The 72,089-nt window shown below is 35.6% G+C and overlaps 3 protein-coding genes across 6 annotated transcripts; 1 reads left to right on the top strand and 2 right to left on the bottom strand.

The window, feature by feature from the left end:
- Nucleotides 1–3,438: 3,438 nt before the first annotated feature.
- On the bottom strand, nucleotides 3,439–10,425 carry LOC126717534 (protein PHR1-LIKE 1-like). 4 transcript variants are annotated; one of them, XM_050419304.1, is made up of 7 exons: nucleotides 10,116–10,425; nucleotides 7,143–7,703; nucleotides 6,453–6,689; nucleotides 6,316–6,358; nucleotides 5,994–6,051; nucleotides 4,904–4,973; nucleotides 3,439–4,239 (listed from the first exon to the last, which is right to left on the bottom strand). In XM_050419304.1, the coding sequence occupies exons 2-7, from the start codon at nucleotides 7,674–7,676 to the stop codon at nucleotides 3,895–3,897; spliced, it is 1,287 nt and encodes a 428-aa protein (XP_050275261.1). In that variant the 5' UTR covers nucleotides 7,677–7,703; nucleotides 10,116–10,425; the 3' UTR covers nucleotides 3,439–3,894. The 4 variants fall into 4 exon arrangements, with proteins under 4 accessions (XP_050275261.1, XP_050275258.1, XP_050275260.1 ...); XM_050419301.1 differs by having other exon boundaries at nucleotides 7,143–7,795; nucleotides 10,116–10,424; XM_050419303.1 differs by having other exon boundaries at nucleotides 6,453–6,680; nucleotides 7,143–7,795; nucleotides 10,116–10,422.
- Nucleotides 10,426–27,224: 16,799 nt separating this feature from the next.
- LOC126720067 (peroxygenase-like) lies at nucleotides 27,225–32,188 on the top strand. The gene is made up of 6 exons (XM_050422526.1): nucleotides 27,225–27,344; nucleotides 28,431–28,580; nucleotides 30,128–30,213; nucleotides 30,294–30,391; nucleotides 31,678–31,803; nucleotides 31,881–32,188. The coding sequence occupies exons 1-6, from the start codon at nucleotides 27,236–27,238 to the stop codon at nucleotides 32,038–32,040; spliced, it is 729 nt and encodes a 242-aa protein (XP_050278483.1). The 5' UTR covers nucleotides 27,225–27,235; the 3' UTR covers nucleotides 32,041–32,188.
- A 9,120-nt stretch (nucleotides 32,189–41,308) lies between these two features.
- Nucleotides 41,309–51,537, bottom strand: LOC126717532 (histone-lysine N-methyltransferase SUVR4). Its single transcript, XM_050419300.1, has 9 exons — nucleotides 51,398–51,537; nucleotides 50,712–51,214; nucleotides 48,860–49,890; nucleotides 47,997–48,262; nucleotides 46,430–46,496; nucleotides 46,224–46,274; nucleotides 43,736–43,830; nucleotides 41,618–41,902; nucleotides 41,309–41,456 (listed from the first exon to the last, which is right to left on the bottom strand). The coding sequence occupies exons 2-8, from the start codon at nucleotides 51,148–51,150 to the stop codon at nucleotides 41,896–41,898; spliced, it is 1,956 nt and encodes a 651-aa protein (XP_050275257.1). The 5' UTR covers nucleotides 51,151–51,214; nucleotides 51,398–51,537; the 3' UTR covers nucleotides 41,309–41,456; nucleotides 41,618–41,895.
- Between the last annotated feature and the right edge of the window lie 20,552 nt (nucleotides 51,538–72,089).

Here is a 72,089-nt window from a genome sequence, read left to right as displayed (position 1 = left end):
GTCGAAAAGTATGGGTTTTGAGCCCACCTTGGGAATTGAAGAGAATTATGTGTCATGAGCCCAATTTTGAGGAATTTTGAGCAACAAGCCCAACTCCGTGTGTTTTTTTTTTGGCCTTGTTTAGGATTTCAAATTATTGCACCCAAAATTCAATTTTCTTAGTTTATAAAATAGTGCTAAGTATGGGGATTTTCTAATGATATCGTGTCATCTTGTTTAAAGGCATGTTTGTTTGGGGTGATTTTAAGGAAAATGGAAAAATGAGAGAGTAAACAGTATTATTGAGTGTTTGGTTAGATAAGAAAATAAAGAGGAAAATTGGTGGAATCCAATTGTTTTTATCCGGAGCACAACAAAATGTAATCTCTCCAAAATTGTGAGAAAACTGGTACGCGAGTGATTTGGACAAAAATGTCCTACACTTTGCAACTTCTCATTGGTTTTTTTTTTTTTTTTTTTTTTTGTCCTTTTTCTTCTATGGTTTTTTCACTGTGCAACGTTCACTTGAATAGTTGAATCATTTATCATATTTATAAATTTAATTTTTTTTCATCTGTTTTCTTTGGTTGTTGTCCTTTTTCTTCTTTGATTTTCTTATTATTCTCCCAACCATGAACAATCTCATTCGTTTTTTTTTTTTTTTTTTGGTTCATCTGTTTCCCTCATTTTTTTTAATGGATTTTTTTTTCCCACATCTATTTTGGGTTCTTATACTCTTTTTTTTTTGAAGTGCCCATCCATACACAACTTTTTTTAATAAAAATATAATTTATTACTTTTTTTTTAATATAATAAGGGTATAAGAGTAAAGATCTTATTTTCCCTTATTTTTGTTTGGGAAATGCTAACAAATGCCCTTGGGCAATGGTTAATAATCCATTTAAAGAAAGTTCTATAAAAAAAAAAAAAAAAACAATTAATGTTTTGACAGCTTTTTCCATTTCTCAAAAAAGTAGTGTCAAATTTTTTCTAAAATGAGTTGTTAATCATTGCCCTAAGGGCACCCGTTAGCATGACCATTTTTGTTTAGTTAGGAAAGTGGAAAAGTGGAGAGATGGAAAATGTGGTTTGTCTAAATTTACTCTTATGTACTTATTTCATTATATAAAAGAAATACTTTTCTTTGTAATGAAATATTACTTATTTATTTATCAACTAAAATTAATAAAATAACATTTTAAAAAATTATAACGTTATACCTATTATATATATTTTTTCTTTATTATTATATTTATTACATTTTTTTATAAAACAATAGAGAAAAAAAGAGCACAGAGATGAGGTGGGTACTGAACTAGCAAAAAGCAGAAAGAAAACAAACAAGGAAGAAAAAAGTTACAAAGTAAATTAAAAATTAAAAATTAAAAAAGAAAAAAAGAAAAAAGAGAGAGACAGAGAGACAGAGAGAGAGCATGAAACTAGAAAAGAACAAGCACAAAAAGAGGAAAAGAATGAGAAAGAAATAAGAGAAAGAATGGAAAGAAAGAGATGAGTTGTCCAACGTAAAGATGAGACAAATATATAACTTTACAGTTACAACTTTGTCACTGGTGTTTTCTCTCCATATTAGAGATAAATTATTTTAGTGGGCCCAGGAACAAAACACCTAGCCCAACCAAAATTCCTTCCAACTTTTTACCTCCAACCAAACAACCTCAAAATCATTTGTCACTCCTATTTTCTCTTATTTATTTTCTATTCTCTCTATTTCACCCCTACCAAACGGATCTTAAGGGCTCGTTTGGTTGGGAAAATTGAAAAGCGAGAAGATATATAATGGTGGAAGGATAGAAAAGATTTAATTTTCCCTTATATGTGTTTGGTTGGAAGGATGAAAAATTCATTTGTTTGGTTAAGAAGAAAAGTAGGAGAGTAGAAAATTAAGTTTTATAAATTTATTCTTATGCCCTTATTCCATAATATGTAAAAAATAATTTATTTGTATTTATTAAATAAAAAGAAAATATTACTTATATTAATTAAAATCAATTTATAAAAATTCACACAACACACATTATATTAATTTAATTTTCTTTCTTATGATATATTTTTAATATAACAATAGTTTTTTATAAAAAAAAAATAAAAAAAAAAAAGAAAAAAGAAAAAAAGAAGCAAAATAGTATAATATTATTTTATTCCATCAAGGTATACATGTTTGAGCTACACGTCCCAATATTCCACTGGGTACAAGCAAAATAGTGTGTTGAAAAAATAAAGAAGAAGATGAGGGAATTGTAGTGGATGTGTGGCCGGGCGTGTATTTGAACGTTATAGTGAAATTTAGTGTGGAAAAAAATATAATTGGACCCAACCAAAGCAAGTCACCCATGTTCTCTCGCCAAATTGGAGAGATCACATTTTAGTGGCCTGGTGGAAAATATCATGAACTCCTCATCTCTCCAATCAAATACTCATAAAAATCTTTTTTCTCTCTTTTTTTTTTTTACTCTCTTTTTCATCTTTTTTTAAAATCCACCCAACCAAGTAGAGCCAAAAAAAAAAAATATATATATATATATGTATGTGTGAGCTGAATATCACTTAAGAATCTCCTCTCTCTCTCTCTCTCTCTCTCTCTCAATTTACCCTTAGCAAATAAAGAAAGCAATTGAGGGCCAAACTATCTTGGTATTCATAAATTTCAGTTAAAATTATCATAAATCCCATTTTTATACAATTTGGTAATAGCGAATAGTGGTGTGATTCACAATGTCAAAATCTAAGATAGCGACATAGCGTGCTATTTTGTGTGCATAATAAAAAGATGGAACATAAAAGAATCAATAAAGACAACCCATTTTTCCATCAAAATAAATAAATAGATAAAGACAATCCATTTGCTTCCAAAAAATACACCGAATGCGAATTTCTCATCAATCCAAACACAGTAGCATCATTGACAACAAAAATGAATTACTTGTTATATAAGCTGAAAAGATATTTGGAGCGAGACAAATAGAACACACAAAAAGGCATACATTCAAGGAAAGAGAGTAAAAAATTTCCAATATTCTGAGGTTGCAATCAGTGTACTACGTGCCCCTTAAGTACGAGCAACACGCGACCAAAAAGTTATACAATGTCACTTATGTGAAATTGTGTCACTAGATTTATTGTTTTTTTTTTTTTGGACATACAAGCTCATTCATGAGTATTCTCAGAATTAATGTGGAGATCAAAATTGTAGCACCAATTTACCTACCCATATGCTGTTTCATCTGTGTAAAGCTTTCTGACTTGTTACACTAGGCTGCCATCATCATCCAGATCAACATGTTGCTCGTACCACTTTACTTCCTACTCAGAATTCCAGGTGCCTACTTCAACCTCCAAGGGTTGCCGTTTCAAATGAAAGCACAACCAAACACATCTTGTAGTGGGAATTAGTATCTCTACATGTAACTTAAAGCTAGAATAAAGCATGTGCTCTAGAGATATACAAATGAAGATCACATAATTTACACTTTGTTGAAGTTAAGAAAATATACATAATGACTATCATGATTCAGGTAAAACGTTGCTTGATAGTGCCATATTCCTACAAGTTCCTACTAATAAGCATTCCACCAGGACATGCAGCAGATTTTTTTTTTAATGATAGATACATTTACAGGAAATCCAAATTTTTTAAGTTCCATTTTCCAATGCGTTCAGCCCTTTGCTGGGGACAGAACAAGATAACTAGAAAACTAGATCATCCAAATTGGAACTTTGCATCTTCGCTAAATGAAGCAAACATGAAATGCTACACAAAGGAAGAATAATGCCTAAAGCTCCAAAACATCTACTGGTTTCATATGGCACATTCCATCCTATTGCGCATATATTTTCTATCCAGGCCTACAGCTAAAGAGAAAGCAAATGTCTAAAGGATTTTAATCAGATGTAGATTTAGTTGATGATGTTGCCTGTTTGATCTGTCCTTGCTCGTTTTGTCGGTGAAGCATTAGACTCACCATCAACTGGTTCATGTGCCCTTTGTTCCCGACTTATGTCCCAAAAACCTTCTTCAGGTGTGGGGTTGGCGTTACTAGCTCCAATTCCTGCTTTGGGTTGATCCAATTTTAAGGTTTCTGCTTTGACATCTGCAATGGCATTTGATAGCGGAACAGAAGGATCATCCAGGGCAGATGTGGATGTCTTACTTTTTCCATCTTCAATCTTTTTGTGTGTCTCAAACATCTCTTGAAGATACTGCCCCTGTCGTTCAATTTGCAACTGCAACTTTTTTTGAATCTGTGGGAACATAATAACTAACATGTCAGAACATGTTAAAAACTATAGCTCTCTCCCTCCTTTTTCCTGTCCATTTTAATGTACATTTCTCACAAAACATTAAGGCTACCGACTTCTAATTGCAATAGATAGCATCACAGCTAGAAAGAGGTGATGGAAGAGGAGAGAAGAGCAGTTATAAATTCAAATCAAACAAGCACAATAATTGTATTCTAAGTTGAGTATATTGGTAAGAAAACAATTAAAGTAACAACATGATTGGAAATTGCATTGCTTCAATATATACAATAAGCAAATGGTGCTACACCATGACTCTCATGTTCCTTGCAAGTTGCAACTCAACATTTACTTTAACGGTTGACCAGACTAAAGGTTCTCAACTACTGAAATAAAAAATAAAAAATAAAAAATAAAAAAATCCTAATCATGAAGACCTTGTGAAATACTTTTTTAAAAATTATGTTTTAAATTCCTAGAATAAAAAGATATTTATATGGGTTATCAAATTTTTATATTATGAATATCCTAAGTGAATCTTTAACAACCAACTTTAAACATATAAGGTAGACAATATATCAACACTTCATATAGGCCTATAGCATTTTGTTCAGACAGCAGCTCAACCAAAGTAGGAGAAAGTAGAGTTCTGCAACAAGCTGCCTACCTCTAACTGTTCATGAAGTCGCTTCTGAAGTTCCATCTGCAACCTCAATGCTTCTGTGATTCCCATAGTCCTGTGATAAAAAATCAGAAGTAAATCAAATAGAACATTTGAAGGAGAAATTTGGAGAGCTACAACTTAATTATGGATTCCAATTCTACAGAGCCTAACAGGACAGTGGCATTCCTGATAACTCAAAAAAGAAATGTCTCTAGCGAACCAAAGGAAAATGGAACAAATTATTGTTTAGCAAGTTCCAATCAAAACCTATTTGATACAATACTCACGATTCAATACTTTCTTTACTTTGGATACCAATCGAAAAAATTCCCTTCATAAGATTACAGATGTCCTGTCCTATATCCTAAGTGGGAACAGGTCTCCTATCAGGGAATTTATATGTCAGACACCTGTTGATGCAATACTCACAAGTCACATCCACCCATGTGCGCATTACTTCAACAAATAGGCTAATTCGCCATTTTGTGGAGAAGCCAGCTATAATCAAGGTTCTCATGATTTTCTTACTTACTGGCTTCTTTGCAAAACAATTAGATAACTTACCTGTACTGAAGTCGGAAACTGCAGGAGTATAACTTATTATTTTATCAATAGTACTCACACTAAGACAAGATAATGAAAAAAAACACAACTACTAAATCTGTAAGGAAGTTTAGCATAAAAGTTACCATATGGTGACAAGCAAAGCAAATGGACTATAACAACCATGACAAAATATATTCATAAAGATAATGAAATGAGAAAGAAAAATAATTTGCACTGTTACTCCCCTCCATAGTCAATAATAAATTAATAATTCTACAAAATCTAGAAATCTAATTATTTTTTAACATCTTTGCCTTGAAGGATTGAAATTGTTCCATCACAAAGTAGTGAGAAGATGCAAGTCATTGATATATGATAAATAGGGAAGTCAACAAGCTATAACACTTGAAGTTGCACGGTTTAAAAGTTAAGACATGCTAGCATAGATACAGTATTCATCCTCAAAAGGAAAATATAAATACAAAGAGAGACAATAGTAATATAGTATGAATATATTCTGGAATTATAGGTACAATGAAATGCTTACGTTTTTATGTCTGCAGATTTTGCTTCTTCAATAGAAGTAAATTTTTTCTCTGAAGTTCCTGCATACAAAATAAAAAGAACAGTTTCAACTAATAATCTTACTGCACTCTACTTATATATATTGAGAACCCTGGAAAGATAGGTTAACAAGATTGTATAAATGGCGAATTATTCTTCCACACCATAGTATAAGTTGACAAGATAAAGATAAGAAAATGCAAATATCAAAGACAATTTAGGGTATGTTTACAACCCTTGCAGATTAAACATCAAACATGCCTATGAAACATAAAAAATAGAAAAAAGGAGGCAACCATCATTACCTTCCGATGATGACTCTGGTTTGTGTCTTGCTGTTCGATATTTCTGAAAGAAAAAAAAAATCGCAGATGATTCAATGCAACAAACAACTGGCTTCCAAAAGGGAACAAATTTAAAAAAATGTAAAATTTTTAAGCACCTGCAAGTGGCTTTTAACATGATATATGGTCAGGCCTTCAACATTCATGAGATTTTTGACACCCTTTGGAGTAGCATGTTCACTACCACCAAGCTGATTGACAGCTTCCACAAAGGCCTCGTGAAGTTCTGGCGTCCAACGCATTCGGGACTTTGTTGGAGGTGCTGTGGACAACGTATTAGCAACACTGCGAAATTCTGCAGTTGGTACAGGAGGCTGCTGGTGGATCTGGGTTTGCTCCATCAAGATATCAGAAGATGGATCAACAAGAGGCACTTTGTTAATTTTCTAGGCATCAAGGCCGTTAAATTACAGATTCTCCCAAAAGCTTAAGCTATTGGGATATGGTAAATTTAATCATTCAACCACACAATTCTATCACTCCCTCTCACGTGTGGGCCAAAACTACATTTTAATAGGTGAAGCCCAACACGTGGGAATTTAAATAGGAGGTAGAGTGGAGGAGATAGTGATCGAATTCAGGACCTCCTACTCTGATACCATATTAAATTACTGATTCTCCCAAAAGCTTAAACTATTGGGATATAGTATATTTAATCATTCAATCACACAATTCTAACAAATGCATGAATTTAATCCAGATGCACTAGATAATTTAATGTGAGCTAGACAGGCCTATTCAGACATCAAGGCAACTGTGTACATATATTAGCGAATTGAAGTACAAACCTCTGATATGGGATCAATTACATTAACATTGGGGAGGTCATTCCAGTCCTGGTCCAGCTCAGAAATTAACCCATCAGCCCACTGCCAATCATTTCTCCTTGTATGGTCCTCAGATGTTATGACACCAGTAGTGCCTTCCACCTGACCGGTCTGAACATGGACATCATCTGGAAAATCAGGGAAATCCTGAAGTGTATCTGTATACCAGGGGATATCCTGTCTTCCTTCATATTGATTAATCAATACTGGAGATTGCAAATCCTGATGGGAAGAATGGTTAGGCGGAAATGATGCTCCATCAGTTGATGACTGAGATATAAATGGAGAATTTTGGGGTAGCCATCCGGGAGATGGTGTCAACAAGCGCCCGTCAATATTGCTGTTGGACACTAATGCAGAAGCTTGTGTTGAAATGGAATTTGTGACTGGTTCCCTTCCTGAGGAAACCTGAAAAGAATCTGGATATTTGGAATACTTGTCATCAAGAGGGGAAGCAAAAACTGGAAAAGATGAAGACATAGCTCCAGCCCCCATGTCTCTCAGCTGCTTGTCACCTGATCTCTGAACAGATAAAGCAGGGTGCATGTTCATTATCGTTTATGCATTGAGAGTGCCAGCTTTCTGATTTGAACTACTCCTACAAGCTTAATTCACTGCCAACAAAATGGGAATAATAAGCACGGTAAAAATTTCTTAAGCCACTTTTGCTAGTTCTTAAGTTCACTGCCACTCAAGAGCATTTCTTAGTGTGTCTGTGAAAAGAAAATAATGCAGAAAAGCCATCAATAAAATTGTAATACCACACAATCAAAATTGCTCTATACTGAGAAATCTTAATAGAGGGAAGTATTTACCACACTTAAGGAAACAACATGCATAAAGTCATTCTCAAGGCTTTACCATTCAAAGAAGTTAAATTTTATAACAATGCATTTACAAAACCAGGAAATAGGAAGGTAACTTGAACAACAAATTCCACACATTCAGAGCTCTTATGAACACAATATATAAAACATCAGAGGGTGCAAAAATGAGTCCAAATGACATTTTAATCTCGTAGATATGTTTGCAGGGAAAAAAAATGCAAAAATAAATTTCAACTAAGAATCAACCAGAAAACTGTTCAAACGATGGCTAAGTTATGAGAGTCCTAAACATTACCAAAATTTTGAAAACACATATAATTGTACTTTCATACCACCAAGACATACGTTACTATTTTACATGAAGAATAAGTGAAATACTTTATTATAGAATTTTCAAATTGTAAACTTTGGGACACATGTAGCACAAAACATCATTTGGAGTACAATGTGGTAGGAGCTTTATTGCTTTTCGGTTCAGTGGTTCTAATCCAAAGCAAAAGCTTCATATGAGTAACATAGAAGAGAAACTTTATATTAACATCTAAAGAGGGATTTAAAAATTATCACCATACATTTTTTATTTATTTGGAAAGTTTACACAGGCACCTAAATAGGTGTTGAACACATGACCCAACCCTCAAACCTTATGTGGGGAGAACGTGCTGTTTGAGCTGGAGCTAACTGGCAAGTTATCACACCATACATATTCTAGACTACCCATGTACGTAGAAAAGCAGTCACTAGGCCATGGATGTACAACAAAAGATAAATGACAAATTATGTGAAACCATAACCATTGCAAATGATTGCTTTGATCTCATCCAAACACAACAAGAGTGTTGTCTTGTGAGAAAAACTGAGTGAAAACAAAATGAAGTTTGGACCTTGTAAGTACAGTATTAAAGTCATACAGACATTAGCACACAGCTCAAAATCTTTGCTATGTACCTCATACTGCATCTCTCACCACCTTTTTCATTGCACGTCCATAATGACAAATAATGAATGTACAATTCTATCTTTTCATAATTCTCTTCACGAGATCTCTTCCGACAATTCACCAATGTATGGTTTTTGTCTCTCTTCATAGGGGCTGCCTGAAAATTGCTCAACTTATGCTCTCTCCCTCTCTCTCTCTCTCTCTCAAAAGTTCACTAGTAATGAACTTGAAAAGTAGTATGGTTCTCCAGTTAAGTATGGATCACAATACTCTTACTATTCATTATCCCCAGGCCTGAGATGAGCTTTAAACTAGTTCCAACATAAAACTGGACCCTCTAATACAAATTTAAGCTTAGAAACTTTATAATCATCGAAGAAAGCTCCACTAGCCAAATTAAGGTTCTTTAATTAGCAAAAAGTCATAACTCATGATTGAAATAGAAAAAATTAGCTGAAGGCAACAATTTTACCAATTCAGGCATAGATATAACTTTTTACAGATCAGAATCAACCCAAAGCCACGGAGCAAGAGTAAGAACCATCGTGTTGAATCAACCAAAATCAACCATCCAAGTCAACAAGTATTATGATTTACACACACAAATATATATATATATATATATATACCATATCCAAACCCAATCATTACTTTCAGATATTTTAAAAAGTGAAGAAAAGTAACAGTAACAAAGATTGCAAATTTAAAACAAATCAAACAATTCTTCTGTAGTTCGGCGGCAAACAACCATCAAAAGCTCAATTTTGCTTTTTTACACCATAAGCTCAAAACCATATTGAAATCCAACACTTAGCACATAATCATGTCCAACCGAGCCTACCAAGAAAGTCTCACTTAAAGACATAATTTAAAAAAAAAAAAAAGAAAAAAAAAGAAAAAGAAAAGAGCAAAGCACATAAAACCAATCAACAAAGGCGAAGAAATTGAGAAGCACAATACCACATATCTTCAAACTCAAATCTCAAAATTAAAGGAAACCCATTTGAAAACAGGAAGCAAGGAACACACTGAATTCTAAAATTTGAAGGAAAAAAAAGAATTTTGAAATGGGTATTGCAAATTATTCACAATAAAATAATAACAAAAAAAAGTCATACAGATTCATAGAAGACTCAAAAACTAGAAGTGGGTATTGAGAAATCTCACCAAGGAATGAGAGAAAGTCGGTCAGTAAACTTCTGTGAATCCAACAAGCTCGGAATTGAACGAAAAGACTCGATGGTTGCAGAGAGAAGAGGCGGCTGAAAAAGCTGAAACGAAGGCAGAAGAAAGGAAAGGAATGGAAAAGCAACTAGTTTGAGAATGGAAAGAAATAAAAATATTCTGATAAGACACAATATAAGATGTATACGATGATGGGGGTTTCTTTGTCTTCTTGACTTAACCAATCTCTCTCTCACTTTCTCACACTCTGAGGAGAGAGAAAACGTATTTCGCTTTATTTTGTATATCTTTTTCTCTCTCTCTCTCTCTCTCTCTCTCTATATGACTATGTATGAATGTGATTCATTCATAGGATAGGGAGAAATGATACGCTGCGTGCGGTTACAAGTTTGGGTGTTGAATTGTGACTGTCCATTTTGTGTGTGATTTGGGGGTGTTTGGTTTGTGTTTTTAAACAACAATTTTTAGTTTTTAAACAATATTTTACACATTTCAACGTACTTTTTCACTCATACGTATTTTCATAAATGTTTTCAAACAATAATTTTCAGTTTTTAAACACATGTACCAAACGGGCCCTTGGTGTTTTGATGACTAATTTTTTTTTTTTTTTTTTTTTTTTTTGAGAAACACACACATGTATGGGAGAAGGGGATGAGATAAGGGAATATACTCACATGTCAACACCAAAACTGCATGCAACAATTAGTGTCGCGGAGCAAGTGATAAACACCTTCTCAATATCATACCTTATTGATGTGGGATGACTCGACAACACTAAATATCTTTTTTTATTTGAAAAATACACACATATTTAGGGAAGGAGATGAGATAAGAGAATGCACTCACAAGCCAATACTGAATATCTTTTTTTATTTGATGACTACTTGTGTATATGGAAAGTGTGTGATAAGTTTTTTGGATGGTGGCTTTTTTAGATTTTTTTTTTTTTTTTTTTTTTTTGATAGGAGGCTTTTTTGGATTTTGAAAGGTGGGTCCATGCCACGTAGGCTTAATTATTTTTTAAATTTTTAAATTTTTTTATGGGGTTTTACAAAGTCCACAAGGGTTCTTCTTCTTTGATATTATCCAAATTTGGTCAACTAGTTTACTGCCGACCTGTAATTTAGCATTAATAGAAACAACAGCTTTACTTTCCTTAATCTTCTATAATAGGAGGAGAAAAAATTCCTAGAGTATATTCCTAGTTTTCATATTTAGTATTTATATTTATATTATCTCACATTACAAGTTTTGTTATATATGTTAGGTTAATTAAGTAGTACTTGTGTTCAATAGATTTAAGTTTCTCAAGAAATTTTTCTCAAAAAAAAAAAAAAGGTTTCTCAAGAAATTTCAGTCTTGGTTCCGGGAAGTTTCAAGTTGTATTTTTTTTGCTATAAAATTTATTGTCTCTATCAAAAATTTAAAAAAATAAAAACAAAGAACATATCATCATACCCCAATCCCCATGCAGTTTTCAGTTTGGAAATATATTAAAAAAGAAGTCTTAAAGTCGTGTTTATAGACGACAAAACTCTTTAATGGTTCTTTTTTATAAAAACTAATAATAAAAATCTCTCTCTTTCCCCTTCTATTTTTTCTTTCTATTGTCAAATTTCATTACCCTCTCTTTCTCTCTTCCTGAAACAATTACGAATTTAAAAATTTTATATTCAAATATAATTTCTAATTTTAATAATTAGATTTTACCTTTATTTATACAAATATATCACATGTGCATTGTGATAGTAATCTAATAAAAAAGTTCAAAAAATGGACCCAGCATTGATATAAATGAAAAAAAAAAAAATAGAGAAAAAAAGAGTTTTTAGATGTTAGAAATTAAGAGCCCCTTTGGTAATATTTTTCTAGTAACATTATTTTTATTTATTGAAAATATGGATAGGTGAAAAAGTGTGTAAAAATACGTGTAATGTTGTTTAAAAACTAAAAACTGTTGTTTAAGTGCATGTACCAAACAGGCCCTAAGAGTTAAAAATACTTCTAGTCCTAAAATATATCAATTGGGACTGTGACTAAATTCTTTAATAAATTAAAGCTTGTGATTATCTCTCCCCAGAGGATATGATTGTTTCGGAGGATCCTTTCCATTTAAAGTGTTTGGAGCATTTAAATATTAAGTTAGCAAATTTATTGAAAAGATATGGTACTTTTTAATATGGTAAATGAAGAGTTGGCGTGTTATCAAATTTGGAATCCCTTGTGGGTTCCAGTTAGCTCAATTGATAAAGTCTCTGATGGTTAAATAAGAGATTTGGGGTTCAATCCCCGCCTACACCAAAAATTGATTAGTGTCTTGGTCTGATGATAAAGAGTATCATCAGGAGTGGATGCTATATATTGAAACTCTCTCAAAAAAAAAAAAATGGAATCCCTCATTTATAAGAAGAGAGAGTCCTTATTAATTTATGAGTATGGTGATTTATTACTATTAGGCTTAAATATATTATATGAGAAAATGAATGCAAAATTATGTACCACTTTTTGTGTTCCACATTTCCACATTATATTTCATCAATCATAACTTGTCATGTTTTTATTTTACTTTCCTTATAAAATAGCTAAAGTTTAAAATGGAAAAAAAATTAGACACATGACATACTATAATTGGTGGAACATACTTATAAAATAAATAAAGTTTAAAATGGAAAAATATTAGACACATAACATACCATAATTGGTGGAATATAAAGTGGAATACAAAAAATTGTATAAAAGATTTGTATTGAGAAAAAAAATGGTTGACAACAGAGAATGTTTGAATTTCTTTAAAGAGAGCGAGATACCCGCATCTCAATCCAATTTTGTTCTTGATATATCAAGAACAAAATATTATAATTTTATTTTGTTTCTCTTGTATTTTTATTGTATTAGAAATGGAAGGAATCCAGAAAATCCCAATACGTTTAACCTATGACGTCTACTTCTGATGATATCTCTTTATCATTAGACCAAGACACCAATTAGTTTTTGGTATAGGTGGGGATTGAACCCTAGATCTCTTATACAATCATCATAGACTTTACCAGTTGAGATAATTGGAATCCACCATTTCATTGTAATCATATATTGTTGTGGGTTACATTTGTAATGGGTTGAAGAGATTAGTCGCTGAAATTTGGAATTTAAATTTGTAATGGGTTGAAGAGATTAGCTGCTAATGTTTGGAATTGAAGGCTGAAGAAATTTGCATGAGCATCGCATTATGATTTTAGGAGTTTGAATTATAAATTTCATTGTAATCATGTAATAAGTGAAGTAAGAAGGTCAAGCGAATTTGTCAAGCAAATTAACATGCATGTTGAAAATTAGTTGAGGCAGCAATTTTGCCTCTCAATTTCAAGATCCTGGCTCGATCAAAATTGTTAGAACAGAACTCTATTTATGAATATTCTTAATAATTATCAATATCAAAATTTATACAAGACAAACTTCTAAATAGATGTTTCTCAAAAAAAAAAAAAAAAAACACTTCCAAATAGATAAAGATATATACCAAAATCATCTACCAATAAAACTTATCATAATTCATCCTAATCCAAACTAATTTATTTGAATAAATAAAACATAACTCCATAATTATTTATCTAGTACTAATTAAAATAAGCACAAATTTTGGTAACAAAATGGGTTATAGTCCATGGCTACAACTCTCACTAAAAAAATTAATATAATTACATATTTTGAAAAATCTAACTATTGGATTATATATTCTTTATGTTATTAACACTTGTAGGGACACGATTTGCGTTAAACCACAATAGGGTTGGGTTCGCACGTAAATGGACCCATACAATATCATTTGTAGAGAGTGGGATCGAAAGGCTAAGTCATGTTTACTCGGCTGTGGTTTTGTTAAGTTGTTCAGGCATGATTTAGAGGTGTTCACCCCTTTTTGGTCCTTTTCTTTCCAGAGGGATCCCCCACTTTAGGTTGCAAACTTTCCTTTTATATTAGCATGCATTCAATTTCCTTCGTCCACGTGTAGGGTCGAACTTTCCTAGCCTGACACTTGTCCCATCAGTTTAAGACCGGAGTTGTTGGGAGTGGTTGAGTAGGCTAAAGAGACACGACTCTGTGAGAGGCAAAGCTCCGTCTAGGGCAGGTAGTTTGGGCAGCCTTTCCTAGATATTTTTAGATTTCTTACAAGATTATCCCTATGCCGCTTTTACCCCTTTCCTTAGTGTAGCTCTGGGCTAGCCAAGGGCTGTACCTTCCTCGGCGGTTTCTATGGCCCATTGGTGCTTTGCGTTTATTGGGCTGGGACTACTATCCTCTTCGGCCTGGGCCTTAAGTATTCCTGTGAACAGGTGGATCTGGCCCATCTGTTGTCGGGCCCCACAACACTTATATCAAATTTCATGCCAATCGGATGTTATTTATTATTTGATCCATAAACTTATTATTTATACTTAATTTAAAATTACAAAAATTTGAAATTTAAACATTTTATTGATGACATAGCTATTAATTCTTAATCTTCTAGAAATTTTGCAATCATGGAGGATCTAAGAAGAAAATGTTTTCTAACAATGAATTTGTCAAAATTTCAATCCAATAAAAAGATATTGAATAGAGTTGTAGCCATTGACTACAACTTAGTTTATAGTTAAACTTTGTCTTCAAAATAAAATAATTAGCAACATATTTAGTAATATAACATATAATAAGATAGGTAAAACAAGTGATATGCTAGTAAAACTGATTGGTGTTTTGGTCTAATAATAAACTGATCAGTTTTTAAGCATATACAGAGGGGGGGGGGGGGGTAACAAGCTTGCCCACGCCCTCGCTAGAAGAGCGGTTATAACTGTTGATTTTGATGTGTGGGTAGAAGAACTACCCAGTGACTTGGATGATGTATTCCAGTCGGACTTTTCTCTTAGTTAAATAAAACTTACTTACCTTTCCCTCAAAAAAAAAAAAAAAAAAAAAAAGTGCAAAAATCACAGAAGCGAATATCATAAATTGAAGCTCTATAAAAAAAAAAAAAAAATATATATATATATATATATATATTATTGAGGGGGTTCCTAAATAAAAGAAGAAAAAAAAAAGATTTTGAGGCTATAGTTGCAAGTGTAACATGATCTCCCCATATCATCCACGCTAAATTGCTTAAACTCATTAATTAATTTTGGAGCAACTTGACTAGTGACCAATGACTGCCACATAGACGGATAAATTAAACCATATATATATGACCATTCTTACTCCCTTCAAACAATATTATCTTTGCAATATTGATTTCCAACCATAACGAACATTCACTCTACATTGTTTATAGATTAAATAAATTATGCGTACTTTGACTACCACATAGACCAAGAAAATGCTTAGAAACTGCTTAGTCCCTTAAACAGCATCAGCCATGATTAATTTTAAACTAGCACGAGCATTAACTCTGTATTCTTAATTTTATGGGGCCTTTTTGTTGAGGAAACATGTGTCACACTTGGACATTTTGGAAGTTAGATTCGAATATTCATTTTATCCCTCTTAAATCTATAGGATCATCCTTATATATTATTTAAAAAAGTCATATACGACTTATTAAAAAGATTATTTGATTAAAAATACACTTGAATTAACTTTTCCACCAACACATAATAGATTGAAAACATTTTTCTCTAAACTAGGTTGTATATAAACATTTTTTTTTCATATTAGTTAAACTCAAAATTAATGTTAATGGATCACTCGTCATTGTGTTTTTGTTTAAACAATAAAAGGGCAAAAGTTAGGTATAATTCATAATGTGCGATATATTAGGTTTTCTAATTAAATTCAAATGCGTGTATGAATTGACCAATGCAAAACATAAGTAACATAATCTCAAAGAAAATTAAATGAAATCAAGTTATGAGTTTGAAACTTTGAATTTAAATAGAGAACCTAAGGAATGTTCCTTAGTCTTTTCCAACAATAAAACAAAGTCAAATAAATGTATTCAACAATAAATTGAGGTTAATAAACATATTTAGTGAGACCAAACAAAAGTATTCACTGATAAACAAAGAGAGTGAGTTGGAAATTGAGAGAAAATTATCTTGATGGTCGTTGGAACCTCATTAGGCAAACAATAGAAAATTTCAAAATTGTGAGCTAAAAAGAAACCAAAGCAAAATAATGATCAGTTTACACATATAAAATCCCATATTTGACTGAGAATAAAAGTTCATATCATAATGGATTACAATAGAATTCAGTAATAAAGTAGTTAGGTGAAATTTTGAATTTTTTATTTAAATAAAAAATAAAAAATTATTGGTTGAAAAATGATTTCAAAGTGTGTTTGAACTTTGAATGAATGGAATTAAAAGATTATTATTGTCATGTCACAGATCAAAAAAAAAAAAAAATGATATCATGTCAGTTATATTAAAATCTAATAAGTGAGAGACATGTTTGTAAAAAATAACAACTCCAGTGCAATTGAGCTGTATCCTTAGTCTTCTGGAGCTCTGCCTTTAGATCCAGCGTAAGTTGCCTTGAAGTAGCTAACTCCAGTTCAGTTTGGTAGAGCAGCTTGCGTTGGTCCTCAACTTGAGTCTCGGCACTCTTCAGCCCTACTTGAACACTTTTCCTCTCTCTCTCTCCTCGACGGTTAGCTTGGAGAGTAGCTCTTTATTCTCTTCCTTTGCAGCCCCCAAGGCCTTCTCAACTTTGAGGCGGAGGAAAACCTCGTTTTTAACATCATTCCAGGCCTCCTTTACCCACTCCTCGACCATAAAAACCTCCTAGGTGATCTGCACAAGAATAACATAGCAATCCCATGTGAGTAGAAGAGAGATTAAAAAAAAAAAAAAAAAAAGGAAAAACATAGTAATATCTAAAAGAAAAACGTCAGACAGTATATTTACCAGGGCAAGGTCCTTTTTCAAAGACATAAACAGGTCTTGCTGTCTCACTTCCTGGCAACATCCATGTCCTTAGGAAGAAGGAGGGGCTACTCTAAGGCCTCAGCTATATGAGCAGCATGCCCCCTTTGGAAGTCCCTAACTGAGGCGTTCCAAGGGATGGTAGCCTCATCCACTTCCAACCTAGGAGACCAGGTGCGTTGCTGAAGTCGCACCTTGGCCCATTATGCCCCTTCTTGTTGTTCGCGAAGGTGGCCCTCTTTTCTTTAGGTCCTTGGTCGTTTTTTGCTCTTTGGTACCCTTTTGAAGGACCACCTCCCCTTCCTTCAGCTCCTGCACTGGTCTCTTCTTCTTTAAGTTTGGATCGGCGTGCAGTCCGAGGTTAGTGGGGGGTAGAGAGGGAAGAGAGGGTAGGGTAGGAGGAAGTTTAGATTTGGGGACTTCTTTAGAAGTTGACCTTGTGTTCCTCCCTGCCAGCAACTCCTTTAGGCCTTTGTTCCCTCGATTTAAGGCCATTTCGTCCTCTTCTTCCTTGGATGATCTGTCTGGACGGGCAACTACTAGGATCGGAGCGTGGACACTCGAATGCCTATCAAGCTCGTCCTCAGTGTCCGAGATTGGAATTACTTGCACTCCCTGAGTCTCCTCCTCTGCAAAACGAAACCTGTCAATTTCTTCTTCGAGCGAGGAATTTGAGGAGGCAATCTCTTCTTTTGCTGCTGCTACTTCGGGCAGAACCTGTTGGAATGGTTGTACGACCAGTGGAAGGTTTTGTTGGAGTGGCAGTACGACCGGTGGAAAGTCGTCTCGGGCTAGGAAATTTGGTTGTGATACGTCAATCCGGGCTAGCCGCGGGTCACTTGCTCTTATGGTGTGGTCAATTTCTTGGTATACCTCAGCAAGTAATTGAGAGCTGCAATGTTGGTCAGGCTAAGCCTAGGAGCTACTTGCCTCTTATCTACAAAAATAGCCAAGGAGCAAAATATGATTAGAAAGTTAAAATCCATCATCAAAAGAAAGCAAAATGAAAGGGAAATAATGACATGGTTAGGGTTAAAGGATTTTAATTTTTTGCTAAGGAACCTAACACTAAGGTATCCCACCTAGCTTTCCTTCTAGGACTGGGCAATGAAGGCCATTATGCCACGCCTCTGAAGCAATCAGGTAGTCGTCATTCATCCCTTTATTAGATTTGGGGAGGCATGAGATGAGCCTAATGACAAGCGATTTGGACTTAAGGTAAAACCCCACATCAGTGAGTGAGTGAGTGACACTCGTACATATGAACCATATCGTGCCAGGTGAGCCCCAAGCCCAGATGTTTGTTGAAAGCATCGACGTTACCTAAGATCCTAAATAGGTTGGGCGTGCACTAATGGGGGCATATCTTATGGTTGATGAGGTAGTCCCGTGTTATCCTACCAATAGGAAGAGTCATTCCCCCTTCTATGAAAGCTATCATAGGGATGATGACTTTCCCCTCTTGTCTGTGTGTTACTATTTGTTCTAGGGAACAGAATTGTAGGGCAGCTTCCTGTGGTATGCGGTATTTATCCTTAAAGGCCTCTATTTTGGCAGGGGAGTCTACTAGGTACTTAAATCTACCCATTTGGACAAGTTAAAGGGAAATAACTGAAATTGGTGAGTAAAGTAATAAAAACTGGAAGGCCGAGGAGATTGGCCGAGGAGAAAAAGAAAAGTTTGAAGAAGTAGAAACTTACAAGAACTAATATATATATGTCAATCCCTAAAACCTTTGGGAAGATTTTCAGAGATTTCTTAAGGAAAAGGTGTGGGAGGCTTAGTAACTTAAAGAGCTCTGTGAGTTTGGGTGTTTGGAATCTCTGGAGAGTTTGAAAACTTGTGAAATGAGGGGAAGGTGATTTCCCTTGGTGCTTTATATAGGGGGCAAAATTGAGTGGAAGTTGTCCTACTCAAAACCCAAGGAGAAATATTAGCCATTGGATTAGCGCCTCATCGTTGGATGTGGGGAACAAAACGCTGCCTAGAGCAATTAATGACACCTCGCGGGCTCTGAAGAGTCAGTAGTAATCATGGTGTGCGCAAAATGGCACTCCCACGTGTGCAAATCAAAGGGAAAAATAATATTAACGCATGAAAAAACAAAACCCCACTTTTCTCCTCGGATGAGAGAAAAAAACCGGAGTTTTGAGGGGCTATTATAGGGTTAAGAGCCAAATTGTATATTGGGCCTTGGAACTTGGCCGAAAGCATAGTAATTCGAGAATAAATGAATGATGTTGGATGGGTCAAGCTTAGAATCTAATGAGTGAGATACGAATGGGAGGGTGATCCGAGGAGGAATACCTCCTCGGATATGCTAGGTACAACTCAAATGTATGTCCCGATAGTTAGGGGAAACTTCCAGGAAGTTCTAATGATAGGGACGTGCATCATGAACACACAAGAAGGATGGGAACTCAAAAATATCTAAGGGAAAGTTGTTACCACCATATTGAATGCCTTGCAACTAACTTTCTAGCCGCATTTATGTGGAGAAGACCCCTGAACAGTGCTGCTTTGGTTACCATAACTCACAGAAAGCCAGAAAGGGTGTCTGATGGGACAAGCATTCAAGTAGTGGCTCAAATAAACGACAAGTGTAGGATCAAGATTGTCCAAAGGGAACTATATAATGTAAGAGGTCCTTCATGGATAGGGATCTGAAAATTAATAGAAAAAAACATTGTAGCAATCAAAATTGTATTTGTAACCTGTTCAATTGATTTAGATTGGAACTAATCTCCTCGGATTGGGTCGAGAGTGAATTTATCTAGATCAATTCTTCTTGTTTTTGCTTGACCCACTTCTAAAGTCACACTAACCGTTGTCTAACTCATCAAGGCTTAGTTCTCTAACTCACTCTCTACAAATTTATTATACTGGGCTCACTAGGCCGATATCCCTTACACCTTGGGCTTGGGTTCCAAATCGTGTCCCTACAATTTTTGTACACATATCTTTCATTTATTGGATTTTGATATATATCACGTGGTATCATTTGATATAAAATACTATTTCCTCTATGGGGGCCAAATTGGAACTTTGCTTTTTTGCTTTCTTTTTTTTTAGATTCACTTTCTTGCTTTCAAAAGGTCCTGATTTGCCTCATTTTCTTATTGTTGTATTTTTTTTCAATATGTTTTTAAGGATAAAATTATAATTTTCACCTAAAAATGAACTTCCTCTAGCTAGCACCAATAACCCTAAAAATTTTCTAGAACGGGGAACTCACCAAAATTACTCTGATCTAACCTCCTTTTTTTTTTTAAAGAAAAAAACATTCATGCCACATTCACCTACCAAAACAAAAAAGGAATTTCCTTAATTACTAAATGTCTAAATACCCGTTGAATATGTCAATGATAATTTTAAGGGGCTATATAAATAAGAGGAGTCTTCCTTGGCAATGATTTATTTCTAATGATCCTTGCCTAATCAATGTGAGTGTAAAAGTGTCAATTCTCAAATTTACGTTAGCAAGCATGCATGATTTCAGAATTGTGACAGCTAGAGATGTTCTTTAATTACTACTACATTCTTGTTGCACAAAAGAAAAATAAGTGAAAAGTAAAAATAACCTTATATTCTATGGGGTAGTGTTTATTGTACACAGTGTGGAAATAACTAAATATTCGCCGCTAAAATATACTAAAAATACGTGACTTTAAGTCATGTTTTCAGTATATATATTTTTACAGTATGTCAATTTGTAAAATCTCACTAAGTGAAATATATTTTTTCCTATTTTATTTGTATATAAAATTAAAAAATTAAAAAGTTGTGGAGGGAGCATAAGCATAATAACCCCTTAGCCCATTCATGGATCGTTCATTGCTAGTTGCTTCTATGCCCAAAGGGTAGCTATATATGATGGCAGACAATGTTTGGTTGCAGCAACGACCCATCTGTGCCAAATAGTCAGATTCTCCATTAACCTCACGAAAGGGATGTCTGAACCTAAGAAAAAAAATCAACATCATCACTGACTTGCACTTCATAAACAACAATATGTAGTTTAGCAAAAAAATAAACAACAATATGTAAATATTTATATTAGGCTATAAAAGTTAGTACTGAGGAACAACGAGATTAGTCAGTACATGAACGACAATTTTTGCATCGAAGTCTATTTCCATACAGATTTGATAGATTGATAAGGAAACTTTCTTGCTATTAGTTGAAGATCAATTCCATATGTCATTATGTCTGCGGTGCTACTCTCTATCTGTAGAGTTTCTCAATTTATGAACTCTCTCTCGTTTAATTTTCATCGCTCATGTCGGTCTAGATTTTTGTCCTATCTCTCCAATATTTTCCACGTTCCATTCATTGCATAGTCACAATAAAACAAACCCTTCTTTTATTATCACAATTCCAATTCTTGCCGCCGCAAATCAAATAATAAAAAATAAAATAAAAAATTTCTTGCCACCGCTATTATCACACAGAGTAAATTTTTTATTTTATAGATGATTGGATAGTTATAAATCATGAATGTCTCTGTTTGAAATATAAGAAGATGTCAAACCATTGAATTACAAAAATCTTAGCAGCTTATTATTGTGGTTAATTGCTATTTGTATAAAATTATATACAGATGAACCTAGTACTTATTTTTTCTACTACTTTGAGCTCACAAGGAAAAGTTTAACGACGGATACAAATTTCATTTCCTATTTTTTATTTTCTACTATTTGTGATATGCCATATATTTCAATTTATTTTAATTAAAAACTTTGATTAGAAAAGTAAAAAGAATACGTGATAAAGGTGCATTTCACTATAGAATTAACGCATGTTTCATATGGCTATTAGAGTATTTTTTTACCGAGTATAAGTGGTGGATCCATGTATAATTTATGTAATTTACTCACTAATTGGCTACGCCACCTTATGGTCAAGGTGGTCTTAATTTCTGTAATTTACTCACTAATTGGCTACACCACCTTATGGCCAGGGTGGTCTTGCCTTATGGCCAGGGTGGTCCCAAGACCACCCTGGCCTAAAAAAAAAAATTATATATAATAATTTAAAATTCTATATTTATTTACCTTTAAAAAAAAAAATTTAGAAACACCCTGAATTTTTTTATGTCAATAAAATTAAATTTTGGTTCATAATTTGAGCAACTTAACAATATATTGGAGTCTTTCAACTGATGATAGCAGAACAAGTCTGATAGGTTCGCAATGGACAGAGGTGTAATGCCTCTGGACTACACTTTGTTTTGGTCCTTTCCCTGGGAACTTGTTTTAATGGTTTACTGTTCCCCCGTTTCCAATGAAAAAAAGAAAAGAAAAAAAAGAAATCTGAGCTTAATGCCCAGTCTTTTACTTGTATTCTATTTCGTTTCAATAAATTTTTCTATCGTTTTGAGTTCATAAAAAAAAATATATATATATATATATATATATATATATTTTGGAGTCTTTCAAGCAAAAATGAAAAACTCAGAAAAAAATATTAACTAAAATCTGAAAAAAAAAAAAAAAATTATAATAAAACTACTACAGGTTGGGCAGTGGCTTGATTTCTTCGACTTAACACACTGCCCAATACAACACAATTTTCAACCTTTTATTATTTTTTATTACAGTATTATTTTTCCTCACCAGACATATATTACTTACTTCTCATTTTTAGTTATTTATTTTTTGTTTATTCTTAACCACACACGTCTTCTGTCTTCTCGATTGTTACACTTCATACTTTTAAATTTTATCACATCTTCATCTACACTTTTACATCTACGTTTTGTCTTCCTCCTTGTTCGTCTGTCTTCTACCAATACCAGTGCGGCATTGCCTCTTCTCAAGTTTTGAGTTTTAAATTTCTCAATACGATTTTTTTTTTTTTTTAGCTGTACAGGTACCTTTGTTCATTTCATTTCTTTTCATTTTTTTTCCCTTTGAGGTTTTTTGGTTTACAGAATGCAAATTTGTTTTGGTTTTAAGAACAATTTTTTTTTTTTTAAAGCACAAACTTCATGCCGGCTGAATCTTGAATTTCGGCTGGTATTTACCGAAACACCCTAAAACACCTGAAATAGACTAGAATGACTCAAAATTTTTTCCGAAGTGGAATAGAGTGGGTTACTGTTCTGGTTTGTTTACCGGTATGGTATTTTCTGACTGGAACGGAATGAAATTAATAACATTGAATCAAACCTAATTACCTAAAGGCTAAAAAAAATAAAATTATGTAATTTATATTTCCTAATGAACACCTTAAACAAAATTCTTGAAGTTGCCACTAACTAAATGAGATATAAAATATAGTGAAGTGTGTCGTTAATGAGGAATTATTCGGAGAAAGATGATTTTGTACCACAAACTTTTTATCTCAGAATGAAAATGACAGCATTCCTATCTGATATTTACGGCCACTGTGTAAGTGAAAGGAAACTTCTATAGGGGACCCTGAATACAGAAATTAGGTATATAGGTGTGTTTGGGATATTGTTTTGATGAGTCAAACGATGTCTCTTGATATGAATGACGAGGTCAGGTTGTGAGTAAGAGTTGGTGTACTTTGTCCTACAACTTTATAATAATGAATAAAACTCCAAACGTATCCACGTGTCAGTCCCTCACTTATCTCCTAGTGACCTTGTGTCTCAGCTTTTTTTTGTTAGAATTTTTTTTTTTTGGTAAAATTTTTTTTGTCAGAATCACTTTATGTGTCAGCTATCGCTATTGTTTTTATTTTTTATTCTTAGAGGTATTATATGGTTCTAATCTATGGTCCCTTTTTATGTTTATTGATTCTTTATTATCATATCAAGACACTAATTAATTATTTTAATATAAATAGAGCTCAAAAAATAAATGTTATATATATATTATTCAATAATAAAAGATTTTACTAATTCTTTTTTTGAGGGTAAAGATTTTACTAATTGAATTAATTGTAATTAATCTACTAATATTGGATACTTTAAGTAATGATATTTGTATCTAGGTCATGCGTATCTTAATTTTAAGTTATTCAAGGTGTTTTATTTTATATTTTATATAGATTTATATTCTAGTGGTTGTGAGTGCTTAATTAGCACACACATTATGTCATAAAGGTTTCTAATCTTTATAATACTTTTTTCTTTTTTTCCTTTTGCTGAATCTTTATAAAGTGTCAGTTTAGCACACAGAATATTTATCACAATGTATTATTATTATTATTTTTTATAAAGTGGGTTCCATTATTGATCAGGCTCTATCTCGACAATATGGTTATATGGCTAAAAAGTAAAAGTGAGGCCTATTGAGACAACTCGACTAATAACTCGATAAAACTTTTGGTGACATTTCTTGTCAGCATGTAACCATTATAAGCTGTCTTTTATTCTTTTAAAAAAATTGTCTTTATTATTTTTTTTTTCCTTAGTTAACCTCGGAATGATTTGGCCGGCCTCTCAACCCTATTAGTTAGTTTCATTTTTTATAAAAAAAAATTATGAATTTTTATAATTTTTTTTTTTTTTTTGTCTCATGGTCTATTAAGTGACCTTTCTTTTTTCTTTTTCTTTTTCTTTTTTGAACTTCATATTTATAAATTATTGAAAAACTTTTTTGTATCATGATTGTTTCACACTTTCAATTTTAATATTTGTATACATCACTTATAAGGTGCAGACATCAAATAGAAAAAAGTGAAAACATAATGTCCACACTTTGTAAGTAGTGATACAGAGTATGACCATTGGAATTGTGTTAAGAGTCCAAGTCACTGGCCTTGTCAGCAACAAGTGTAATTAACTCATTGTAACAGATTAGAATTGTTGTATGTGCTTTAGACAGTTAAAGATAGTTGTTAGAAGTTAGTTACAGGTACAGTAAGGTGTTAAGCTGTTAGACCTGTTAGTTAGTGTGATTGCATTAACAGTTGGAATATGGATATATATAAGTGTAATCAAGCAATGAGTAGAGACATGAATGAGAATAACCAGTTTATGCAAACCCCCCCCCCCCTCTCTCTCTCTCTCTCTCTCTCTCTCTCTCTCTCTCTCTCTCTCTCTCTCTCTCTCTCTCTCTCTCTCTCTCAGGCCTGGCTGCCTTGAATCAGTCACATAGCTTAGAGTTAGAATTGGGATTTTAATAAATTGTGAACTCATATTTTTCCTTTGACTAATTAATCTCATATTCCTCCTTTGAAAAAGAAAAGAAAAAAAAAAAAAACAACTACAAATTACGCCATTTAAGTTTGGTTAATTATGAGTTTGGTCCTTAGTTTCACTTTTGTCATTTTAATCCTTTATGTTCATGATGTTGTCAAATTTAGTCTAGCTGCCAATTTTGTTAAATAATCGTTGATAATCCCAGTAAAATGACCCAAATTTAATTTTATGCCCTAATTTTTTATCTAAATAATTCACTTACATGTTTAATAAATAAATTAAAAATATAAGTTTTTTAAGAAAAGTTTCTTCTCTCTCTCTCTCTCTCTCTCATGCCCTAAGATATCAAGTCCGGCGCCACCTGAGTTTCTCTCTCTCCTTCTCTTTTGCAACCCATCGAGACATGCTGCAACCCTGGTCTAAACCAACCCTTGCATATGGTTTAAAAAAAAGTGTCTCAAGTTTCATTGGTTTCGATATTGATCGGTTGAAACAATAGTAGCCTATATTGGCGCCAATGGCAAAGAATTCGGAGAGTAGGAAGAATGAGGGGAAAGCAAAGAAGTTAAGGTTGCTAGTGTTAGTTTCCAAGGTTTGTTGTTCTTCATCATGCTTTTCGGTGCTTGGTTCCTTTTGTGAATGTTAGGTATGGAGGAATATGTTGGTGCCGTTTCGTGAGGTGAGGTGGTGGCGACATAAAGCATGCAACTCCAAGATCAGCTCACACCACCACATCTAGGTACCTTCTGTTTGCAAGATTGTGATTTATTTTTGGGGCATCGATTGATGAAGGGTGGCAGTGATGGCAATTGTTAGGCAATGATTTTGTGGTGGTTTGGTTGAGTGATTTTAGGTTGAGATTGGTTCTTTGAATTTGAATTTGAATTTGATTTGGATTTGTCATAAATGATATTATGATTAGGGTTCTTCTGCATATGATGTGGGTTTGATTTTAATGAATGTTTTTAGATTTGATTTGGCTATCCAATGGGAAATGAATCGTTTAACCAATGCATTGTCTGTCAATTAAAGGGAATTGAACTTCATTTAATGTATTTTTTGTCAATTAAAAATGTACAAGTTTTTAAAACTACCCTTATTAATTTAAACTATAAAAAAAATAATGACATTGAATTTTTAAATAATGTAAAAGGCAAGATAGGAATTTTGTTAATTAATTTTAAAAAGAGAGATTCATTTTGGTATATTTCAAAATAGAATAGAAGGCTGGCTAACAATTTGAGACAAAATAATATATATAAATAGAAGGATAAACTGTGATCATCAATGATAATTGAATGACTGAAACGACAAAAGTGAATCTTAAATTACGAAAAATAACAATTTGCAAAATTAAACAAATGATATTTTTATTTTTGCCCCCCTAAAAGAAAAAAAAAATCAATATCATATTCATTTTGAATACGAAGCACCTTACACGTACATGTACTACGTAGTATGTACTAATCAATGAGCAGTGAAAAACTAAATACTCATCGATCGAATTATGTTAGGAACACAACTTTTGGCACAACGTCACAACTCGCCACATGACGAGTTGTGATCAGTAAAAGTGTGTCCCCATATAGACCATTAACATACTCTTACCAACACACTTTTACTGATTACAATTTGTCATATGGCGAGTTGTGTCATAAAGTTGTACCAAAAATTGTATCCCAAAATTGTGTAAAAAATTGTGTCCTTGGTAAGATTCCTCATCGTTATGCATGTGCCCTATACGTACGTTAGTAAAGATCTTCCACGATACGTTGTGGCATGCATGGATGTGTTCCACGTACTTCCCCAGCGTTTACAGTCCTAGTCACTTGGAATTTTGTTGTTCTCTCTGAAAAAAAGTCTCAACGCCTCCCTATTTTTTTTGCTACATTTGTGGAAATATTATATGCAATTACGTACAATTTGTGCGTTTAGAGTTTAGACTTTAGAGGGTTTTTTTTTTTTTTTTAATAAAAAATATTTTAAATTTGGAATGTGAGAGTAGTTATAAATATAGACAGAAAAACACAAAGTTCCTACCAGAGCACAGTTCATTGTTGAGTTTAGAGAGAGAGAGAGAGATGGCAGCAGAGGATTCAAAAGAAGCCATAAAAACGGTGGCTGATATGGCTCCTATTACCGCAGAAAGGAAGGTCCGAGATGATCTGGAGTCTAAGCTCCCCAAGCCCTGTAATATCCTCCATCCCTTATGCTTTTCTTGTACATCAACCTTCCCCCCCTTTTTCTTTTTTCTTTTTGGGAGCAAATATTTAGATTAATGCATTTCTGACTAAGTCTTTACTTTACAGTTCCTTTTCAATAAGTTTTTCGCTTACTATTCTCATGGTTCATGCTGTATAGAAAATGAACAAATGGATTTGAATTTTGAAGTAAAAACTCTTGTGCATTTCTCTTTTTTTTTTTTTTTTTTTGGGAATTTTATTTTCCAATAGTAATTAAACAGGTGAATATCAAGCGTGTGGAAATGGATTGAAGATTAAAAGGTTTAGATATGTGTTACTTAATTAATAAACATAATTGATTGTTTGAGATTAAGAATAAGTTCCAGGTTAATTTGAAAAGTTGTCATGGACTAGTGGTCCATTTGAATTGAGAGGGAGGGAGGGGGAGTAGAGTAGATTTGGCTTAAAATTAATATATTTTTAGCCAACTTTACTTTACGCCCTCTACTTCCCTTTCTCCCCCTTAATCCAAACGGGCTTTAGGCGAAATGTTATCTAAGCAAGCAAGCAACATCAAAAGTGGAAAAAATTCTACCCAACATTGTAGTGAACAATTGAATCATTTTTTTTTTCCTTTTTCTGAGTGTCTGTTTTTTTCCTCCTAGCATGACATAACAGCCAAGTCAATTTTGAGTTCACCTAATGTACGCTAAACATTTGAAACAAATCTTTGTGTGGGGATTTGTTGCATATTTGTTTGGAAAAAAAACTTCCTTTAATTTAATTTGTTTTTCAACATTGTTCAAAATAATAATAACTAGCTAGTATTAGATCGTCCAACTCAGATACATATTTTTTTTCCTTTCCACAAATTTTAGTTTGTGTTGAGTTTGAGCTTTTCTTTGTATAAATAAGCTTATGGTTGGCTGTGGCTTTACGAACGACTTGGACTACCTCTTATATCTCTTTCGCCCATAACCATAAGCACCCTATATGTGCAGGAACAAATTGGGTATTGTTAAAAAAAAGATAAAAAGAAAAAAAAAATGGATTCCCTTTTTTCTCATTTATTTTGTTGTGAATTCTTCTTCAGACTTGCCTAGAGCTGTGGTTGCACCTGATACAGAAAATATAAATGGTACGTGGGGCCATAAACATCAAAACATGTCCGTGCTTCAACAGCATGTAGCTTTCTTTGACCAAGACAATGATGGCATCATCTACCCATCAGAAACATATAAAGGTAAGCTGTGTGCTGATGGCAAATATTAATCTCCAGAGACTTGAGAAACTATAAAATGATTTGTTGTTCATGACTAATAATATTGGAGTAGGATCAGTTTGGTGTGTGAGTTGCGTACAAATCCAGGCTATTCCATTTTAGAGTCTTAGACCTTAAAACTCATGTACGTGTCCAACTTGAGTACCTTTCTGTGAAAGTGCTTAAGATGATTTGGTTATGTTCAAAATGAGCTATTAATGTACAGATGAGAAAAAAAAGGACCTTAACTTATGTATGTGTCCTACCTTCGTATGCATATGCCTAAATTTCTCTCATTATCCTTATGGAATGAGCTCCTCATGGGAATTAACTAAATTTAGGATCTTATCTTTATGAATCTCTTCTTAGGGGTTGGTCGATCAATACTAGAAGTCTCGAAATGGCTTAATAGTCCAATGAATAGTTTGATATAGAGAGATGAATAAGTCTTTAATTTATACACTCCTTCATTTCTAAAGATAGATGGAAAAGGTTGGAGAGAGTGCATGGCTTTATGAAGTTCTCGACTTTCTAAAACTGTGCAAGGCCTTAGAGTAGTATATTAGGTTGTTTGTTAGCATATTCGATCAAGAGTTTGGACCAATAGATCTAGAGCAAACTAGTGTTGACTTACTTGCTTTTACGGTTGATTTGAATCTCGATGCTAATACGGTGCAATTTATTGATGATAGTTGCAGTACCTTTAGGAGTTTTTAAGGGAGGAAAGCCACTGTAGACGGTAGTTGATACTTGCATTTTTAGGGTCTCGTTGGGTAATTAGGTAATGTGCTTAGACAGTTAGTTAGATTTAGCAATAGGAATTAAAAAAAAAAAAAAAAAAAAAAAAAAAAAAAAAAGCAGCAATGGGAAACAATCTTTTTAGAGTATTAAAATTAGAGTTGGTGGGATGCATTATATGCTTTAATATTATAATATCAATCTTTGTAGGTAATAGCATTTACAAACAAATTTTAATTATGCATTAATTCGCTTTTTTCGTTACTTATATTTAAAAAAAAAAAAAAATGTATACAATCGCTTTCCAAACTAAAAGTGTTACAATTTTCCAGTTACTTCAATTTCAATCTTAGGTTTTTGAACCATTATATTTTCTAATTTTTATTTTAAATAAGCAATTAAATTTAGATTTACTCTCGTAGGTTACTTATGATTGTTTTGTTAACTCGGTGGTTGCAACTGCTCTTCAAAAAGATTCTTGTGATCTTTGTTTACATGGGAAGTAGTAATTAATTATTTCATTTGCAAGCCAGTTGCATTTCTTATTAAATATAATCTCAAACAAATTTATGTAAATATACCAGTTTTTGTGTTCTAATTGTACCAGACAAATTTTAAAATAAAGAGTTTTTCCCTTTGGGGGCAAAGTTTTTTAGTTTACTAATTAAGTTGGTTTGAGTTATGCTCGACCAAGACCAAGACCAAGACCAAGTTTCAGTAAGAGTAACCAGAAATGGGTTCATGTTTTGTGATTTTGGTGGTTCAATGGCTAACTCTCCATTTGCTTACAGGATGTCGCGCACTCGGTTTCAATGCAGTTGCTTCCTTCTTTTTTATGATTTTGATCCATGGATCTATGAGCTATGCTACCTTGCCTGTAAGTTTGTTGTGATTTGGAGCATGATCATTTGTCCTTAATTAGAGCTAAAGTTGATAATTTTAATTCTTTTCTTGCAGACATGGATACCATCATCACCTTACTTCCCAATATACATACAGAACATACATAAAGGAAAGCATGGAAGTGATTCAGGGACTTATGACACAGAGGGAAGGTGAGAGATGAAAAACTCAAGCCAAACTGCAATGTTTTACATTTTCTAGTTCATTTTCTATTTGCAAATACTGCTTATTGATATGACACATTAGGTAAAAAAGTCTCATTTCCACCCACATGAGTGTGGGAGAATCAAATGCCCAATTCGTAATTCGGTGGAAAGGAGCTAAATTTAGTAGAAGCATCCCTTGTTTATTCCTACCTTTGTGGTCAATTAGACTTTTCTCTCATCTCTTGATTAATTTAAAATTATTGTTTAATCCAACCTTTGGATTCAAAAGAACTATACCTCAAATGATAGCCAAGTTACAATTGAAACCCTTTATAAACACTAAATATAGAATTCAATATACGCTTGTCTAACATACACTTTTTCAATCCAACCCACATGATCTAGGATATTATATATAATTAGTACATATATTTCATCTCTCTCTTCTTTAAAGAGTGGTTTCAAGGTGTGCAACCAATATAAGGTGAGGGGATGGATTGAAATTTAATAATTCATTAAAGGGTTATCCTAACGAGTGACCTTAGGGTATTAGTTAACAATTCATTTTAGGAAAATTTTAACACCACTTTATGAGAAATGAAAAAAACTGTCAAAACATTAATTGTTTTTTTTTCCTGTAAAAATTTTCTTTAAATGAATTATTAACTAATGTCCTAAGGCATTCGTTAACATTTTCCTTCATTAAATTAGGGTTCATGCATTATATATTTTCGATTTGGCTAATTTGGACTAATCATTTATTTTCTAGAACTCATCGAAGTGTGCCTACTCATAATATCATATTCATACTTCGGTATGTGTATCCAAACATAAGGACTATTAAGTTCGATAAAACTTAGGTACAGTATTTTAGGTGTTGTTCCTTAGGTTTTCCTCTTAAAATTTAGCCATGTGACTACTTAACTTAAAAACACACTAAGTTCTCATGAGAAAAAATTCACATAGCAGAATCTTAAAATTGGAACTTAAGGAACAACACCTAAGTATTGTACCTAAGTTTTGCTCTATTGAGTTATATATGATAATCTTTCTTATATCCAAATCAATATAGAACTTTACTACTTATTTAAAAAAAAAAAAAAAAAAAAAAAAAATTAGTTTTATGCTTCCACCCTCTCCTCCTACATTAGTTAATATTCTGTCACAATTTTAGTTGTAGAAGTTACAATTATATTATTGTACCTCTCCCTTGATGTTTAGTTCAACTTTTTGGTGTACAAGTATTGCTACATAAACCCATATATAAAATATTTTTATCAAATTATTTGTAGATTTATCCCTGCAAATCTTGAGAACATGTTCAGCAAATACGCTCGTACAGTGCCTGACAAACTTACCCTACGGGAGCTCTGGCACATGACCGAGGCAAATCGCAATGCACATGACTTCTTTGGCTGGTCTCTCTCTCTCTCTCTCTCTATATATGAGAAACCCTCTTGAAAGTGTAATCAATCTCATTTTATAAATGTTGCAGGCTTGCAAGTAAACTAGAGTGGGGAGTTCTTTATGTTCTTGCAAAGGATGGGGAAGGTTTCTTAGCAAGAGAAGCTGTGAGGCGTTGCTTTGATGGAAGCTTATTTGAATATTGTGCTAAGGTGCAAAAGAATGCTGCTGTCGGTAACAAGGTTGACTAATATGCATCTATTATCAAGAAGATTAGGATCATTGTGTACGTTATTGGAACAGTGAAAATTTAATTTGACTTGGCATTATATAAATGTTTGTAGCCTTTTCTTTTGTAAGGTCAAACAAATAACCTTGCCTTAAAGGGTTAGTTTGTGTCGCAACTTTATCATAATAATGAAGAAAATAAGATTGATTAGAGAATAATGTGACTTTGACATGAGATATGCCGTGTTAAAATGGCTTTATTGATCAATAGTTGATGTCACTCTTATCCTATAAACACGTGTATATCATTATTATGTTCATAATTTTTCCCAGTACAACTTCTAATGGAAGTTATCAGTTATGCATTAAAAGTTGAAGAAGTTTAAGATATTATTCATTGCGTTACACAATTTATTTCTTTGTGGGAAAACATAGAGGAAGTTCTACAATGTAAGGGTTTGAATTGTACTCTAGGGATCTCTCAAAAAAAGAATTGCTCTTTAGGGAATAAAAAGGACAGGCTCTTACTGATATAATGGTTTATATGCCTTAGATTTTCTCCACCAAAAAAAAAAAAAAAAAAAAAAAAATCTTGAATGTTTTCAGGATTCTTATCAATTAATAATATGGGGTGAATTTTGGGCAAGTTCAGTCAATTTGAGGAATGTTAACCAATTGAAAAAAAAAAAATCTCTATTAGATAAATTACACGCAACACACCTATAAACTTAGGAAGAATCTTCACCCATACCCACTGAGTTGGACAACCTGTTTTAGTCCAATAAGTTTCTTGCTCGAACCTGACTGAGTTGAACCCGTACCCGACCCAATTGACTCATCAAGCATTTATTATAAAATTTTTAAACTTAATTCCTTATTGACTTATTTTCAATCCATGTTTGTACTAGAGGTATATTAATTTTCTATGTAGTAGATGAAAATACTAATGACATTACTTGTCAACTTGACAAGAAATTTTAAAATAGAAATTTTTTTCGGTGTTGAATTTACTATCAACATTAAGTAGCTTTTTCGTAAGTACATTATGGGTTTTCTTCATAATTATTTACTTTTTTATTTACCTAACATGTTACTAAAATTTATTCTTAAAGCCGTATATATCATATGACTTTGGTTTAAATTAGTATATTTTCTTTCAATTTTTAGCTTATTTGCTTATGTAAAATTTTTTAAAAACCTTACATTTTTTAAGCACAATTATAATTTTGCCAGACTTTCAACTGATAAATAAATAGCTTTTTGTAAAGAGTTAATCTAAAAGTATGCTTAGTTTATAGAAAATTTTAAACTTATTTCATGGTTTATGTACGGTTTTCTCTGTAAAATTAATTACTATTTGAATTTTTTATCGAATTATAAACTTAAATATTTATGTGTTTATCAAATTTTATATTTGAAGCTTTTTTTTGGTTAATTTATTTATTTTGAGAAACAAACACACACCAACCTGACCCGTTAAAGTTTAAGTAAAGGTCAAAGGAATAACAACCCGTTTCAATCCAAAATCCAAACCCGTCCTAAATGGGCTACAGGAAAAGAAAGAGTCAGAAATTTGGTGAAAATGGGCCTATTAAGCTGTGCGGTCCAAAGTCCAAACTAAAAACCTTAAATATTTTTCATAAAACCCCTCCTAAACCTTTGATTGAACACTGCTACAGCAGCTTTCTCAAGTCTCAACCATGTCGAAACGAGGTACCCACTTTGTGTTTGCCACTGTTCAGTAAATATATATATATATATATATATATTTTTTTTTTTTGGTCTCAAACACATAGATTCTTTATACCATGCATTTGGATTTCGCTTTGCTTGTCATTTTATTAATAGTTTGTTCTTGCATTTTTTTTTTTTTTTGTGTGGAATTTAATTTATCTTACTCTGTTTAAATCGTAGAAAAAGTTTGAAACTTGAACCCAAAAACAAAAAATCCATTTCCATCACTTTAAGCTCATAAATGTTCAGACATTAACCCTGTAATTAATATATATATATATATATATATATATATGTGTGTGTGTATTTTTGAAACCAACTTTATGAATCAATACAGTTTAATTTTGTGAAACCCAAGTGGGAATTTTTTTTTGGGTTTGTTCTAAGCATTAAATGTTTTAATTTTCTTATGTTTCCCCACATTTTCTCTGGAATCAAACAGTGGATAAGTTTTATATTAGGAGAACCTGAGAAATTGTTGTGGAAGTGTATGCTTTAAGTTGAAATGGGATTAATTAAGTGGGGTTCTTAGTTTTCATGGGTCCCAAGTATTGAATTTCTAAGTCATATAAATTTTTTTTCGCCAAGGGCCAAAAAGAGTTGTGAAGAGATCTCTTTTACGAGGGTATAAGTAAGCACGTCTTCAATGTGTACGTATATTTGTATAACAAAAACCTCTAAGATATGCCATCAGGATAAAACTGGCATGTTAGGTCACTAAACACAAGTGACTCAGCACAAGTCATTAAATCTGCATAATTTTGGGTATCATAATCTCCCTCACTTAAATTCTCATACTAATTAGAGTCCAAGGACTCCATATAAAGTGCACAACTCCCTTTGCCTTGCCCATGTGAGACTCAATCAAGACTTGGTCCGCCCTCACCTCACCCAACTTAAGAGGTCTTTTGGACTTTTGGGTCCCATAGTCCACCCCCTTAGGAGCCACATGTCCTCTTGTAAGACCTAGTAAACACCTGAAATGATTAGTTAGATTTGCGTTTCCACCCCAAAATGATTAGTCAAGTTACAATTGAGACTTCTCGTAATCACCCCCGATATCTTACCTAATAAACATCCAATTTGGGACTTAGCACACACCATCACTTCACACAATTTGGGTTAAATCCACGAAATGATTGTCTAGGTGTATCATGTAAATTCTTTGAACTAGGAAAAAAAAAAATCAAATAATTCTTTGTGATGGGACAAAATATCTCTCAGTTACAACTTGAATAATTTATTATTTTTAGTTTCAAACGAATGTCAGTATGTTACCTTGAACATTGCACTAATCCTTTGAATCCCATACCAATATCACACTTAAAGGGTGTTGTGACATCAAATTGATAATTCTAAGAGAGCCCAAATGTATATTTGAGGAGTCTATGTATGAATAGATGAGATCCGTCTGGATCAAGATATTCTTGGGTGTGGGTTTGGAAGTTGATAGTGGAAGCAGCAATGAAGATTGACGAGGAATGGACAATTTTCTCTCTAATAACATGTTAAAATAAATGTCAAAATAAATGGTTAGTCACTAATTTTATTTTAGGTGAAAACACCATTTAAGTCCTTATATTTTGGAGTCACAGTTAATTTAGTCCCTAGATTTTGGTAGTAGTCAATTTGGTCATTGTTATTTTCAACTTACAGTCAATTTGGTTTCTACCGATAACTCACTAATGGAAAATGTTTACGTGGCAGACGAAGGGTACCGCTGGCGCACTTGAATCTTACATGGCTAATAAAATAATAATTTTTTTTTAAATTTTGATTAACATTAAAAAGGTCCACAAGAGCATTTGAATTATAGAAAGTCCACGTCAGAAAACAAAAACTTAAAATAAAAAATTCATATCAAACTCATCAAAAAGAATAAAATACTTCATAAACAAAAATTAATTTAATCCTCAAGAACACAAAAATAAATAAATAGGAAAAACACAATTTGTAATCTTGAACAGTTGAACTCTTTAATCAAAATTCTTTCTTTAAACATGTAATTCAACTAATGAACATATTTCAAATAATGTACAACCAAAACCCAAATTTGCAATAACCCATGTTTGGAAATGACAACCCAGATTCCCTAAACATTATCTTGATTTTCATTTTTGAGAATCTTTGGAAAAATCGCAACATCAATGTGCATCTAAATCTCAACGGGTTCATTCAATATTTGGAACAAGTGAAAGGGAAATGAAAACCCAAATCTGGGCAATTGTTCTTTTCCTAACCAGCTACGGTGTGACTCGGCCGAAAGAGATTTGCTAATCAATTCCCCGAAATCAAATCACACAAATCAACAAAGATCTAATCTTTTCTAACCTTCAATCTTCAACCCAAACCACAAAAATCCCTCACTTCAATTTTTTTTTTTCTTTTCTCCTATTCTGTTTCTCTCATCTGTGCAAATCTGACGGAGCAAGCACCACACCACCACAATTAGATCCAAACCCATGAGTGCTGTGATAGCATGAAAACTGGATCTAGGTTGCAACTGTATTGGGTTTGCCATATGGGTAGCTGGGTTAGTTTTAGTTGCGACGGATCTAATTTGTATGAAAAAATTTCGGGTTTGTTGGTGAGAACTCATTAAACACAGAAGATACGAGTTTTTATTTTGATGCATATGGAATAATCTATTTCTAATGTTAATTCAAATTTTAAAAAATTATTTTATTGGCCATGTATGATTCAAGTGCGCCAACTATGCACTCCATCTGTCACGTAAACATTTTCTGTTAGTGAGTTAACGGTAGGGACTAAATTGACTATAAGTTGAAAATAATAAAGACCAAATTGATTGCTACCAAAATGTAGGGACTAAATTGACCGTGACCCCAAAATATAGGGACTAAAATAATGTTTTCGCTTTTATTTTATCCCATTAACAATTTTTTTATTATTATACAAAATATAAATTTTATTCCAACCCAATTTAAGTGTATATGTGTGTAAATCTCTCTTTTAGAGACTTGAACCTTAGCCTCGGCCTCCCCCCCCCCCCCCCCCCAAAAAAAATCCTCCCATCCTATAAGAACTTTGTACTTGTGTAGAGTGACCATCCTATGAGTAGTTATTTATTAAAATCATTATTTTTGTAAATTTGTTAGTGGATTAATGATATGACAAAATCTAGACTTTTTATTATAAATGAAAGGTTAAGATTTAAAGAACTCTACATGGTAGAGTACTCTAGGAACTCTAAAAGATTTCAATCCTTTATTAAACATTCCATTATTTTCAGGAGTCTATATTTATGTTTTTACCAAACAAATAAATAGTAATAAGTATTACATTACAACATCTTGTATTTCTTGTAATACTTATTCCTATTCCTATGTAATCACCATTATAGTCTACCAAATGTACCTTTAAATTTCAAGTGTTGAAATTGTTTTAAGGCTTAACCATATTTTTTGTAACATTTCTCTATACAATGTAGAGATATTTATATACCTATATAATGCACATGACGGAACATATATCATTTTCTTATTGGTGGTTAGTGGCTTGGAGTCCAAGGCAAATTAAGGACGTTTGATTTGCCTTGATTCAGAAGACCGTAATCAAGGGTTGATAATGTGGTAAACAAGGAAAGAAATAATGCTAAATATTTGACAAAGAATATATGTTGACACCTATGTTAATAAGCATAACGAGGCAATGGCTGAAACACTTCCTTGTTTAGAATGCGAAATTGATTATGCTATATAGCATATATATCATCTTTACTAATCTGCAATCTATATAAATAGAAAATGTTTACCTTTTATTGTGCTTTTCCAAACAAAGGAATGGAAAAAATATTCTAAATTGATTCTCTTCCTTCAATATTCTTTTCCATCCTCCCAAACAGAGTGCAAATATCCTCAGCTTATATATACCGCTTGAAACACCAACTCCTACCACACGACTTGTCAAGGAAAACCCTATTGTTGTGTATAGTTTCATCATACAACAAAAAAGAATCATGAAAAGCCTACTTGTGTCCGCTATCCTGCTATTGTTTCTCTTCATTGCTAATGGTATAATTCATTTGATATGATATTGTAAAACCAAATGTATAGAAGATTCAATCTTTTAAAAATTACCTTCTTAGTATTTTTTTTTCTTGTTTAACTTGTTTTTTCTTTTTTTTTTTTTTGTGTGTGTGACAATAGTTGAAGGTAGATCTATCGCATCCACTCCAAGTGAACTAATTCAATTGGGTATGTAACTCACACCTTCTGACTTCTATTGAAGTTTCTCCATTGTATTCTCCCTTAGCAGCTCTAAATACCAATTTTTTTTTTTTATCCTTTTAGATGGAATCATAGGATAGATGCAATTATTTTGAAATATTGTACACACATTATTTGGATAATATTGTTAATACAATAGAATTAATTTGATTCAAGTAAGCACTTATCTAATAATGTTCTTTGATTTAATTCAAGTAAATTTAATCAAGTTAAAAGTCTGGATAATATTGTTCTTTTAGATTGGAATATATATATATATATATATTTTTTAAAGAGTTTTAACTTATGACGTCCGCTCCTAATGATATAGCTCTTATTATCAAATCAAGACACTAATCCGTTTTTGGTATAAATGGGGATTGAACCCCAATTTAATCAAGTTCTTAGTTGTTATGTCTATTACAATCTCTCCATACTTAAAAGTCCTCTTCATTGAACAAACCCACTCAAAGTTATATGCTTACAATAATAAATTCATCCCACAATAATTTAATATTGTGAAACAAATTAATGTGTCACAATTTTATTTTTTTGATAAGTGCAGGTGAGAAGCTGGTAAAAATAAATGCAGCAGGGCAATGTGAGGAGGGATTATATCATGGGAAAGGAGGGTCATGCAAAGACAAGCCATGTATGAATGCTTGTCAAAAAAAACATGGAAGCCAAGCTTTGGGGATCTGCTTTTTCTTCAGTGAACCAAACGACACTTGTCGTTGTCGTTACCCATGCTAGTTAATTTCTTCCCTCTAAAGGGTTTACTCACTTGTCCAAAAATATTTTGTTCAAGTGCACAAGTGCATTCAAAGTCAAATTCATTACAAGAATAAGAATTTTGTTTCATCTCTCTCTCTCTCTCTCTCTCTCTACCATATAATGCCTATAGACATATTAGGCTATTTTTTTCGTCATTAAAGTTCGAAAGAATTTTACATTGTTTTCCTAAAGTTTAAAAAGTTTGTTTTACATTTCTAAACCATTTTAAGAGTTTTTTTTTAATTATTTTTATTTATTAACTTTTTAAATTGAAGTTTGACAAGTGTAACATTTTTTATAGTTTATGGACAAAAAAACAAACTTTTTAAAGCTTAAGGATGGAAAACGAAATTAATGCAAAATTTAAAGATGAAAAAAAATATATTTTAACCATTTAATGACTTCTCTAATTTCCTTTACTTTAGCATAATAATAGCATGGAAAGTGTCGATATCGAATTTTGTTTGTCTTTAATTTGCGTGCGAAAATCCCAAATTGAGGTCAACAAGTCTCAAAATTGCATTTTTATCATAAAAATAATAATTTATGCAAACACTTCTAGACATGGTCAGTGATATAAAAATTGACAAATGCAATGTGGTTTCAAGTGTTTAACAGTTTAAGCGTCTTATAAATGCAAGTCTACTCAAAAGTAGAGAAAAGTTTGAAGATAATTAATGCTATCAAAATTACAAAGTTTTCAAGTCAAACAAGGAGTTTTGAACTCGAATGCATTTTCTCTATGTTAATTTCTTTTTCATAGAGATTTTCTTTGCGATGTACATGTTTTCTTAGCCACTCCATCTCTCCATTATGCATTTAATGGACAATGAGTGGTGGCTTTCACACTATTTAAAGAGGTGTCCCTCTCTATTATTCACACATCATAAAAGATTTGCATTAAATCAGATGTAGTCATTTCCACTATTTTTTTTAAACAAGTTTGACAAATACAAATTTCAACACGGCTCATATCAATGCTGAGGTTATATAATTATCATATCTCATAATCCTTTGTACCCACAAGAGATCTCCCTCAGGAGATTCCATAATATAGGTCTTAACATTTTCATGGTCAATTGAAATATTTGATATGACCATCCTAAAGTTCATGACAACTGAAGTCAAAGAATGAAACCATACCCTCCATTTCCACAACATGGATATTGTCTCTTAAATATAAGATCAAAAATGCGCACCCCCCCCAACAAATAGTTATGTAAGTCCAACCTTTGTCACCTGCTCTAATATAGGCCAATTTACAATAATCATATATGACCATTACCACAAAATCATCAGGCTTGAAGAAGGGTCAGTGGACAATGCAGTAGTTATACTTAAAAAGTTTTAGTCTTTCCTCTTTAAACTCTTCTAATGATATTAATATATTGTTCCTTTTCTCTTTCATTGACATAGCTCCAATGATTGTACATTTGTAAAGTTCATTATAGGAGGTTTTTTTTTCTCCTATAGGAGTTTTTTAAATTAAATTGTAAACAAAGACATCTTTCTTTCTATCATTTTCAGAAAGAATTGACAAACTTGGTAGATATATATGTGAAGAATGAGTCGTTAATATAATATAGCTTAGTCCAAACTTATATGCTGAATCTTAAGCTTTTGGGTTAAATGGTATTCATATATATTATATTATATTAGCCTCTTAATTGGAGGAGCATCACCAAAGTATTTTCTTCCCAACATCAAAAACTGGTGGCAATCAAATGGGTGCAACAATGGCGAGGGGATTCAAAATCAAACTTAAATTCTCATCCAAAAAAAAAAATGCATGTTATGAACCAACATCTCCAATTATGATGCTCTGGCAATTTGAAATCATAGACCCTTCTTTGTGTCACACTATATAAACCAGATGGTTTTGTTTCTTCGTTGCCTTAGATGTGCAAATGCAACTGAAAGCCATGGTTTGCTAATGGCACTAATATTATACAGTCAAAAAAATATTTAAATTTCAAGTTTTATAGTCTTAAAGTAGGCATAAAAAACTTTATGGATTGACTGGTAAATAACATCTGATTAACAAAAAATTTGACATGTATGTAAAAAATATAAAGTACATGCAGTCTAATAATTAGATTTTCAAAATATATAGACCTGTTAATTTTTTTAGTAGGTTTTGTAGTCTGTTGTTACAACCAAGTTTGTAACCAAATTTTGTCTTCTGCCAAATCATCCACTTGTAATCTTCACGTCTCTAGAACAATATTTAAAACCTATAATCCATATTCTTTGGTGGCATCATGAGTCCAGTAACTAAAAAAGCAATCTTAGACAGTCAATAGGCAAGGACTCATGGTATGATAACCTTGTATTAAAATCTTGAACATACACAGTCAAAAAATTTCCATAAAATCAAAAACTTCAATGAGAATTACCTACAAGATAGGCTGTTAGATGTAGACAAAAATTCCGAACACTTGATTTCTTCAAAAAGATAAAAGATGTTAGGCACAATGCAGCTCAAACAGTAGGAGAAATCAATTGTATGCTTTAATGGAGCAGGAATTTGTGCAACTGATTTCTAAGGAGGGAGTTTCTCAAAAAAAAAAAAAAAAATTCTAAGGAGGGAAAAAGCATAAAATCTACACCTAAAAATGTCTGTCTGCTGTAGGACATGCATCAATTCTGGTCCATGTGGTATGCTATAACAAATGTGTGAGGGACTTGAGCCAAAAACAAACCTGCAGGCATAAAATTTATTGCGTACCGTCAATACATATACCTCAGTGAACCTATAAAGTTCTATTTGAGAAGGAAATTTAAATGCATCGCCTTTTCCAATTAGCAAAAAGGTTGGATGAGGAACAAATAGAGGAATCGAATGGATATTGAAAATACTCACAAATACTCTCCATGTGGCTGCTTCCGCTCTAACATTGACAGGGACAACTACAGAAATTCAAAAGCTCTATGTATGATATAGTGAAACATATCATCGTTAAACTTCCCAAAATATCCTCAGACATCTCCAAAACTTTATCTTTGGAAAAAAAAAATCTCTCTTCATGAAAGTTCTTGTAGTTACTTCTGTATTAATTGGTAGGAAGTTGCAGAAAAAAGAGAATTGTCCTTCAGAAAATGATCTTGTCAATTATTCATCTAAGTGTTATACCCATTGATCTAGCTCCTGTTACAGAAAACTTTACAGTGATCAGGAAAGAAGATATTAAGAAATGCCAAACTAAATTAATTGTTTAGTTTCAGATTTGAAACAAAGCATAATGCACCACGTAATCTCTCTCCCTATATCATGGTTAAGGCTTTCAGTTATTTGGGCCCTCTGAGGTGTTTGTGAGGTCCAAAGTTCTCAAAAGATAATTGAAAGCAACTGCTTGATTTCTGTTTAAGATCCACCTTTTTTAGGCTGGGCAAAGAGAGAGACAATGAGCCAAATTCATAAAAATCATGTGATGTGTGTAAATTTAAACGATGAAATGAAAAAATCAAATTAATATGCAATGCATTATGTTATGAACACCTTCCTATTTAAGATTTGCTTTACATTCAAAGCCTAAGCATCAGGATTTTTTTTGGAAAAAGCACCAGGCATATTATTGTCAGAGATAAAAGTAAAAAACTGTTCACATACACTTTTCCAGTGTAAGTTGTCCCAAGTTAAATTCAATTCATAATCTCTTTTGGAATCGGTACGTGATGAACAGAAGTCCTAGGAAAAAAAACGAATGCCTACAGACCAAGAAAAACTATTAACCATGGAGAAAGGGGAAACTCTTGCTAAACCATTGTTATATACTCATCGCATTTTCTAATTTAACTAATCACCATGAAGAGGAGAGAACATAGCCCATTTGGCTGCATCAATTTAATAGAAGTAACAACCAAATTGATTTTGCAGTTTTGGTCAGTTTAAATATTAAATTATGTATTGCTGAGTTCAGATGAGAAGTCATGCATTGTCTAAGGTAGAGCATGGTCATGCTCCACAAGTAACACATCCTGTTGAGGTATTGTATGCCTTAACTATTTTGTATCTATGTGGAAAATTAAATAGTCAAAAAAGTCTAGCAGGAAAGTAGTTCTAAGGTGTGTCCATAATGCAGGAATTCTGATTGGGAATTGTATATTCTTGAAAATTCAGTAAAGCCAGGTTGTTGGTTTCAAAATAATTCTCTGAAATTACAATTCCCATTAATATTCCAAGTTCTAACGAAACACGAGAACTCCAACTTCAACCTCTTAAGGATGAAAGAGTCACAAAAGTGAAAAGAAAGGAAAGATGATTTCACGGTCTCCTGTGATTCTTTTCTTTCAAATGCTCAGACTTTGATGAAACATCAACCCATCAAAAGTGAATGAAGAGATTTAAGGGTAACTATTTCCTGCAGGAGAACGGTTAGGGGTAAAGCCACACTGTTGCCTAATAACGAAATACACTAAGCGAGGAAGAATCAAATTTGTTATCCTTAATCCAGCTTTTCTCACTCAAATCAGTCTCCTGTGATTCTTTTCTTTCAAATGCTCAGACTTTGATGATACATCAACCTATCAAAAGTGAATAAAGAGATTTAAGGGTAACTATTTCCTGCAGGAGAACAGTTACAGGTAAAGCCACACTGCTGCCTAATAATGAAATATACAAAGCGAGGGAGAATCAATTTTGTTATCCTTTATCCAGCTTTTCTCACTCAAACTGAGTCACAATACAACGCTTAAACAAACACCTAGACTTAACAGAAAGATCAATGGTTTTTTTAGTGGCAACTGGTAATTACATGTACATGCTGTGTGTATTGAACCCATGACCTTACGCTCCACCTTGCAATTTGTCATGTGAGCTATAGAGCTCATTGGCATGAACAGATCAGTGGATTTTTGTTCAAAACCAAATTAAATAATATAATCACATTATGTTCTTTCTTCTGTCCAAATATACTTATCAAAATATTATATATATACATATCAGCCTCACATTATGTTCTATGTATATATATATACTGACCTTTTATGTTTCTTGTCTCGGCAGACTTCACTTCCACAACGACATTGAAATGCCTTAATGGGATGATTTTCATCAGCAAAGTCTATCCCATAATCCTGCAAATGATTTCAGAAAAAACAATCTAAGCAATAAGGAGTGCAGACAGCCAGAGTTCAACTTAAATTACAAGAACTTCAGAATAGGTCACATAAAATATTAGCATGCGCATAAGATTTAATGGCTTAAAACTTCCAATAGTTTAGAGAGCAGGTAACCCATAAAATGTTCACGAGAATGTAAGAATGTCTTTCTTTTCTCGAGTACACCGTAAGAATATTCTTTAAATATATTTAAGGGTTCTGTGGAGGCCTTATCAACAATTTTTTAATTTGTCAGTTTTCTTCCATTAAAGGTCTATTTGAGATCCGTTTATTTTGCTGAAACTGAAAACTTTTTGTTGAAAATACTGTAGATTAAGGTAAAAGTTAGTTGAAATAGTACAGTAAGACCCATGAATAATACCAAAAAGTACAGTGGGACCCATGAATAGTAGCAAAAATAAGCTGGCAAAATTAAGCATGCCAAACGCACACTAAGTGCCCATTTGGGAACAGCTTATTTAACTGAAACTAAAAACTTTTTGTTGAAGGTACTGTAAATAAAGGTAAAAGTTAGCTGAAATAGTACAGTGAGACCCATGAATAGTACCAAAAAGTGCAATGGGACCTATGAATAATAGTAAAAATAAGCTGAATAGTAAAATAATCTGGCAAAAATAATTAATGCCAAACGCACACTAAGAAGACATTTTCTAAAGCCATCTTGGACTCTATTAAGTTCAGCTGTTCAAAGTGGATGTCACATTTCTATTCTAAATGTACAAACAAAACAACAACCCACCAATCTAGTGTTATATTCAATTAGGAAAACATCAGAAAGTCAGAGAGAAACAGTGAAGAGAACAATTTTTTGAGAAAAGCTTCCCATTGAGATTACGGCAAAGGTTTAAACCAAAATACAATCTGACTTCCCACAGACTTTTCACCAGCTTACAGAGTGACATTTTACTGGCATCCAAACTCACATTTCCCAAGCACATGGTGACCATGATTGCCATCAGAATTACATTGACTACGGCCTAAAGTTTTTTTATAACTAATAAATTGACTTGGACCTAAATTTATATCTATACTATGATTCTATGATGCTTTGATGAATTTAATGCGCCTTAAACAGCACAATAAATAGTTGTTCTTCTATTTTAAGGGTTGACCATAAGATACATCTATTAGGACATTTACATGTTTGTTTTGATATAGGGAGGGGGATTTGAACCCTAGATGTTTTTGTTAGAAACATAAGAAGGTGCTAGTTGCTCTTGGCGACATTTACGTGTTTGTTTATATCACCCAGTCCACTGTCCTTCTCTTTAAAAACAATGCAACATGGAAATACCTAAATTGAAATTTCATGAAAAGACACAATCACAAAAAGCAAATAGTCAACCTTAAACCACTTCTACTCCACATGCAAGAGAACAGACCCTTATTCCTCCTGTTTATGGCATGAATTTAATGAAATGGGCTAAACAGGCTAATATATCTTTAAAACAGACAAATATAAAGACTACATCAGATGGACAACTTATTGGCTACATCAACCCTACATGTAATACAAGTGTGGGAACTACTTTCTCATGCTGATAAATAGTACTGCAAGTAATTCTGTGCAAATGAAAATAGCTTTATTTTCATATATAATAGAGCAAAAAGGATGCAGATTTTATGTCAACAGGATGTTTTGGAAAGCTCAGCCTCATTGTGTTACATTTCTGCAACTCAAAAATTCATAGATTTTGACTTATCAAAAAAGAAAATCATAGATATTTGATGACTGCTGAAAATTGGGGTTTTAAATTTTTACAGACACATGCTGGGATTGAATATATATATTTTTGATAAGTAGGATTGAATATATATATATATATATAATGCTGATAGATTCATTTGTATCTACTACTCATATGACACCCATGTAAAAGCAAGCTATGAAAGAGTTAAGTGTAATATAGAGCTGCAGTATCTAATACCACTGAAGAACCTCCATAGAAAAGATTTTAGTCCTTTGTTGAGCAATAGATTCAAATGGGCACAAAAATGCTTGGACTACTATAACTACAAAAATGATTATTTTTTACTTATCAAAAAAAAAAAAATTTGTACATGCTGCTGAAAATGAATCAAGGTGTGATGATTGTAAAGATCAAATAGAACTACCAGGAACCCTATTTTAGCAGAAGTGGAAATGTGGAACCCTATTGTAGCATAAGACAATTCCGAATTCCCCGGATTGGACATCATACATTAAGGCCATCAATTTTTCATTTCTTTTTAAGTAGTTTAAATCCAAAAAATTTCAAACAAACAAGTGAAACAACCATTTGCAGTCCATGTTTTAAGCTAAGAAACTCCAAGAAACAATTTTGTTTTCACACAATGAGCCTACTTACCCATGTCAGTTCTTGAAAAGCACGCACTTTCTTTGTAGTAAAAAAGGCAAGCTGCATACAAGAAACACAAGCAGGTACTTTAGCTGTACATCTTTCTAGAAGGTTTACAACTCCCCATCCAAACCCTTCCAAAATTATTTCCTTTGCTTCTAAATATGAAAAATAAGTTAGGAAATAAATGCGAATGAAACTGGTCAAAATCATACATGATAATAGTGACGATCAGGAGTCTCCACTTCAACTGGAACATCAATCAAGTTCGAATCAAAGCATCTGAAACAATAACAATTCATTTTAGAACACAGAAATGGGAAATTTTTAAGAAAAAAAAGGGAAAAAGAAAGAAAAGAAAAGTAGATGATAACCAAGTAATGAAGTGCACTAAACCATATGGTGATATCATATTGATATTTGATAGTAGAAGAACATAATAATTTGTTCTCAGACACAAGTAATTACAGATAAAATAGAAAAATCAAGTGCCAATAATGATTAAATAGAAGAGGGCCAATTTGCCCACCCCATGGAGAACTAAATCATCCCTTCCTCATAGAACCCACACTCTTCACCCATTCTTATAGGAGGAAGGAGGATTTGACTCAAAACTCATTGGCTGCATTTTCCAATTAATTAAATATATAAATTCAAAAGCTTGAACAGGATAATACTAAAATCACAACCACTGACAGCTTGTGCAGGAAATTTGAAATAATGGCATTCTTTGTAATCACACAGATGATCCACATGCTACTGATTTAAGCAGCAGCACAATTTTTTTTCAGTGGATCATTCAAGTTTGTGGCTTCATGCAGCAATCCTATAAAAATTTCATTGGAGCATTCAATTTATAGGACAAGCAAAGGGCTTAAACTTCCTTCTTTCTAGAGGATCATACAACGACCATTAGTCTATGATGTTGTTACAGAAAAGAATTTTAAATAAAAGGACAATAAATAATAAAACTCAGATTTCTGAGGACTTGAAATAGACTTGAAATAGCATAATCTTTACTCAAGCATGAAAAAGTTATTCATGAAAAAGTTATTCAGGAAAAACAATCTACTATGTATTTCCTGAGTTTCACTAGCTATAATAAGGTACATTTGCTTTCTTTTTAAGTCAAAATAATCTGTCAGATCCATTCAATTTCTATAGATAAGTTAGGATTTATATCTTCTGAGGTATGATATTTCTTAAAAATGTCCCTTTCACAGAATCATAGATGTTACTTTCCTTATTGCAACAGATAAGGAAAAGGAACAAATGAACAAGGCATTACGAGGAAAAAAACAAAAAAACCTCTATTTTTCTTCATTAGAAATTAATCTTTTCCACCTCTTTCTTCTTCTTTTTTGGTGGTGCTTATGCATATTGAGAAGGCTCAAAAGTCAAAACTGTCTTTTGTTACTCTTTGTTCATAAGCACTGATTGTATTTATAGCATCTTATACACACAATGAAACAAAGAAATTCCTATTCTTGTAGTTCAACTTCCTTGGCTACAGATACCAATAATATTTTCCAATGTCTTCTCTAAAGGTGCCATCAACTCATGAAAACAGCCATAATCATGGAAACAAATAACTTCACTCATGAAAAATCGAAAAGCAACCAAGATAATTTTGAGCATTAACATCCTAATTTATAGAATGGGTTACCCACTAAGATGAAGACACGCGATTGATAGAAGAAAAAAATACTGCTAAATTGCAGCTAAGAGCATAACACACACATGCAATAACCAATTAAAGAAACAAAAAAACATAAAGCCTACCTATGGTTGATGAACCTTGCAACGTTTCCATGACATGTGGCATCCAAACAAAGTGCCTCCTCATCTTTTAAAACTACTTCTGAGCCCCAATCGGCATCAAGTGTTACTGGGTACGTATGTCTCTCGTTGCCACTGCTTTGCAGAATCCGATAGTATAACTCCATGTTGGTTAGTACTTCCCCTATATATTCACATATGAAGGCTCCTTTGGGGATGTCCTCAAGTGTTCTGATACCCCATCCTTTTCCTTCAGGAGTCAAGAACACCTAAAGAATAAAAGCCAATGCGAAGTTTACAGGTCATAAAGAATAAACATATGAAAATTATCTTATCAATAAAACAAGAAGTTGTTGTCATTGTTATTGTTGTTTGTTGTAGTTATTATGAACATTTCCTTTTTGTATTATTGGTAAGTTACACATGCATCCAATGAGTCTCGAACTCACAACCTCACCCTCCCCCTAGAACTTATAAGTAGAATAAGTGCCAGATAAGCTAGAGTTCAAATGTCCATGAACATTTATTATGATATAACATATGTAGCTTAAAAAACTTAATTATCACTGGATGTATACAAAATAGCAGAAAGAATTTCATGAACTAGTATCAGCATGAATAACCAAACAATGGGTGTTTTCAGCAGGAAAACTTTATTATTGTCCAAAGGAACACGTGCTGAACATACACTTTCTGAGATTGTTTGTCAAAAATGATTACCAAGTATTGAAACTCAGTCAAATGATATCTTGAAGTCATTCTAACCTGCTTGGCTCCCACCCTAGCCAAAATAATTGACTAATTAAATTAGAGACTCATGCTAAATCAACCTGCTTCCACCATATGAAATTCAAGGAGAATCTCACCTGCAACTTGCGTGTTATGCCTCTCTGCACTACTCGATTACCACACTGCATGTCACATCCACATTTTCTCCAGCATTCTTTAATGAACTTACGGACCAAATGGCCCTTGCATCGTTCAGGCATGTCCTCATTCTTCATCCTCTCTAATGGGCAGTATTGACAATAAACAAAATGGTGATCTTGAGGTGCTCGCTTCATAGAGATACAAGCGCTTAGAAATTCTTCTTTCAGCAGGCCTTGTGGCGAGTAAGCAAACTCTCCACCAGTTTCTCGAGCACATGCACAAGTAATTGATGATGAAAGACAGTCTCCTGAACAATCCTCACAGCAATCCTCATCCGCAATCCGAGCCAATGAAATATTTACATTAGCATTCTGATAAATTATATTGTGTGGAATGTAATTGAATTTTGGGAGCTGCTCCCTGCCAACTTCATTAACCAATGATATTTTCACTTTTTCTGCACCTTTTGTTATGTCAAGTATATTACAGAAGGCCCTGTTCCCATCATGAACCAGATTTCGTGAATTTGTATGCCTAGAACTGCCTGAACCCTTTCGATTTGAATCTGTTTCAGAAGTACGTACTGCAAAAGCTCTCTTCTTTGGTCCAGTAATACGTGAGGCATCACGGACATCTATAATCACATCAGAAGAAGAGTTAACAGCAGTAGATCTATCAGGAGAATTTGTACCCAGCTTCAAATAACTTTCACACAAATCCTTCAACAACATTCTCACAGAAAACTGGGGCCCAACAATTTTCCCTGATCTGAAATATTTATCCTCCACATATTTCAGAACTGAGTCTAACTTTGGAATACGAAAATTCATTTGACGAAGTGCAGAATCACAATTCAATAAGATTTTCACTCCTCCCAAGGATGAAGAAGCAATACCAAAATCAGTCTCATGGCTTGTATGGCCAGTGCCCACTGAATTGTCATTGTCATCGCCAAGAAGCACATAATGAGGAGGCAGAACCTTGACAATAGGTTTCGCAGTTGAACCATTTGAGGACCTTGGACGAGCTAAACAAAACCAGACCAAGAAATAAATTAGCAAACATTAACTATAGTTCTCACTGACACAAATAAAACAGATAATCAATCAAACATGGGATAGCTACAGCAGGCATTCATGATGAAATTCACATGATCAAAAGTTCAATGCCCAAAGTATAAGAGTACCTAAGAAGCCACAAATACAAAACAAAGCTAGGAAGTGAAATCAGCAAACAGTAAAAGTGTAAATTATGAATCACACAAATATAACAGGTAGATATTGAAAATCACTACCATAGTCATTGATGATGCAACTTGTATCTAAAATTTCAATTCCTGCAATGTAAATAAAAATAAGAAGCAACAGTTTAATCCCCTATCCACCTCATGATTAATCATCAATTATCCCAAATGTTAAGCAGTTCAAAAATGATACAACCCCTTAATAAACAAGACTCAACATGGGATTTTAAGTTTTTAAATGGGAGCTAGAGTTGAAACAAAGTTCGAAGAACTTAGGACCAACTGTTATGATACCATAATAAATTACCAATTTTCCCAAAAACTTAAACCGCTACAAAATTATAAACTTAATCATTTAATCATAATTCCAACATATAACAACAACAATAACAAACAAACAAAAAAGGCCTTAGTCCCAATTTTTTTGGAGCTAACTATAAATCCTCAACAAATTAGTTAGCATTATATATTAATTATTCCATCAACTTGAGTTACTCTTCTCTAATCATGACTAAACCATCTCAAGCGACTTTCCCTCGTGGGCCAAAAAAATTTGGGGACATTTTTGAAGCAAAAAACGAAGAAACAATTGATATGATTATCACCTGGAGGAGGGAGAACTGTAATGGGTTGATACAGCATTGGATTTTCAGTACTAGTAATAGTAGTATTACACACAGCATCATCACCACCACCAGCATCATCATCAACATGATCATCAACATCAATATCATCTCCACCAACCACATCATCATCACCACAAGAAATGGGTTCCTTCCCTTTTCCTTCTACTAAACTCTGTTGTTTAACTCTTTTTGGTGACCTTTCATCATCTTCAACCTCATCTTTGCCACTAGTGGCACCACCTTCATTGAGCTCAAAATAGGCGTCTATGAGTGTTCTATAATTCCCGTCTTCAATCAAATCCCAATTCATATTGTACAGCACCAATAGCTTCTTCAACACGGGTTTCACCTTCTCAGGTGGGATATCCAAACGCTTCATTGCATTAAAAGCCGCAACGACTCTTGGGTTTCGAGCCATCGCCAAAACCCAAAACGCCAAACGACCCAACTCAGAAAAAGGACCCAACTTTGTCTTGTAGTAACTGTTACATGCATATGAAGGCCAAAAAAAAAAAAAAAGCTCGTTAACAAGTAAAAAATTCAAGAAACAACAATGAAAACAAGTAAACAAACAAAACAATACAAAACTACCATTTTCAATGAACAAAATCAAACTTTTTTTGGTTTTTTCTCAATACCCAATAGAGTGAATAGAAATTTTATACCGTGAAAGACAATTTTTTTTGGATGAAATAATGGAGCAGAGAAATGGGTATAGGGAACTGTGGAGGGAAGAGTAAGGGGTTTGGGAATGTTTCTATTGTCGTTTCGTTTACACAGTGAGAGGGAGAGAGAGAGAGATTTTGTGGGGTCGAATTTGTTATTGGAGAGTGTGCAGCACGTTTTATAAGTTTTTTTTTTGGGGGGGGGGGGGGGGGGGGGTGTTGAGTACGTAGTCATTGTACGGAATTTGCAGAGAGGGACGAATGGTGTGTTCATAGTCCAATTTTATGAATTTTTTTTAATAATTTTTATTATTAAAAAAAACTTTTATCATTAAAATTAAAATTAATTTAATGATGGGAGTCAATTATTATTATTATTATTATTTTAATAAAGATTGGAGTCAAAGTTAACAAACAAGTAAAAAAAGGTTCCACTTTCTAAAAAAAAAAAAAGTACAAAAAAGTTCCCAAAAAAAAAAAAAAAAAAAAAACTGATAGTGTTTCTCTCCTTCGGCATCCCTTATCTTTTTTTCTTTTTTCTTTTTTTTTACTGATAAAACCATCATCTTTTATCTTAAATTTAAAAATATGGATTACAATCTTATCATTTCAAATCCCATCAAACACTTATGTTTGGTAAACTATAATAGGCATTATAATATAATAGTTACTTATTCCTATGTCCTTATTAATAACTATTTTTTTTAAAATAAGGAATAACTAATCATATTTAAAAGGGATGGAATAGTTATTTCTTAGTAGGTATATTAATTTTTACAATTAATATTTTCCTAAATAAACAAACATTCCATATGTATATAATAATTATGAAATAAAAAATCATAAAAAATGACTAATTTCTCTTTCAAATTTAAAAAATATTATTTTTTAGGAAATATAATTATATGAGTAAGATATTTCCTAAAATATATTTTAAGTTTGATTTTTTAGAGAGTATTTTAAGTTTGATTTAAAATGTTTTCATTTCACTGTCTTCAGAGTTCCATTATTGTGTTGTCATCAAACAAATAAATAGTAATAAACATTACATTACAACATTTCATATTTCTTGTAATATTTATTCCTATTTTTATGTAATTACCATTACAATTTACCAAACGTGCCCTAAATTCATCGTATGATACTATAGACTAAAATACATTTTTGAACTTTAAAGTTTGGGTAGTTTTAATTTTAAAACTTTACATTTCAAAATTTTCATTCTAGCCATTTATATTTGATTCTCTTTTTATTTTTTTTCTTCATATTTCATTCAACTTTCATTTTGGCCTTCATATTGAATTAAGTTTTCTGTTTGGCCTTTCATGAAAATGAAAATTTTGAAATTTATAGGGCCAAATAGAAACTAAATCAAACATAAAGAGCTAAAAAAAATGGTTGTTTTTGATAGATACAAATATAAATTTAAAATTTTTAACTTTAATTGATTTTATTGATAGCATTTCTTTCCTTCATCATCCCTTATCTTCATCTTTTTTGTTGATAAAAATGAAGAAAAATCATCATCTACTATCTTAAATATAAAAGAATGGATTACAATCTTATCATTTCAAATTTCATCAACCATTAAATTCACTAGCTTGTAACTCTTGCTTACACACAGGAACATTAAACAACGATGATAAAAATGAATGAAAATCAATAAAAATTAAACTATTGAAGTTGCAAAATTCCTAAATTGACACAAACCCATCAATATTCCAAATAAGATAATCAAAACTAAATAAGAAATTTGAAGAGAGAGAGAGAGAGAGAGCTATATATATGAACCTTAGTGGGAATGATGAAAAAAAAAAATGAAAGAAACAAATAAACAAATCCAAAGACAATAATTGAAAATAAAGAATTATTTACTTAGAGAGAGAGAGAGAGAGAGAGAGAGAGAGAGAGAGAGAGAGGGAAGGAACCTAAGGTAGAGAATGATGGCGCAGTGAAGACAATAGACTTCTCTAAAACCTTCAAGTAAATACAAAGTTACTTGCTTTGATTTTTTTTTTTTTTTTTTTTTCTAAAGCTTCATCAACAATTTCATGGTTTCCATTAAAGAGAAAGAATTCAAAGAGTTTAGCTTTTGTGACAATCCAATTTCTTCATTGCCCATTGCAGTATTTATATATATTTTTTATATAAACTCTTTGGGTTTTGCGTAGCATTTGTATAGTTTTTTATATAAACTGTTTGGGGTTTGCAACTTGGCACAAAAAATTTTAAATATATATTTAAAGGAGACACGTGGCACAAAATTGAGAATCCAATTGAAATCTAATTGGATTTTCTTTGATTTTTGGCTTTAAATAGATATATAAAGTAGTGTGCAACCCAATGTATATGCACGAGTACAATTAAAAACAATCTCAATTACACGATTCAAATTATACTTTTTTTAGAAAAGGTTCAAATTATACATGGTGAACTAGCTTACACATTTTTTAAACTATAGATTTCTAAAATATGTAATGGTTTATATATATATATATATATATATATATAATTTAGAATTTAATTGGATTTAGACTCCTCAGTTTTTGCACCCAATCATTCACTTGCCACAAAATTTAAAAAATTAGATAGACACGTGGCACAAAATTGGATTCCAATTGAAATCTAATTTAGAATCTAATTTAATTTGGACTCTTCGACTTTTATACTCAATAATTCACTTGATACAAAAATTGAAAATTAGATGGGACACATGACACAAAATTGGACTCTAATTGAAATTCAATTTGGATTCTAATTTGATTTTTTCTTAGTTTTGGCTTTATATATATAGCTTGGCTTTATATATATATATATATATATATATATATATATATATAAACATGCTACACAAAATTGAGAATACAATTGAAATCTAATTGGATTTTCTCTTAGTTTTGGCTATATATATTTTATATATATATATATATATATATATATATAGATTGTAGGTATATTAAAGACTATAATGCTTTTCCAAAAAAAAAAAAGGCAAAAATATATTTATGGCCTTTTACATTTAAAAATTTTTATTTTGGCCTTTTATATTTGATTCTATTTTCATATCAGGCATTATGTTTCCAAATTTTCATTTTGGTCCTTCATGTTTGATTATGTTTTCACTTTAGCCCTTCATATTTGATTTTGCATTTTGTTTAGCCCTTCATGAAAAAATAAGAATTTGAAATATATAGCGCCAAACAGAAACTGAATCACACATAAAAGGCTAAAATGAAAATTTTAATAGTTAAAATGCCAAAATGAAAACAACTCAAATCTTTAAAAGACAGTGTAATTTAGTCTATATTATATACATAGATTAGAGAATTGTAAAAGTGAAACACAACCATTTAGGCTCAATTTCAAACATTTACACAAGGATCCAATGAAGAGAAATCATTTGTCTCACTCTTGGGGCACACTTTGGTACATTGAATAATACTACTCTTAACATTTACATAAGGATCCAACATTAAGAATAGTAATAATTTGGCACGATGGTCATTTCACAAGTATTAAGTACTTGTGGAATGTGAGAGGTAAGAGCCGAGATTCAAATCTTTTGAAAGGGGTTTCACACACATATATATTTAGATTAGATTATAGTTGATTTTCTATCTTGTATATAAAAAAAAATAATAGTATTAATTTGGGGTAATTACATTCTCTTCCCCTATGGTTTGGGAAAATGACATTTCACCCCAAACTTGAAGGGAAAATACACTATCCCTCCTTAACATTCAATTGATCAAACTTCGCTAAATTAATATTAAAAATGTTGTGTACTAACTTGTTCTTTACTTAATGGAAAATTTCCAAAATTATCTTATTTCATAATTAAAAATCATTGTTTGAAATTTTTAATTAAAGTGTATTTTAAAATATTAATTGTGAATTTTTTTTTTTCAATCAACGAGTTATGGAAAGATTTGTTATTACAAGTGTTTTGGTGCCTGATAAATTTTTCATTTTTATTCTAAATGTATTAGTTAATTTTTGGGTAAATTGCAAATTATACCCCTAAAATTTGGGGTTGACAGAATTTTACACCCAACATATCAAAAACTTGATTTTACATCCTGAAATTTGGTTTCATTAACAATTCACTTCCCACAGTTAGTTTGTGTCGTTAACTAACACATCACCATGTTGACATGTTTTATTTTTCCCAAATTAACCCCAAATCTACATAGTTTCTATGATGATCAAGTTAAAAATTGGTATAATCAAAGCTACATAGTTTCATGCCTAAACTTAAAACACGAACCTCTAGCCTAAATGTCACCGTTCAAGCCAAACTCTAAAACAAAAAACAAAAAACCACGAACAAGACCACTGAGGATTTGACCTCCCTAACCCATACCCCATGAACCCAGACCTCCCTTACCCATAAAGAGGAGGACAAACCAGTGTTTAATGAAATACAAAAGAACCTAGAAAACAAACAATTAAAAAGATGCAAAACTAGAGATCAAAAACAAAGAAACAAAGTGAGACGCAAAGAAATCAAAAATAAAGAACGAAAATCCTTACTGGCTACATGAACACTATGGGTCTTTCTTTATTCTCCTCTCTCTATGCACCTTCCTTTCTTCTTCTTTACAATCATTGTTGCCCCAATCTAGAGCTAGCTACCATGGTTTTCAATTTCAACATAAAAAGCTTCTAATTTCAGCTCCTATAATAAAATACGTTGGACCAGTTTTTGGGACCAAGACGAGTTTTGATTGTGTCAGCTTTTAGCTTTGTCTTGTGTATGGGTTAGGGAGATCTGGGTTCATGGGGTATGGGTTAGTGAGGTCAGATCCGTGGTTCATTGTTTTTTGTTTTAGAGTTTAGCCTAAACAATGACATTTAGCCTAGAGGTTTGTGTTTTAAGTTTAGGCATGAAACTACGTAGTTTTGATTGTGCTAGCTTTTAACTTGCTCATCACTAAAACTACGTAATTTTGGGTTGATTTGGCAAAAATAAAACATGTCAACATGTTGATGTGTCAGTTAAAGACAGGAACTAACCGTAAGGGGTGAATTGCTAATGTAACCAAACTTCAGGTATAAAATCAAGTTTTTGAAACATTAGAGTGTAAAATTTAGTCAACTCCAAACTTTAGGGGTGTAATTTGTAATTTACTCTAATTTTTTTACTAACCATGATTAAACTTTTGTAAATAGATTCTTATACAAATTTAGAATATTTCATTACTAATAAAATCAAAAGAGAGTGTTAATGTCTCTAGACATCAAGGGAAGGGAGTGTTTTTTCCTTTAGGTTTTGGTGGAGTGTCTTTCCTCCAAATTTCAAGGGAGGGAACTATAATTACCCCCTACTAATTTTTATTAGGCATAAATGCACTTTTAGTCCCTACATTTTGAATTTTTTCCATTTTGGTCCCTACATTTTATTTTTACCATTTTTAGTCCTTACAATTAGCTTGTCTCATTTAATTCCTTTCCATCAACCAACTAGCAGAAAAGGCTGACGTGGCTGACGGAGTGAATAAAAAAATAATTAAAAAAATTCACTGTTGTCCTCTGTGGCCATACCTGTCAGCCACAGGTCTTTCTCACCCTAATAAGTGAACACGTGATTGTCACGTGACCACATTAGCAACTGATTTTTCGCATGAATGTTGTGAACCACTCATCTCTTTCCCCAAATCAGTCTTGCACCATAGGCAAGCTCAGTGAATCCCTTTCTTACACCTACAACTTGAAATCACCATATCTAGGCTCAGCAAAACTCTACAGCCGTCATCAGCTCATAATCCAGAAAATCAATTACCGAAAAAATAAAACCTAAAACAAATACCCAGACCTAGAAAATCAAATACCCAAAAAATAAAACCCGAAAATCAAATATCCAAACCCAAAAAATGAAACCAGATCCCACTCTTCCTCACTACGTCTCTGACATGTTGTTTCCTAACCCGTGCTACTAACCTTTGACGATCTATGCAGCCTAGCCTCCGCTGTGGACGTCGCTACGGCACGTATGTCGTTCGGCTACATCGAGGCCGGAATCAAATAAGAAAGAATCGAATTTGGGAAGTTTAGGGCCGTATCGGGCCCCTTCAAAGCCAAGGCTGCCACGTCATACGCAGCCGCAGCCATCTCCGGCATTTGGAACTTGTCGAGCCAAATGCGCATGGGTTTACGAGGCTGGCGTATTTCGGATACCCATTTCCCGCTTCGGCTCCAAGCCTCACGATATTTTGGGTGCTGAGTAGGACTGGGCGATCCAGATTCATTTTTTGGGTTTGGGTATTTGATTTTCTAGGTTTGGGTATTTGTTCTGGATTTGATTTTTTCGGTAATTGATTTTCTGGGTTGTGGGCTGATGAAGGCTGTAAAGTTTTGCTAAGCTTGGATATGGTGATTTCAGGTCGTAGGTGTGAGAAAGGGATTCACTGAGCTTGGCTATGGTGTAAGACTGATTTAGGGAAAGAGATGAGTGGTTCATAACATCCACGCGCCAAATTAGTTGCTAATGTGGTCACGTGACAATCACGTGTTCACTTATTAGGGTGGGAAAGATGCGTGACTGAGCAGGTATAGCTACAGTGGACAACAGTGCATTTTATATATTTTTTTATTCACACCGTCAGCCATGTTAGTCTTTTCCGTTAATTAGCTGACGGAAAGACTAAAATGAGACGCACTAATTGGTGTAGGGGTTAAAAGTGGTAAAAATAAAATGTGGGGACCAAAATGGAAAAAAGTCAAAATATAGGGAGTAAAAGTGCATTTACGCCTTTTTATTATTGGGAATAAAGTATGTTGCAATATAAGTAACTATTTATATTTTTACGTTTGGTTGTTATGAATGGAATGTTTGTAAAATACGACGCATATGGAAAGTTTGTATTTTTTGAAAATATATTTGTACGGCACCGAGCTCCCAAAGCCCATACAGGCCTTGGGCCCAGACCCATCTAGGCCCCGGGCCCAAGCCCATACCAGCCTTGGGCGCAGGCCCAGCAGATAGTTCCCGTTACCTTATGCCCTTCTTAAAACTGCCTTAGGGCCAAAAACAAGTTTTGGTTATTAAGCTCCCGGGGTTGACCGGTTAACATTTCTCGGTAGAGCGCATGAGTCAATACCCGGGAAGGTCATGATATGCACGGGAACGTGAGTCGCCGAACATAATCGGTGAAAATGGAGCCAAGTTCCAAGATCATAAATGATGCACCGCCCTCTCACCTAAAACAGCCACTTTAACCAGATAATACTGGACCTTCAATAGCACTAACGATGAACATAATCATAGTCTCCCCACTAACCTTGGCTATAAATAGAGGAAAGTTGGGAGAAGAAGGGGTTGAGAAAAATTGAGAGAAAAGGAGTGAAAGAGAGAGCTTTTCAGCTGAGTGTTGCTTTGAGTCTCTCTGCCGAGAACAACCCATTGTAGGAAATCCTTAAACCCACTACAAATAAATTGTGAGCCCAAGGGATCTAAGGCCCAGAGTTCTTGTACTTGGTTCTTACAATTGGCGCCCACCGTGGGGCCATCCTACGAAGCTGTGGTTCGAGTGAGACTCAAGCAAAGAAGATGTCAGAGGAGCGTTCAAGAGGGCACGTTCCGAGCAATTCCGCAGGATCTTCCCGGGGATCGACGTGGAGGGAGAGAAGGCAGAAGCGGCTGGAGGATAGGGAGCATTCAAGAGGAGAGGAAGGGTCCGGATTGGGAGAAGGATCGGACCAAACGCACCGGACGATTTCAAACGTCTCAGCACATCGGCAACCTGATGATAGAGACCGGGAGCTGGAGCGGTTGCGCAGATTGGTAATGGACTTGGAGCTGGAGGCAAGGGGTTGGCGCCACGAAAGGGACCACAACCCCCAACCCAGAAGGAACCGTGGCGAGGAAGGTTCCAGCCGACCTGTTACGCAACAACACCGAGACCGATCCCATTCTCAAGAGTCACGTCGTCACTCCCGGGATATTCGTCGTAGACGGGACCGTTCCCGGTCACATGGATATGATAACCACGGGTCAGAGTCGCCAGAGGAGCGGCAGCACCACAACGCCGCGATGGATGCCATGAGCAGGGCCTTGCGGATGGCGGCCCGGTCTCCATTCTCAGATGAGATTGAACGGGCACCCATGCCGAGCAGATTCACGCGTCCACCATTCAATTCCTATGAGGGGAGGACAGACCCCGTGGAGCATGTCAGTCATTACATCCACATGATGTCGTTGCATGCGCACAACGATGCATTGATGTGTAAAGTATTCCCCTCTAGTCTCGGCTCTACCGCACTGAGATGGTTCAATGGGTTGTGGAAAGGTTCTATACACAGCTTCGCCGAGCTGATTCAGGAGTTCGGCAGCAGGTTCGTAACATGCAGCCGAGTGCAACAACCGGTCGACGCGTTGCTTTCCATGAAAATGAGGGTCGGGGAAACCCTTCGGAGTTATGCCAGCCGATACTGGGAGCTCTACAATGATATTGGTGGGGGAAACAAGAAAATTGCGGCTAGCACCTTCAGGATGGGGCTCCTCGAGGATTCTGAACTACGGGAGTCGCTGACAAGAAGACCCCCGGAGGACATGAGGCAACTGATGAGACGCATAGAGGAGTACAAACGCCTGGAGGATGACCGGCTGCAAAGCAGGGGGAAAGCCCCTTTTTCAGGGAGAGTTCGGCAAAGCTTCTTGCCGCCAAAGCCGAAAAGGGACTTCAGAATGCAGGAGCCGGAGGTGCAGATCGAAGGGGTTAATGTGTTGTTTAAAGAGCCCGTGCACAAGATACTGGAACGAATAAGGAACGAGCCATTCTTCAGATGGCCGAACAAAATGGGGGGCGACCCATCTCGGAGGAACCAAAGCCTATACTGCACTTATCACAGAGACAAGGGGCACACCACCGAGCAGTGTAGGGTATTGAAAGATCATCTCGGGCAGTTAGTGAACGCAGGGCACCTGAAAGAGTTTGTAGCAGATTCCACTGACCGGGAGACCGAGCAGGGCGCACCACAGAGAAGGAATCCCCTTCCACCACCCCGGGGAGTAATCAACGTCATTCATGCCGCACCGAGAGGGGCAGCGGCGGCTAGGATGGTGATGACAGTGGCTTGCGCGGAGGGAGAATCATCCAAGAAGCAAAAGAGGGCTGGACGGCTAGACATCTCGTTCGGAGAAGATGATTTCGAAGGGACAATCCAACCCCACGACGACGCTTTGGTGGTGACAGCCCGGATAGGCGGATTCCTGGTGAAGAGGGTGATGATTGATCAGGGTAGTGGGGCTGACGTCATGTACCCGGACCTCTTCGAAGGGCTCGAGTTAAGAACCCAGGATTTGGCGAAGTATAACACGCCATTGGTCTCGTTTGACGGGAGAATTGTGATTCCCGAGGGGCAAATCTCACTCCCAGTGGACATGGAGGGCAAGGAAGTTGTAGTTACATTCATAGTAGTCCGATCGTTCGCACCGTACACCGCAATCCTGGGGAGGCCATGGATTCACACCATGGGGGCTGTTCTGTCCACCCTTCACGTGAAAGTAAAGTTTCCTACTGAGTACGGAGTTGTAGAGGTAAGGGGGAATCAGCAGGTGGCGAAGCAATGCCTCATAGCCGCGGTCCAGTGGGAAAAGGAACAGCTCGGCCAAGCTGAGCACGCCGAGAAAGAGACTGCATAGCAATTACAGATACCCCAGGAAAAGGGGGCGGACGTTGCCGAGGAGTTACTGAAGGTAAGAATTCTCCCAGATAGTGACAAATACTTCCAGATAGGTACAAGCATGAATGACCGGGAAAGGGTAGAGATGTTGTTGTTCCTGTTGCAGAACATAGATGTCTTCGCGTGGAACCCGTATGAAGTGCCCGGCGTAGACCCCGAGTTCATTGTTCACAAACTCAATGTGGACCCATCATTTCCTCCGAAAAAGCAGAAGCCGAGAAGAGCGTCAAAGGAGCACGTCGATGCAGTAAACCTGGAGGTCCAGCGGCTGAAGGAGGCCGGGGCCATAAAAGAAATATTCTTCCCGAGATGGCTAGCAAACACTGTCGTAGTAAAGAAGAAGAGCGGTAAATGGAGAGTTTGCGTGGACTTCACCGATTTAAACAGAGCGTGTCCCAAGGATCCGTTCCCGATGCCCAAGATTGATCAGTTGGTGGATGCCACGTACGGGCACCCGAGAATGAGTTTCCTGGACGCCTTCCAAGGCTACCACCAGATTGCCTTAGCACCCGAGGACCGAGAGAAGACAGCATTCATATCCCCGAACGCAAACTACCACTACGAGGTCATGCCGTTTGGATTGAAGAATGCCGGAGCTACCTACCAGCGTATGATGACAAGGATGTTCCGGGAGAAAATTGGTTGCACGGTGGAGGTTTACATCGACGACATGGTAGTAAAGAGCAGAAAAGAGTCGCTGCATACTGAAGACCTTCGGGGAGTGTTCGAGATACTACGGCGACACAGGCTGCGCCTCAATGCCGAAAAGTGCACTTTCGGAGTGGGGGCTGGCAAGTTCCTGGGTTATCTGATCTCCACTCGGGGAATAGAGGCTAACCCCGACCAAATAGAGGCAATCAATCGCCTAAAACCACCGAGCAACCCTAAGGAGGTGCAGGTGCTCACCGGGATGTTGGCCACCTTAAACCGGTTCATCTCCAAGTTTGCCGATCGCTGCCGGCCATTCTATCAACTTCTGAAGAAGTGGAAGGGGTTTCAGTGGGACGAGAGCTGCGATGAAGCTTTTCGAGAACTAAAGGAGTATTTGGCAAAGGCGCCGAGGTTGACGGCCCCGGAGCCCGGGGAGGATTTGTTTATGTACCTTGCAGTGACCAATCATGCCGTAAGTGCTGTGTTACTAAGGGACCGGGGAGTGCAAATACCGGTGTATTACGTAAGCAAGACCTTGGTCGATGCCGAGACAAGGTACCTGCCTCTTGAAAAGTTGGTTTTGGCCTTGGTACACGCCACGAGGAAGTTACCACACTACTTCCAGGCACACACAGTGTTCGTCCTCACCGAGTATCCATTACAATCACTGTTGAAGAGATCCGATTTCACAGGACGGATTGCTAAATGGGGGACTCGGTTGGGATCGTTTGACATAAGATACCGACCTAGAAGCTCGGTGAAAGGGCAGATTCTCGCTGATTTCATCGCGGAATTCACACCTAAGACTGAAGGCCAGGTAATCTGTAGTGCGGAGATTCGCCCGTGGAGGTTATTTGTGGACGGCGCATCAAACGCTATGGGGGCCGGGGCTGGTATTGTCATAATCACCCCTGAGGGTATGCGACTGGAACATTCCTTCAGATTGGGGTTCAAAGCCTCGAACAATGAAGCCGAATATAAGGCCCTGCTGGCCGGACTAAGGGCAGTATTGCAGCTGGGCGCCAGGGACGTAGAAATCTACTCAGACTCTCGGCTGGTCGTTTATCAGATCACTGGGGACTTCGAGGCTCGGGATCCTCGAATGAAAGCTTATCTGAGTACAGCAAAGCAGATTATCGGTCAGTTTGGAAAGGTAAAGATATCCCAGGTGTCCCGGTCGCAGAACAAGCATGCTGACTCTCTTGCGACGTTAGCCTCATCGGCTACAGAGGACACCCCGAGGCTTATCACGATTGAACTTGTAAGGGAACCAAGCATCTGTGTGCAGACTGCCCTCGACCAGGCCGGAGTAGAAGTTGCGCGGGTGGCGGTGGCCGGACCATGCTGGATGAACCCGATCATAGACTTTCTTTCTGAAGATAAAGTTCCAGAGGATGAGGCCGAGGCCAATAAGATTCGACGAATGGCTCCCAGGTACTGGTTGTCTTCGGACCGAAAGTTGTACAGAAGGTCCTTCGCGGGCCCTTACCTCTTGTGCCTGCATCCTGAAAAAGTTAAGGAGCTTCTAACCGAGCTGCATGAAGGAGTATGCGGCGGGCATGCCGGGGGACGATCTCTAGCACACAGAGCAATGACGCAGGGGTTTTGGTGGCCACAGATGCAGAAGGACGCCGCCGAATACGTTCGGAGTTGCGAACAATGTCAAAGGCACGCCCCAATGATCCATCAGCCTGCCGGACATCTAAATCCTGTCAGCAGCCCGTGGCCATTTGCACAATGGGGGCTTGACATCCTCGGGCCATTCCCCCGAGCAACGGGGAACCGCCGTTTTGTATTGGTGGCCGTGGATTACTTCACAAAGTGGGCTGAAGCTGAAGCCTTGGCCAATATTCGGGATATCGACGTGAAAAAGTTTGTGTGGAAAAACATAGTTACAAGGTTTGGGGTGCCGAATTCACTAGTGACAGACAACGGGCTACAGTTCGACAGCAACGCTTTTCGGACCTTTTGCGGCGAGCTCGGCATCAAGAACAAGTATTCAACCCCGGCATACCCCCAGAGTAACGGCCAAGCTGAAGCAGTAAACAAGACTATTTTGAACGGGCTCAAGAGAAGGTTGGATGGAGCGAAAGGAAGGTGGGCAGAAGAACTACCCAGTGTCTTGTGGGCCTACCGCACGACCCCCAGGAGATCCACGGGGGAAACCCCATTTTCTCTGGCATACGGAGCAGAAGCAGTGATACCGACCGAGGTGAGCTTATGCAGTGCGCGGGTCGTTGGGTTTGACCCTGTACAAAACGCCGACCTTATGATGGAGCAGTTGGATTGGCTAGAAGAATGCAGGGAGGCTGCGACCGTACGTCTTGCCGAGTATCAGCAGAAGCTAGTGCAAAGGTACAACCGAAATGTAAGGACCAGGGAATTCAGTGCCGGGGAATTGGTGTTAAGAAGGGTAGTAGGGAACATGCGGGACGAGGCTGCAGGGAAGCTTGCTCAGAGTTGGGAGGGACCATACAGAGTCACAGCCGTAGCAGGGGCAGGGGCTTACTACTTGGAGGACCTGGACGAGAGGCCGCTCCCCCGACCATGGAACGCCAACAACCTGAAGAAGTTCTACGCGTAACCATCGATGTAAGCCGAAACTTGTATTCTATGAAGATTAAGAGTATGATGAACTTTTTTGTCTTTGCTGTTTTTTACCCTGTAGCCGCACACCAAGAGAATCGCCAGCAGAACCTAAGGACAGAAACCTGACCCTCGGCTCGATCAATATCGCCGAGCAGGTGAAAACCTTACAAACAAAATCCTAAGGACAGAAACCTGACCCTCGGCTCGATCAATATCGCCGAGCAGGTGAAAACCTTACGAACAAAATCCTAAGGACAGAAACCTGACCCTCGGCTCGATCAATATCTCCGAGCAGGTGAAAACCTTACAAACAAAATCCTAAGGACAGAAACCTGACCCTCGGCTAGATCAATATCCCCGAGCAGGTGAAAACCTTACAAACAAAAACCCTAAGGGCAGAAACTTGACTTTCGACTCGGTCAAAATCACCGAGCATGTGAAAACCTTACAAACAAAAACCCTAAGGGCAGAAACCTGACTTTCGACTCGGTCAAAATCATCGAGCATGTGTGAACCCTGTAATTAAATCTATGAGGGCAAAAAATTGATTCTCGGTTAAAATCAAACATCCGGACAAACGGAAACTTTGCAAACAAATGCTCGAAGGACGGAAACTCAATTCTCGGTTAAACCAAAACCTGATAAAAACTTAACCCTTTTTACAAAAACTAAGTCCAAATAGCGCTCTCAAAACTACTCACAGCTCCGCACAACAGGTTCTCGGGGGTACATTCTATTAAGCGGCCATAGCATTGGTGTGATTCAAGCAGAGCACAAACGGATATAATTCCATTCAACAAAATTGAAACAGGAAAAGAAAACGGACTTCCAATTAAAAGAGTAAAAGCAATTGTTCAGTCACCACAGCCCGGTGACATAGGCAAATAAAACCAATAAAATAAAACAACGGTTCAATCACCACATCCCGGTGACATAGGCAAATAAAAACGAAATAAAAATAAGCTAAAATAAAATCAACTAGGGGGTTGAGTCGGTGGTGGCACTTCCTGTTGGACGATCAGGGAGAAAGGCTGGGCCTCGTCAAGAAGTTCCTGCACGGTCGGTGTGCTCGTAGCCTCCAGTTCCTCGGGCTCAGCATGAGAGTCTATTTGCTCAACCAACTCCCTCATACTGGCCGTCTCCTCCTCATCTAGAGCAGCCGGGGCGTTCTGGACGGCAGGTAAAGGACTCGGAAATGGAATCTGGCTGGGGTCTCTCAGCGGCGAGTCTTCAGGAACTCCCATTGCTTGAAGAGCAGCAAACCACCCGGCCTCGAAACCCATATGCCGAGCCCGAGCCACCACCGGCTCTGTGGAGTTCTCGGCGTCGGCAAAGCCCACGTCGTACCACTTCTGCTCCGCGGCCGCCAAGCCCGCCCTGAGATCAGCTATCTCCTCGGCATGAGAAGTGTTGAGACTGAGGGCTTGAGCCAGTTTAAGTTCCGTCTCATTTTGCCTGGCTAGGAGGTCAGTACACCTCTGTTCGGCAGATGCTCGGAACTTCTCCGCGGCAGCAGCCTTATTCTCGGCAGACTCAGCAATCTTGGCCTTTTCCTTAGCCGTTTTTACTGCTGCCTCCCGCGCCACCTTCTCGCGCTCATTTTCCTCGTCAAGCTCCCGTGCCCGGGCAGCCACGATGTGAGCTAGTTGAGCGGCCTAGCAAGCGTGAAGGTTAGCAAAGCGGCAAAAGGAAATTTACATGGAGCAAATAGACAAAAGAATTACCGCAATGGCGTGCCACTCTAACCGGCGCCCCACGGACTCCTCGGACCCGTCCTCAAAGGCGTGCACGTCCTCGGGAAGTTGGAGAGCTCCGGCCAAGGTTTGGGCAATGCGGCCGCCCTCGCCCTTATCCCATATCCGAACAGAGGCCGTTAATGGCAATGGTTTGCCATCCAGAAGGAACTTCGGCTCCCACGCCGGAGCCACTTGGGAGGAGGATGCGCCCCCCGTGCCGGCTTCGGTCTGCGGCTCACGGATGACAATCCCCCCTGTTGGTCGGGGAAGAGTCCGGACAGCGGCGTCCCCCGGGGCCGTGGAATGTGGCTCGGCCACTTTCTGTTTTTTCCGGGCACGTCCGGACTGCGAGGTTGGAGGAGGTTGAGAAACTGGACCCCGACCTTGGGTAGGCGGGGGCTGGTTGGTCGGCCGGGCACCAGGCACGAACCTGTCTAGGGTCATTATTCGCCTTGCCACCATGCTTGCACCGGGCTGGATCGCTTCAGCTAGCAGGTTAGCCGCGTCTGTCACTTGCTGTTGATGCTCGGCGGGTGGATCCTCGGGATGGGTCTGCTCTTGGGCTTGGTCCCCTTGTTGTATAGCTTCGTGGGCTCTCTCTCTAAGGCGCCGGGATACTTGCTCCGCGGAATTGTCTCGAAGGGGAACTAGTTCGTCCGCGGTAGTGAACCGCCTACCAAATTCCCTCGCTTCCCCGGTTGTAAGCTTCGGCGGCAAGAAGTTCACGTACCGGACGTCTATGTACGAGAGCAGAGGGCTGTCAACTAACAACGCCTGCTTGAATGATTGCCAAGTGGAGTAAACCGGTTCCACGCCGAGGATCAGGTGTGAGGCCCGGAGTTACCCGTCCCAGTGCACGAAGATCTCGGAACGAAGGACGAAGTTTAAGTCCTTGACGTGGACGGCTCTGAGGTCCTGAGTAAACACTTTGCCGTCTGCAGAAGAACAAATAACACGTTAGCTTTTAACAATAAAAGATTTTCTTTTACTTAAACAACTACAAGAAGGGGAAGGTACGAACCCACTTCACGCCGTGTGAGGGGGCAAGGGATCTCCCCGGCAAACCAATTGCCGCGCACCCTGACAAACTCCCCGGCGGAGTTCCTGTTCGAATCGGGTAGGCACGATATCAGCCGTACCCGAGCATCCCTTGTCTTTAAGTAGTAATTTGTGGACTTGCTCCCACAAAGGCTGTACATTTGGTTAATATCATGGTGATCTAGTTGTAAGTTAAAGGTATGGTTTAACTGGCCGACACAACTAACTACCCGGTAAAAATTGGGGGGAAGCTGGTCGGGGCACAGCCCATAGTAGGTAAGTGTGCTTATCAGGAGGGGATCTACCGGGAACCTAACCCCACCTTCTAAGATGGACATCAAAGGAAAGAAGGCTGTACCATGCCCTCGGTGGAGTTCCATATCACTCTCGTGGCAGTAAGCCACGTCCACGTCACGGGGGATACTAAATTTACTCCTAAAGTTGGCCAAAGCAGCCGGGGTATCTAGAAGGTAAGAATAACCCATCTACAAAGCCTAAAACTACAAGAATAAAATCAAAGAAACAAAGCTGAAGGAACAGGAAGGGAAAAAGAGACTTACGTTGGGTTCTAAGGAGGAAAAGAACGCTGAGCAAGCAAGCACACAGAAATGTGGTCGGCAGAGAGTAGGCGCTAAAAATCAGAGGCAAAGGAAAAATGGAGTGACGTTTGGAGAAGAACTATTTATAGAGCCAGAAGAAATGGGGAAAGATGAAACGCTTGATCAAACAATAAATGGGCACAGCGAACGAGCGACCCAGCAAATGCCAAGCGTAACCGATTTGCGCACCGCTTCGGTTCACGAACCGTCAGGCAATAATGACGTCTGCGCCTGGCGCCGCGAAACGGCGCGTCTTTTGAGATGGCTATTAATGAGAAATGACAGCCAGAAGTCCCAGACTAAAAGATTCCCGAGGTCAAGAAGCCCAGGCAGTTCCTTAATTCTCCTCGGCAACCGAGTATGAATCAAGGGGAGGCTATTGTACGGCACCGAGCTCCCAAAGCCCATACAGGCCTTGGGCCCAGACCCATCTAGGCCCCGGGCCCAAGCCCATACCAGCCTTGGGCGCAGGCCCAGCAGATAGTTCCCGTTACCTTATGCCCTTCTTAAAACTGCCTTAGGGCCAAAAACAAGTTTTGGTTATTAAGCTCCCGGGGTTGACCGGTTAACATTTCTCGGTAGAGCGCATGAGTCAATACCCGGGAAGGTCATGATATGCACGGGAACGTGAGTCGCCGAACATAATCGGTGAAAATGGAGCCAAATTCCAAGATCATAAATGCTGCACCGCCCTCTCACCTAAAACAGCCACTTTAACCAGATAATACTGGACCTTCAATAGCACTAACGATGAACATAATCATAGTCTCCCCACTAACCTTGGCTATAAATAGAGGAAAGTTGGGAGAAGAAGGGGTTGAGAAAAATTGAGAGAAAAGGAGTGAAAGAGAGAGCTTTTCAGCTGAGTGTTGCTTTGAGTCTTTCTGCCGAGAACGACCCATTGTAGGAAATCCTTAAACCCACTACAAATAAATTGTGAGTCCAAGGGATCTAAGGCCTAGAGTTCTTGTACTTGGTTCTTACAATATTAATTTTAAAAGTTGTTACCCATTTAATAGAATAGCTATTATAGTCATTTTAAAAATGAATAGTTATTACTTAATTTAAATAACTATACTCTATAATACCATCGCACACCTTGGGCGCAATGGTTACTTCACAAGTATAAATGTTTGTAAGGTGTGGAGAGTAAGGCCGGGGTTCAAGTTTCTAGGAGGGAGTTTCATACTCATATACACTTAGATTAAGCTAGAGTAAAATTTCTATCTTGTATAAAAAAAAAAAAATAAAATAAAAAAAATCTACTCTCTATAATAAAGATGTAACCAAGTAAACAAATAGTTATCACATGAATAGCCATTTTATTGTAGGATCTATTACAACATACCAAATGCATCCTTAATTTTCTATTTTATGCTCCACTAATCATAGTTTATTACTATGTGTATTTTTTTTAAAATTGTTATTTTATAAGAAAAGAAAAAATTATTTGTAGCAAATTATGATTGGTGGAACATAAAAAGTAACACCCAAAATGAAATTGGAGATTTTTCGTTCAAATACAATAGGCACATATGGTTGATAGGATTTTTTTTTTTTTTTTTAATTGTTGATAGGATTTTTTATTGTTGATAATTCAAGATTTATGTAAGTTTTGAAATTTTAGGAAATTAGATATCAATGTTTTTGTAGTCATTAGAAATCGGAATCTCTGGTAGTTCAAAAGATTTAAAAAAAAAAAAAAAAAAAAAAAAAAAGAAGTCAAAAGAAATTAGTATTAGAATCCTAAGAATTTAATGTAAGTTTTAAGGGAGAGAAAATAAGCTAGGTGGCCATTATGGTAAATAAAATCTAGTGACAGTGTGGAATAGCTTATCAAGTTTTTGTTGAAAGTATTGTAGATAAAAATTAAATAAAATAAGTTGGTTTTTTTTTTTTTTTTTCTAAAATTACTATAGCCCAAAAAAAAAAAAAAAAAGGTAGAGTGAGACTTACAATAAGCAAAAAGTGAGCAAAAACTAAGAAGTGGGACCTTCAAAGTAGTGATTTTTTAATAAAAAACAAGCTAAGTGGGACTTGCAAAGTAGTGATTTTTTGACTAAAAAAAAGAGCTAATTGACACTTGCAATAGTAGTAGAAAGAAGCTAGCTAAAACTTAAAATCAGTTTTTTTTTCTTGGGAGACCCATGTGGACGCACAAATAATACACAAAATAACTTCTTCTTTTTTAATACAGGATAAAATTTCTACTCTAATTTAATCTAAGTGTATATATGTTTGTGAAACTTCCTCTTGGAGACTTGAATCTCGACCTTTGCCCCTTATATCTCACAAGCATTTTTACTTGTGGAGTGACCACTGCACCAAGGGTGTGCAGTGTACACGAAATAACTTAACACCAACTTAAAAGTAATTCCCAAAGGCACACCACTAAAGACTGTTGATTGGTTTTAAGGCTAATTTGGTAGGTGAAACCCAATAAGGAATGTTGACTAGGCTAATTTGGAGGTGAAACCATATAAGGAATGCTGACTAGGCTAATTAAGTAGGAGACGTGAGAGATTAAAAATCTTAACTTTTAGGTGAGACTTTAGAATGCCAAAAATCAAGAGAATTAAGATATCCCCAAACTCTATCATCTCAAGAATCTTAATTTCATGTTGTATAATTTTCCATCAAACAATAACCTAATTGAATCAACATTTATCACCCACAGACTAAAAAAAATAAATAAATAAATAAACAGATTTTGCTAGAGAGTATGATTAACTTTAAACATTTTGAAGAAAAACTCATGAAATTGTGATAAAATTTTGGAGCAGAGGGATCGTAATAAGGAGAAAGTCATGAGTTTGGGACTTCTTCGTTTTTTTTTTTTTTTTTTTTTGATAAACAGGGACTTTTTCGTTTTCATAGAGAGAGATTTGATTTTTGTTAGTTTGATGACGTGGCAGATATTTATTGGAGTGTGAATTGTGAACCACATTTTATAAATGTGTGCTATTGACTTTGGCTAGTATGAAAGTTTTTGGGTTTGGTGGGGCGTTGTACGGAAATCATATTGGGCGTCTATGCTCTTTTTAAGAGAGAGAGAGAGAGAGAGAGAGGAATGGTCTCTACTAGTTGAATATATATATATATATATATATATATTTTTTTTGAAAATGAACCTGAATTTTTTTTATTTTATTTTTTTGATAAGACCTGAATTTTATTTAAGTAAACTGAGAATCATCATACAATGCTTGTAGTGCAGGTGGAGGTAATATCCTCCAACCATACAACCTCATCCTCAATACTTCTTGCATATCTAGCTAAAGAATGCGCTGCAGAATTAGTTGAGCGACTCACACAACTGATAGATACTTCCTATAAACTCGAAATAATGCAGCCAATGTCTTCATATAAATGACCCAGTCTAGAATAGTTAGCTTGCACCCTGGAGATGGAGGAGATAGAGTTCATTACGGTGTTGTTATCCCTTTAATGATGAAACTGTAGAACCCCAAGTCCACTGCAAACTCCACGGCTTTCCTGAAAGCAAGCACCTCGACCTCCTTACTGTCAACCACCGCTGGACCTTTTGCTGGCATGGACGCCATTACCTCCCCCGATTCGTTTCGTATAATAGCTCCAAACCCTGATGCGTGTATATCTTAGAATATAGCGGCATCAAAGTTTAGCTTGAAGTCATTACTTGCTAGTGGGTGCCACCTTGAGACTCTCGAGATACTTGTTGGGACCTCCAACTGAACCCGGGCTTCCTTATATTCCTTCAAGAAGTCTGAAGCTCTCTGAACAAGCCCAAATGGGTCCTACAACTTCCCTCCATGTATAACCATATTCCGCTGAGACCATATTAACCATGCTTGTACAAAGAATAGCTTGAGCTCCTCCGATGTTAGCTTGTGTATCATCTCCTTCACCAACTGTCTAATATCACGCACTTCACAAGTTCTCTTTTGCAACTTCATAGTACTCCCTGCCTACACATCCTGGGCCACACTACATTCCCATAGTACATGCAGTCAAATTCAGCTCCTCTTGTACAAGTTCATAAGTCCGATCCTCGATAATGGTTTTGCGTGCCAAATTTTCACGGGTGGATAAGATATCATGACAAACACGCCAACCAAATACCTTGAGTTTGTTTGGAATATAAAGTTTCCATAGAGTACTCCACACCAAATCACCCATCCCTATGTTGGAACATTCCCCCTACATATTTTCCTCCTTCACGATCAGCCTGGCAATTTGGTATCCGGATTTGACTATGTACTCCCCCTCCATATTGTGTATCCAGTATATGGAGTCCTGGATAGGTCTCCGACTTAGTGGAATTCGGAGTATAGCTACTGCATCATCACGGTGAAACTTCTCCCCAATAAGTTGGTTATCCCAAGTATGGGTAGACCAATCAATTAGTTCTGTCAC

This window comes from Quercus robur, chromosome 3, assembly GCF_932294415.1.
Source record: "Quercus robur chromosome 3, dhQueRobu3.1, whole genome shotgun sequence".
Lineage (NCBI taxonomy): Eukaryota > Viridiplantae > Streptophyta > Magnoliopsida > Fagales > Fagaceae > Quercus > Quercus robur.
The sequence above is the reverse complement of the archived record's forward strand: the minus strand, read 5'-3'. Positions and strand labels throughout refer to the sequence as shown.

Coding starts and splice junctions, on each gene's coding strand:
- LOC126717534 (XM_050419301.1), bottom strand. CDS start 7,733: ATGAACATGCACCCTGCTTTATCTGTTCAGAGATCAGGTGACAAGCAG. Junction 6,690..7,142: donor TAATTGATCCCATATCAGAG/GTTTGTACTTCA, acceptor ATCTTGATGGAG/CAAACCCAGATCCACCAGCA. Junction 4,974..5,993: donor AAATCTGCAGACATAAAAAC/GTAAGCATTTCA, acceptor TTTTTATCACAG/GACTATGGGAATCACAGAAG.
- LOC126720067 (XM_050422526.1), top strand. CDS start 27,236: ATGGCAGCAGAGGATTCAAAAGAAGCCATAAAAACGGTGGCTGATATG. Junction 28,581..30,127: donor CCCATCAGAAACATATAAAG/GTAAGCTGTGTG, acceptor ATTTGCTTACAG/GATGTCGCGCACTCGGTTTC. Junction 30,214..30,293: donor TGAGCTATGCTACCTTGCCT/GTAAGTTTGTTG, acceptor CTTTTCTTGCAG/ACATGGATACCATCATCACC.
- LOC126717532 (XM_050419300.1), bottom strand. CDS start 51,150: ATGGCTCGAAACCCAAGAGTCGTTGCGGCTTTTAATGCAATGAAGCGT. Junction 49,891..50,711: donor TACAGTTCTCCCTCCTCCAG/GTGATAATCATA, acceptor GGTTTTGTTTAG/CTCGTCCAAGGTCCTCAAAT. Junction 43,831..46,223: donor CTTTTCAAGAACTGACATGG/GTAAGTAGGCTC, acceptor AATCATTTGCAG/GATTATGGGATAGACTTTGC.